Genomic DNA, 72,089 nt, shown 5'->3' on the forward strand with positions numbered 1-72,089 from the left:
TCATTCCTTCCAGCCATTTCAACTTATCAATACAACACAACTTAAAGTTAGATTAGTAACAATACACAATTGTTAGACAGTAACGACACGACAACTGGCCGGACAGACCGACCTGCTCTGATACCACTAATGTAACACCCTTCTAAAATACCCCAAATATTTAATTAAAGTAACAACATATCGATCAGAGTAAAATGCAATCAAGGGTGTCACACAACATTTCACACCATAATAACTGTCATGCTCTTTATTCAATCAAAATAAACATTTCTTGCATCACACGCAGCGGATAGAAATTAAATCAACCATTCAAAACATATAACATATTACATGTAAAATGATTCAACAACCAACAATAAAACAATTAAAAACATCCCGTCCCGATGTTACATCTATCAGAGCATGACCCACTTAGGAGACTACACTAGACTCCAAGCATTAGCTTCTACTCAACTCATTGCTCGTTACCTGAAAAATAGTTGTAAGGGTGAGTTCCTCAATCGATATAATAAGCATTATAAATCATCATGTAATGCTAAGTAAATTTACACATTTCATCACCCTAATCGCAACATACATTCAGTAACGGCACATCAACTTAAACATCATACTTAATATCAACACAATTCCACTCCTCAATTAAATTAAATATTCATACAACAAGCCAACAAAATGCAACTCTAATGAGACTCGACTCGTCATGCATGTGGTACCATTCGGAGTAAAACTCCCAACTTAAAATCATTGCCATTTTATTGGGCATCAAGGCATAAGCCTTCAACTTTCAACTTAAAATTTGCCAATCCAGGCCAACGTGGTGTGAGCAAAGCTCCGACTTAATGCATATGAATGTACATGGCATACACGACTTTAAACTGTCGACAACATAATAATAATAGCAACATAACCGTGTTTTCAACAGAATCAACTTATAATCAACTTTGGCTCACCAAGCCTACAACTCAGTATTTTCAACAACTTTAACACAACTTATCAACATATTTGTATCAACACTCCATAACATAACCGAACAAAATTTCTCATCAACATTAACGATAATAGGCCAATCACCAATTATGTTCACAACATTAAAATACCAATTTTTCTAATTTCCAACAGTGTTAACCGGTTAACGCCCTGGGTTAACCGGTTAACGCAGGACAAAACACACTTTCTGGCAAAACGCAACAGTGTTAACCGGTTAACGCCCTGGGTTAACCGGTTAACGCAGGCAAAACAACACATTTCCACAAAATATAACAGTGTTAACCGGTTAACGCCCTGGGTTAACCGGTTAACGCAGACAAAACAGCAGTTCCTGCGCTAACACAAGGCAGAATGCAGAGTTCTCCGCATTTCCCGCCGTTGGAGGACTTCCGGACCTCCGATTCAATTTCCGTAAAAAGCTATACGTTCGGGGGAACACGACTCACACCATTACGGACTCAATTTCAGCTTTAATACAACTTATTCATCACAATATTTAGCATTCAACATCCCAATTAGGGTCACTTCAACGGTTTATCACTACCCATGACATGTTAATCTATAATACCCATTAAACGACGATAAACCCCCCTTACCTGAGATAATCCGGCAATCTCTAAGCTTCAAGCTTTTCCGTTCTTCAACCTTTGCTCTCTAGCTCTTCCTCTTTGCCCTTTCTCCACTTTTCACCTTTCAGCCGCTTCTCTGTTTCACGTGAAAACTCTTTACCAAAAATGAAACCCTTTTCTTTTTCTTATTCCAACTTATATATTTTCCACTAATTATTATTCCAAATAATAATAATAATAATAATAATCCAATAATTCAATTTATTTAATTAAATTAATAAATATATTATTAACTTAAATAAAATAATTCTCTTATTTTATTCGGGGTGTTACACAAGCCATGAATTAGGGTTCTAGATAGGTCAAAGATCCAAGTGTCAAACAATAACTAAGAGTCTCAAACCGAGTAATAATCAACACAAGTAGTGTATAATGCCATGAACCACAACTAGGGTTATCACTCCCTTAAAGCAATCTAACATGATTCGTGAACTTCAAAGATCAATATCTAGGACTTTGATGAATTCCATGTTCAAAAGTCAACCAACATGGCACATGAATACCAATTATCCCTGATTAGGGTTTCAGATCAAACACAAAGCTTCACCAATAATATCTCAAACCACGAGCCCACAACTAGGATTTAGAAGCCCAGTCGATGCACATAAACCAATCAATAAGATCCCTCAGGATCAAGAGTTACGGTTGTAATCCACGTGATGAGCAGTACCATAATCTTCAAGCCAAACCCTAGTTTTATCAATCACACTTGGAGACTATGATATTTGTTAACAAATGTTAGCCATGAATGAATGATGGGTACACATGGATGCAATATGAATGAGTATAGATGGATCTCAAGTTATATGTTAGATGGAAGGCAAAAAGGGGGCGAATTTTGGGGTACAACACATACCACCACCAACAAGAAGATCATCATCAAGACACCCAACATCGTTATGCACCAACACATCATCCTACTATAGCTACCTTAGCCAAAACACTCAGTGATCATTTAACAACAATCGTCTCTCCTCCTACTATAGCCAAGAAGTCCAAACATCACAAAACCAAAACATGCAACAACCATATGACTACCAAACATCAGAACAATTCTTACAACCTTTCCTCAACGCATCATTCACATAACGTCGCCCTTCAATCGTCCTGATCGCCCTCCAATAACTCAAAAATAGCCCAACTACTCTAGCATGGATCACAAACTAAGATATGGCGGTAGCGCCTCATTGCATACACAAGACTGCGCGAATTTATTTGAATATCTTAGGGAATCTCTTATAGGTGGTGGTGATGTTCCTAGATCCTCAAATCCTCAAACATCTGGGGTGAATCATCAATATGGGTTAGTGCCACACGTTCGGGTAGTTAGGGGATGTGGTACCAGATGTCGGTTAGGTCATCTCGGTCAACGACATAAGTCTTTTTGGTATTCGTATGTAAACGCATATTAATATTAATACCAATTGGTTTGATTTCAACTTTTATATAAAATGTACATTATTTTTAAAAAAAATTACACAACACACATAAGTAGGTGCCAAACCAATTGACGTCTCCTTTTAAACTCAACACATAAGCGTCAATTAGATTGACAACACTAGGTACAGAAGTCAATTCAATTGACGTCACCTCTTTAACTTTGAGAGCAAACATTAATTTATCTAAATCAATTCTTCAAGGTGGGTTATTTTAAAAAATTATCTGAGATGTAAATTATTTTAGAATTTTTTTTAAAAAATGTGAGTCATTTTAATAAAAGATTCATTAAAGAGCATTCAAGCCATTGTTTCCTTGATAGCCATCAAAACCATTTTGTGTAATTAAAGTGAATTTTCTCTTCACCGTGCTATCGGACATGTGTACAAATGGTCTTGTAAGTATGAGATGCAACTTAGAGGATAAATTAAGTTTTGAGGATACTTGTGGACTTTCCACTCCTAGTTTATTTGTTGTAGTTTTATACTTCTTCTAGGATTCAGTCTCTTGATTTTCAAAAACTTTAAATATAAAAAAAAAATAAAAAAAATCACACTCTAACAGTCTGTCAAAAGTGCGTTTGAATTTTGAATTCGAGAATCATTTCCATGGCATACCGCGCCGTCCTATTTCATTTTCCTCCTTCTCACGCCAAACTCACCTCTTCATTCTTCTTCTCTACCCGCTGCCTCCGCCCTTCTCCTACACTTCCGACGCAGCCTCCGCCGTCCCCAAAGAAGCTCCCTTTCACTGTCTCGGTTCACGGCAGGACATGGCAGGACCCGTATCACTGGATGTCCAACACCGACGATCCCCATCTATTCGAACATCTCAACTGCGAAAACACCTATGCCGACGCCTTCATGGCCGACGCTCTCAAACTCCGCTCTCACTTGTCCTCCGAGATGAAAACACGATTACCTTCTTCTATTTGCACTCCCCCTGAGCGTTGGGGACCCTGGTTTGTTTCCTTACTCCTTTTTCTCTTCTCTTTTTTCTTATTTTAACTCAATTACTTCTTTACATTCTAATTCAATTGTTAATATATACTTTTACTCACAATCGAACTAGACAATTGTTTTTCTGCACATTAGTTTATTTTGAATTTAATTGATTGATTTTGTTCCGTCGGTTAGGTTGTATTATCAGTACATTCCAGAGGGAAAGGAATATCCTGTGCTTTGTAGGAAGCTGGAAACAAACACTAGTGGCTGGATGAAGACATTTTTGTTTCGCAGTGGAATTGCAGGATCAGACAGAGAGGAGGTTTTGCTTGACTGGAATGAACTCGCCGAGAAATATGGTAAGTTTCTGTAGTATAGAAAATATATATACTGAAAATGTGGTTTATCGTATAAAAGATGGCTGTTTTATAAGTGCTCCCAAAACATGATTACCAATACTGAATGTAAGTGTGACTGTTTAATACTTTATCTTGTTACTCCGAATTCACTAAGTTCAGAGTTTTAATCTATGGCTAGACATCACTGGATGTTAAGTTATATTTTGAACATTATGGCGAAAGGTGATCCATATAGCCAGCCGACTCCACTTAGTGGGATAAGGTTTGGTTGTTGTTGTTGTTGTATTTCTATTGGTGATATTTGACAAAATAAACAATACTACAGGGTATGTCCATGTTGGAACATGCAGAGTTTCACCCGATCATAACTACATTGCCTATACAGTTGATATTTCTGGTGGTGAACGGTTTGTGCTTCAGGTGAAAGACCTCAGAAGTGGACTACTTGACCCCAAAGTAGAAGTTGATGGTGTTGTTAGTTTGGCTTGGGCTAGAGATGCAACTTCTCTTTTTTATACTCAATCAGATGAAAACCAACGACCTTACAGGTAAGTTTTATGGGGTTTTTAGGGAGCGAATGAGGGTTACATTAAGATAGTACCCTACCCTGACACTTATATGGTATTATGTCAGGGTTCTCTGCAGAAAACTTGGATATGATCTTGTGAATGATCTCACAGTATTTACTGAAAGTGATTCCCGTTTTTGTGTGGACATAACAAGCACAAAGGATGGCAAGTTCATTACTATGAATTCAAACTCAAGGACTTCATCTGAGGAAGGAACTTATATGTCTTCTCTTATGAATTTATAACAAAAAATTTATTTTCTAGTGACATGTTTATCTTGATACTTATCACAGGTTTATGTTATAGATTCCGCCAATCCGATGGATGGTTTACAAAGACTATGTGAGCGTACTTCTGGTGTACAGTATTTTGTAGAACACCACTCTGGTCTACTTTATATCCTTACCAATGCTCCTTTGCCGGATGATCAATGGTCTGGTGAAGAGTATTACCTTGTTAGATGCAGAGTTCAAGATATCGACTCACCTAATTTGCAGGTTATGTTTGATGAGCTCCATACATCTTTCTCTTATTTGAGTTCTCGTAGACCTGTGCGCCGTGTGTGAACACTGTTGTTACTGTGTCTCTAACTCCTCTTTGGTATGCTCTTTTTATTTCAGAACATCATCCTTCCTGATAAAGATACACGCCTATGTGATTTGGACATCTTTAATGGACATCTGGTTCTTTTCCTTAATAAGAAAGGTCTTCCTTTGTTATGTTCCTTGAACTTACCTTTCCAAATTGATTTCAAGGTATATTATTGGTCATTGATCACACTGAAACTGATGCTACCTGATATACATATTTTAAGCATAATTTATATTTGTTAAAGATAATGGCTTAATTTTAGGTTAGTTAATTGAATTTGTTGTTAGATATTTTTTTTAGGGAAAGTTGGCTTTATACAAACAAATTCTCATTTAGCATATAAACCGGTTCTTCTACTTCACCCAATAGCATAACTGAATATGAATAGTTTCTATTATTAATCACAAAAAATTGTACAAATTTATACAAAAGCAGTGGTGTCTTAAATCCTTAAAGTTTAAGGTTAGAATTAGTGATAGCTTAAAGTTTAAGGTTAGAATTAGTGATAGCTTGGGTCTATGTATTGAAACTGTGGAGTGCTGTAAAAGAATAAGAGGAAAGAATCAATCATTCAATAATCAATAATAATTACAATTGACGTTCTGGCTCAAGTTGGAGGAACTTAAGCATATATGTTAGATGCATCCATCTTGTTACATATATCTGCTATCGTGAGATCCTGTAAGAAGTTAGTCAACATGTCTACTAGCTTAGTATTGGATTCCAGAAAAGAAATCTCGATAATATATGCGAGGATCATTTCTCTTATGAAGTGACAATCAAATTTGTGTTCAGTCCTTTCGTGAAAGACTGGATTTGAAGAATGACTAGTTTTACACAACAGGACATATCTTTAAAAACCTACTCTTGGAGGATATGTTTTAGCCAGAAAATTTCACAATTAATATTAACCATAGCATGATACTCTGCTTATGTGCTTGATCTTTGGACAACATTATGGCCTTCTAACCCTATATATCTCTCAATAAACAAACCAAGTGGTTGCTCCATAGAGATCTGATCTTCTAGGTTACTAGGTAGAGGCAATTTAATATATGCATAGTAATTCAAACCATATATCTAAGTTTATTTCTTTTGCTACTAGTTAGGCTTTTAATCGTTCTCTTGTCTATTTGGGCCAACTTTAATAGTAAAATCAATCGAACAGCAAACTATAGATTTTGCAAGGGGATGTAGGACAAGGCGACATGTACAATTTATTCCATAGCAATCACATCATCAATCATTGTTTTTCGCCATCTTGAATAGGATAGTGCTTTCTGAATAGTCTTAAGAGGGATTACAAGCTAAGTGATAAGAATCATCAAAACCTAAAATCGGGGATCCTGCAGAATGGGAGAGGCAGATGGTAAAAATACCAATGTGAGCTGCAATAGCTGAAGAAGCTTGTTGGGACACCTTAAAATGAAGGTATTCCTTATACACACTATTAGAAAGTAGATGATCCCACTTGGTTTTAGTCTTTTACTTATCATTCAGTTGAAGAGATTAAACCACATTGGAAATTTTATTAGGAATCTGTTAAGAGTCCCACATCGGATAATACATGGCCTGAACATGTGGTTATAGGTGGGGGAAATCTTCACTCTACCAACCGGTTTTGTAGGGTTGAGTTAGGCCCAACCATATTTCTTAACATGATATCAGAGTCTGGTTTAAGATCCGGTGGGTCACCTACTATGATTTCCGCTATCGGGCCATCCACAATTTATTTCCATACTCCAGTTGTTTAGTCCTGAGCGTGAGGGGGTGCGTTAAGAGTGCCACATCAGCCTGAACATGTGTTTAAAGAGCTTATTACCGGGTTTCCTTTCTCAATTCCTTCATGCACGCACGTGCGCCCATACACACACTCATTTGTAAATGTTAAGAAGAGCATAATCAAAACTGCCAAAACAAAATTTATGTTGCTACCTTGTTCTGCCATGTTACTTGGTGTCTCATTATATATAAAATTGTATTTCATAGCAATGGCAACGAAAGATACACTACTGCATAATCATCGTGTCAATTATGTGAATATGAATGTTCAAATTCAAAGTGATAGATAAACTATATTGCATATGGCCTGCTTGCAGATACTGCAAACTATTTAGACATTTTCTTTAAGGCATATCATTTTTCATGCGGCTTGTAGTTTGATTTCCTTCTCTGCGATGTTATTAGATTTTTGGCAAGGCTCCTCCAAGATGGAATATGAATAATCTATGTCGTGCAAATTTAAAATTTAAATGTCTGACATATATTGTCCTTATCTTGAGTTGCATTGCAGAATCAAGTATATATTCAAGACCTGAAACCATGGTACTTTCCTCTGCCAACAAATACATGTAGTGCCGTTCCTGGTTCCAATCATGACTTTCTAAATGCGGTTTACCGTGTGGTTCTTTCATCGCCTGTGGTACGGTAACGTAGTTTATGTATGCTACACATATTTGTAGATTTAGTGATGATTTGCTTTACTCATCTGATCATTAACTGTGAATGTGCTTGTTGAAATCCATATATTGTAATTAATAATTCTATTAATATTTAGTATTTGGATTTCTGAAAAAATTTCATCACCCATAATTGATCAAAATTTTCTCCCATTTAAAGACAAGATTTTAAATTTTGAATTATATACTAAGTTCATTAGTCAAGGCAATGCGTAGCTTAGCCTGCTCTATAACATGTAAAAGTTGTTACTATTCTTCCAACTTCTAATATAAAGTTGAACTATTTTTAATATGTTGTTGCCCTTCAACATTTGCAGAGAACAGCATCATCTTTCTCTAACATTGTGAATTTTCTATATTTTGTATTTATGGAAAATTTATTATTTATATTTTCCCTTGATTTGTAATTTATTTTCATACCATATGTAGTATGGTAGGAGGAGATTCTCTCCCGTGGAAGTTCCCTCCTGTGAAATGTGAACCAGTTGTTGAGGAGAGAGGGAAAGCCAAAAATATTAAAATAATAGGAAAACGAAGGGTTGATTGGATTTTGATGGTATAGATCTGCACTCCTTCATCTCCAGTGAAAATGCATACCGGAGACAATCCTTGTCCGTAGTATGGTACATTATAATTGTCCGTAGTATGGTACATTATAACGTGATCCAGGTGTAGTCACATAAATTTTAAGGTGAAGTTCAAAAATTAAAAAGTTACTCTATGGAGGGGTTGGTGTTTATAGAATGTGTATCTTAACTTGAATCCTGAGTTAGTATTTATGGGACAAACTCTAGGGTTTTCCAGGTGGAATCCCTAAGTCCGTGCATTGTCTTAGTTGTGATCTCATTGATCAACGTTGGATTGTCACCGGATTAACTTGGGTGTACCTCTAGAGAGTCTCAATAGTATGGTCCGTAGTGCTTATATTCATCAGCGGGTTGTTTGGTCCATTAACGGCTTGGGCTTAAGCCCAGTCCGGAACATTTTCCTCTGTTAATAATAGTCTTTAAAAAGGCTGTCAAAATTCAAAATCAGTCTAAGTATTCTATCATCATTTTTAATATCCTGATAAAGGCTCAAAAGAGGCTCTATCAAGTACAAGTCCACTTATCTACACTTACTATAGGTCAGAAGAAGCAATCTTCAATATCTAAACCTGTGAATGTAGGCCCGTGACTAAATCTACATCTAGCTTAATTATAATTATGGGAGTTTATCCTTTAGTTGACAGTGTTGTGACTTGTGATTTCATTGAATTAAATATTTGTTGATGTATTATATTAGTTGCTTTGACTTAACCTTGTTTTTCTTGGCGAGTCGACAGATGCCAGATGTTATTGTTGACTATGACATGTCAAGACAGACTTATTCAATTGTGCATCAAGAGGAAGTGAATTGTGATTCTGTTGGTCAGTCAAGCATTCCACCATTCAAGCCAATGAATAATAAAATTCAACAAGCATGTGATGATAAGAAAGTGTGTGTCTCGGATTCTGATTCACAGAGATGGAAGGACTTTTCAGAAGTATACTGTTGTCAGAGAGAGGAAGTTGTTTCCCATGATGGTGTAAAAGTTCCACTAACCATTGTGTACTCTAGGGAGTCCTGGCAAAAGGGTCAAAGCCCGGGAATTTTAGTAGGATATGGAGCATATGGAGAAGATCTTGATAAGAGTTGGTGTTCAGATCGCCTGAGTTTATTGGACCGTGGTTGGGTATTGGCATTTGCTGATGTAAGGTTGGTTGTTTGAAGTCATTGAAAGTGAATGTTTTGCATATCGGATTTTGTTATATAATCATGTTGACCGTAATAGATTGGAAGTTTCTATTATGATATATCTAACTGACATATCTATATTTTCTATTATCTGATCATGTGTATTGCGTCAGAGGTGGTGGTGGTGGAGGTCGTTCATGGCATAAATCAGGATGTGGATTAAACAAACAAAATTCAATATCTGACTTTGTATCTTGTGGAAACTACCTGGTTAATGAGGGTTATGTCCACAGAGACCAGTTTGGCGCCGTTGGAACCAGTGCAGGCTGCCTTCTTGTTGGTGCAGCTATGAATATGTATCCGCAACTCTTTCGAGCCACCATATTAAAGGTAAGTTTGATATAATTGTCACTGTTACAGTGAGTGATTGTTTGCCAGAGATGCTGAGCTGTGAAAAAGATTTTTTATAAATGTTAGAAAATAAATTCACTCATTTTGATTTAGAAAGATGGTAATTCAATCAATAATTTGAATATTTTAATTTATTTCTTGTGACACTCAAATGGGTTAGATATATCAGGTACCATTTATTGATGTATGCAACACATTGTTGGATCCCAGTCTACCCCTCACAATCCTGGATTATGAAGAATTTGGAAATCCTGAAATTCAATCGAACTTCGATTCTATTTATAGTTTTTCTCCTTATGACAACATTCCTCAAGGTTGTTGCTTTCCTTCAGTTATGGTTACAGCAGCAGTTAATGATTCAAGGCAATCTCACTCTTCCGAATAATCTATTCGATGCAATACATTCACTGACACGCGCACGTGCACACAATATTCATATGCATTCCTTTCCTCTCGAGAGCTATATGCATTTTTATCTAGTTTTAGTTGCTTCAAAGACGTTGATGTTAATAATTGACATTCGTGTTCTCAGGGTTGGAGTTTGGGAAGGTGCTAAGTGGGTAGCTAAAGTACGAGATAGCACATGCTCTCATTGTTCTCGAGCTGTAATCATGAAAACAAGTATGATAGGAGGCCATTTTGGTGAAGGTGGTCGCTATGCTCAGTGCGATGAAACAGCTTATGAATATGCTTTCTTCATGAAAGCTTTTGGACTGTTACATAAGTTAAATCATTAGGCCAGATGCAGCAAGGTTATCTTTATTAGTTGAAGACCTGTCAAGGAAAAAAGGATGAGTTATTTGTATCCTCCTTGTTAGTGCATAGTCAGTACCAAGGTTTTAGGTATAAAAGGATGTGCCATTTTGTTCATTGGGAGTGGTCATGTTTTTGATGGACTAAAGCTAAATAAATGGTAATTTGCTTTATCTATTATATTGTTTTAGGTATAATGGTTGGTTGGATGCAATGTACAATATATGGGCTACGGGAACCATGAAGGGGATGTTTAAGGGTAGTGATAGATCCCAGAGTTTTAGGTAAGCAACTGTTAATTATCGAATTCACATCCTAATTAGTGCTAATGCTCCTAATAAGAGATCTTCTCCAACTGTTTACTAATAACTTTTTCCTCGTCTACCCTCTATTTTATAACAGAAATGCCATAAATTTAATTGGGCCCAATAACTGAGTCATCAAACGTATAGAACTGGTTTATTATTGAATTAAAAAATGGCAGAGGTTGGAAAACAGTAAATGAAAAGATAAATCATAGTTACTAGAACTGCTAACAAGAGAATTTCTTCTCCTAACTGTTTGTTAACAGCTTTCTCAATGCTTTACTCACTCCTCTATCCTCTCTTTTATTGCAAAGAGATATGAACATGTCAACTATCATACACATATGAACATGTAACACGAAAAATATTAATATTTACAAAGTATATTCTAGTTAGTTACACTTCTATGGTTACATAAAAACATAAACTAGTATTAAACAATCAAAGAAGAAAAAAAACTAATGAAAAATGTATACTACCTTTCTATCTAGTGTGCGGCCGATTGAGTCGGAATCTAAACGCATCATTGAATCCGTTTAAGAATCTGATATAGGTATATCTCCAAGAATTTCATAGAAAATTGACTCCTCATCCTCAATCTCATTATCAAACAGCAGTGACGGCACATCATCTTCTGAGCATGCTTTTTCCAGTGGCGTTCCACAAAGATCTAGATTTCCTTGGTAACTAGATATACCAAAGCTTTGTAACTGAGTTCCGATTGGGATTTTACCAATCAGATTATTGTTTAATAAACCCATTACACTTAAACGATCAATTTTAACAAGGCTGGAAGGAATTTCACCGTATAAATGATTCCTAAACAAATCAAGAAACTCAAGTGATTTCAAATTCCCAATCTCATACATTATTTCCCCACTCAAATTGTTCCTTGATAAATTTAAAGACACCAATCCCAGTAGAGACCCAATTTCTTTAGGTATTTCTCCTGTTAAACTATTTCCCGGACAGATCAATGCTGTTTAAAAGCAGCTCTGGATTCTTGAACGCGTCTTCTACGCCTTTCCACATAACTGGAACGTAGTAATCATACCTACTTCCAGTTATATTGTTAGGATAGTTATGACTTACATTATCACTCACAGTCATGTTCATATTTATTGCAGCCATGACAGTAAAGTTGTGTAAACATTTTGGAATTTGGCCGCATATATGATTTTCTGAAACATCCAATAGTTTGATCTGAGAAAGATAACAAATCCCTGATGGTAAACTTCCAACAAAGTGATTCAGACGGAAACTCAAGACAACCAATTGGTGAAGGGTTTCCCCAATCCATGAAGGAATTGAACCAGACAATTTATTTTCACCGACATCTAGCATTGTTAAATTGGTCAAGTTCTTCATGGAGGAAGGTAGCTCCCCAATTAAACTGTTATTGTGAAGAACCAAAGCCTTCAAATTCACAAGGGTGCCTAAAGATAGTTGAATCTTTCCTGACAATTTATTTTTGCTTAGATCAAGATACTGTAATGACTTGAGATTATCCCAACAATCAGGTATCCTACCCTTCAGTTGATTGTTTGATACGTCTAAAATTCCCAAGGAATTGACTGAATTTTGGTCACATAAAAGTGAGTCCAAATTTGAGAATCTATTATGGGAGAGATGCAATGTTGCTGCTCTTCGCATAAATGGTGGAATTGAACTTTCAAATTGGTTTGAAGTCAAGGTCAATATGGGAAAATAAGTAAATGCCAGAGGCAAATCTGGAGTGGTGCCTCTCAAGTTGTTGTAGGAGAGATTCAATGCATACATATTTTGTGACATGTGCCAGAACCACACTGGTACGGAATCAACGATCCCCACATTAGAAATATTTAGACTCAACAAGTAACTTTGTGTCTGAAGCCAACTTGGAAAACTTGGACCCAACCTACAAGATGCTACTTCTAATCTTAAATAATTGGAATGGTGGAACCCAACTTGTGCCGAATTTTAGAGAAAGAGAATTGTATGACAGTTCTAACCTTTTCAAATTGGACAAGCTAGCAAAATGCGATTTGTTGATTTCACCCTCCAAGGAGTTCTTGTTTAAGATGAGATACTCCAACATAGATAGCAAGCCAATACTTTTAGGTATTTTCCTATTTAATTCATTTTGGGAAACTGATAGAAATTGCAATGTGCTTATGTTCCCGAAGGATGTTGGAATGTCGCCTTGCAGTTTATTATAAGAGAGATCAAGATATTTGAGAGAGTTCATTTTGTTGTCAAAATTATCGGGAATTGGACCTTGCAACATGTTATTTGACAGGTGAAGCCTACGAAGATTGATGGTGAAATTGAAAAGCCAATGAAATATCATTGATGATTTCATCATATTGAACGAGATATTTGTTGGTGTAAGCCCTAGAGGTCAATACTTTTGGTACTTGTATCGAATTATTTATTAATAATAAAAGTTTTTTTTCTGTATTATGTTTGTTTAATAAAGTCCCTAGAATAGCTAGTCCGTTTAATGTATCAAGTATGACTTAATCATGAGATTACATTAAATATAAGGACATTATTCTTAAAGTATCTGTAGTCAGGCTTTATTGTGAAGTGGGATAACATTAAAACATGAAAACTATTATGTTTATAGACTGATGATCACATCCCATGGATCATGGATAAAGAGTTATCAAATCTTAAACATAGGTATGAATATTAAGAGTAATATTTATACTGGATTGACCCGCTATGAGAATACTATATAGAATGTTATGCAAAGTGTCATAAGTTATTCTCATGGTGATAATGGTGTATACCACCCTTCGACCTGAAACCACTATGGACCCTAGATGTAGAGTCGAGTGTCTTATTGCTGATCAAACGTTGTTTGTAATTGGATGACCATAAAGACAGTTGATGGGTACTCCACGAAGCATGCTAAGGGACATGAGTGACCTAGATGGAATTTGCCCATCCTGCGTAACAGGATAAATGTCTATGGGCCCAATATTGAACTGGACAAGGATGACACGGTCTATGCCTTGTGTTCAATATAGATATAAGGGAAAAAGGGTAATTATACACATAATTATTATCACAAAAGAATTTGTCAGATCATATGATATTTTCGTGTCTTGGGTAGCAGTGATGTGTTGCTAGATACCGTTCACTGTTTATTATGTTAAATACGTGATTTAATATAATTGCCAATGCCGCGAAAACTATAGGGTCACACACAAAGGACGAATTGATGAGAGATAGAGTAATTAAGGAATATCGTAATGTACAGTGCCCTTAAGTGAATTATAGAACATCGTAAGGTACGGTGTACTTAAGTAGAATACGAAATATGGTAAGGTACCACACGCTTAAGTGATTTTGGCATATTATAAGATATGGGCCATATACACTTGAGTGGGCTTTTTAGCTTGCAGCCACACAAGTGGTTCTATAAATAGAACTCTTGTATAGAAGCATTAGTGCAATTGCAATTTCGTTTCTCTCTCTCTCTCTCTCTCTCTCTCTCTCTCTCTCTCACTCAAAGCCTTCATTCGTAGCAGCTAGCACTGAGATTGAAGGAATCTGTTCGTGTGGACTGAGTAGAAGCGTTGTCATCGTTCAACGTTCGTGATTGCTCCGTAGATCTGCATTAAAGGTTACAATCGCCACAAGAGGTAACGATTCTATCACTGATCATGCCCATTCGTAAGGATCATTAAAGGAGAAATTTTAAATTCCGCTGCATTTTGGATCACCCTTCTCCTTCAATATCAAGGAAGACGAGAGAAGATAGAATTTTGGTATTGGATGCAGATGGTAAATGAATGTTTCTATCTGAAAGACTGCAATTCCGCAAACAAAGCTTTTGATTTTTGGAGCTGAAGTTGAAAATGAAATTATCTTGAGATGCGCATCTGGTGTCAACAACTTACTGTGAGAGAGGTCAAGGATGAGGAGAGAATCAAAGTTGAAACTCAAAGGTGGCGAAACATAATTGTTGTTTGAAAGATAAAGCTCCTTTAAGTTTGAACTGAAGTTGAATAACCATTTAAAGGTTGAGGAGGATAGCATATTAGAAGAGAGATCAAGAATGGTTAGAGAAGAGGAAATGTTGCAAAAGGAATCAAACAAAGGAGAAATGTTGATATCAGAAAGATCACACTCACTTACCCTCAGTTCTACTAAATTCGGAAGCATCTTACTCAAAATTCGCAACCATTGACGAGAATAGCCAATATTAGACGAGCTCAAGTTAAGAATTTTCAAATAAGAAAGACTAGATAGCCATTTTGCATCAGAATAATTTTCCTTATTAGTTTCAAGATTAGAATTCCCACCTAGCCGTAGCGATTGCAACATCCAAAGATCACCAACCTTAAAAGGGATTGTTCCATCAAGAAAATTATCTCTTAGATCAAGAAACTGCAGTTGTGCAAGATTTCCAAGTTGATAAGGGATTACTCCTGCAAGATAGTTTCCTCGAAGATTGAGATACCGCATTTTTGCTAGGTTTCCAAGTTCACAAGGAATTGCCCCAACAAGATGGTTGTATTCAATGTTAAGATATTTAAGTTGAGAGAGGTTTCCAAGTTCATGAGGGATTTGTCCTTTAAGCTTGTCATTGTATCTAAGATATAAATACCGTAAATTCTTAAGCTTCCCAAGTTGGTTAGGTATCCTTCCACTAAACTCACAACTTGAAATATTGAGATATTTTAATTTGGTGAAGGAATCAATGAGTTCTGGTATGTAACTACCAAGAAAAATGTTCTTACTGATATCCAAATATTTGATATTTTGCAACTCAGTCAATAAACTAAGTTGATTGCACCCATCAAATAATGTGTAGCGGAACCATGAAGATCAAGCATGTGTACATCACCTGTTTCATAACTGCATCTAATTCCTTTCCACTTGCAACAATCTCTATTTTTCTCACCATCCCTCCATGTGGAAAGCATGTCATGATCATCTCGAAGACCTTGTTTGAACCTCATAAATGCTTCTCTCTTTTTCTCTTTGCATTTGACTTCTTTAGTCCTACTTGTTGAGTTCAAGTATCCATGGATTGATTGTGCGGAATGCAACAAAATGAAAAACAATACATAACATAACTTGAGAATACAATTTCCCATTGAAAAACAATATCTTCAATGTAATCACAAATGTGTTTTCAAAGATGTACACTCCAAAATATAAATTATGAGATATTTTAGTATTTTTTATTGATCTGAACATGAGTTTATAAATGGGGGCAATCCTCACTTTATCAAACGATTTTGTAGGGTTGAGTTAGGCCCAACCACATTTCAATATGGTATCTAGAGCCTACTGAGAGATAATTCTTCGTCGTGCTTTACCCGGTTGACCCTGAAGGTGAGAAAAACAAGAAATGGGGGTTTGAATTGTTTTGGAAAATAAGCGCTTTTGCAAAATAAAATCACACAGGATTTTATACTGGTTCGCTTATAACACAAAGCTACTCCAGGCCACCCGGCCAAGGTGATTTCGCCTTCAACAAGGACTTAATCCACTAATCTTGAAAGATTATTACAACCAACGTCTAAGAGAAATATCTCTTAGTCCTCTCAAGTATACAGACTGCGCAGAGTCACTTGAGGAATTAAACAATTTAGGTAAGAACAAAATTTGTAATCTAGAGTGCTTCTAGGATAAAGCAAGTATTACAACAGTAAGAGCAAATAGAATATTTCACGTTCTGAGCAAAAGCTCGTGAAAGCTTGAGAAGGAGAGAGAGAGAATATTTCAGTGTGTTCAGGTGTGTCTCTCAATGCAGTTTGCTGTCCTTTATATAGAGGTGAAAGGACCGTTGAATTTGATGGCAGATATTTTTGTCTTGATTAGAAATTAATGCCATAACTTCTGTTGTTTCTTGCCAAAACAACTTTGTCTCCCTGAATAACTTCTTTTCAGTAATAGTTTCTTTCCATTTGAAATTGAAGTTGCCGTTACTCTTTCTGGATAAGGAAATCCATTGTCAGAGTCTGCGTTACTCTGTTAGACTGAGATCTTGAGATATGGCTTCAGAGCTTCTGATAGTCCTCATCTTTTAGATTTCCAGTGTTGACTTCAGATGATCTTAAGATTTCTGGAGTTCTTATGTACCGTTGCTTAGAGTCAGAACTTCTAGAGTGCGCTTCTTCTTCAGATGCTTCTGATATTCTGATATGCTGTTTTGTTCAGAGTCAGAACTTCTAGAGCGCGTTTCTACTTCAGATGCTTCTGATCTTCTGATAATTTGTATCTGATTTGATTCTGTATCTGATGATGCAATCAGATTCCTTTCTTCTTGTTTAGAGTCCTGCACACTTAGAAACTTTTCGTTAGAGTGCCATTTTTGGTTTCATCCTTTGTTATCATCAAAATCCCGGAATCTGTTGTAGAACAATTTTTGTTCTTACAATCTCCCCCTTTTTGTTGATGACAAAACAAACTCAAATGACTGATGAAACATTGAAAAAAATAGAGTTTATCAGATCAGATAGAAATGAGCTCCCCCTGAGATAGGCTAGGGAGTTCAGAAGTTCTTACCAGAGCTTCCAAGCAATGAAGTTTCTCGATACCTTATGCAATTTCTTAAGTCCAGTGTTAGATGAATTTATTTTTAGAGAATAGTATGTTTGCAGAGTGCTTAAGGTATTAGGCAATTTTTCATCAGAGCTATTTGATTTCTCCCCCTTTTTGTCAGAATCAAAAAGACTTAAACAAAATAATAAGCAGGAAAAAAAGATATATATATATATATATATATTATATATATATATATATATTATATATATATATATATATAATATATATAATATATATAATATATAATATATAATATATAATATATATATATATATATAATATATATTATATATATAATATATATAATATATATATATATATTATATATATATAATATATATATATATATATATATATATATAGATAAGAGAAACAGAACATCAGAGATAATGACAAGAAACGAAACATCAGAAACAAGGATAAGCAAAGCAACAAGCAAAGAATCCTAAGTGCCTAAGGGTTGGGAGGAGGAGGCATTCTCTGAAGTAGTTGAGTCAGCAGGTTCTGGATGTTGGCGTTGACAGAGTCCTGTTGATCCAATCTGGCTCGGACTTCCTTCTGCTCTTTCTGGAGTTCTTCAAGCGTCTTGAGAACCAGAGGGACAAAAGTAGAGGACTCCCCCTGAGTCAGAGCATTCTGTGCTTCAGCAGCGGCTTTAGCTTCAGCTTCAGCAGCAGCTTGTGCTTCAGCTTCAGCAGCAGCAGCAACATCGACTAGTGCTTTGGCTTCAGCTTCCCTTAACCTTAGAAGTTCTTCTTGTCTGGCTCTTTCTTCTTCTTCCCTTCTGGCCTTTTCTTCAGCTTCTCTGGCCAAGCGCTCCTGTATTCTTGCCTCAGCGTCTCTGATGAAGTCGTTTCTGACTTGCTCAGAGATGTGCTTCAGTTTAAAGGCCTCAGATGTCATCCAGCCAATGACTTTGTTCCAGTGTGTCCTAACAGAGTCAGGATCATCACTGATGCCAGAGTTGATGGTCAGAGACTTGACCTTTTCAACTGATGCTCCTGCAAACAGCAAAATTGCTTCCTCTAGGGTTGGTAGGGAATGTTCTGGTTCAGATGGTTGAGGTGGAGAGTTTGGAGGGCTTAGGTTGGGAGTTGGAGGTTCAGCGGAAGTGTTTGGAGGGGTAACGTCAGAGGTATTAAGGTCAGAGGGATGATCTTCAGATGGAGTGACGGTTGGTTGTTCTGTGGGTGGTGAAGTTACTTCAGGTTCAGGTGGAGGTTGTGGTTGTTGTGAATTACAGTTGAGAGATTGAAGTTGGGCTAGAGTGGGAGAGGCAGGGTCAGAGGGTTCTGTGTCAGAAGAAAGGATAAAATAGGGAGGTGATTCTGGGGCTGAGGATGAGGAGGTGGTTTGATTCATTTCTTCAGCTTCAGAAGGTGGTAATGAGGTATTGGCAAGGTTGAATTTTGGTAGTGGTTGAGAGGTTCTGGTGGTGGAAGGAGGAGTTTTAGAGGTGGTGTAGATGGGTGTAGGTAGAGGAGTAGAAGAAGCAACTTGTTATAGAGAGGGAGCAGAAGAGGCAGACTTACCAGAAGACTCTTGCAGGGGTGCTGGAGGTCTTGATTCAGAGGATTCCCCTAGCTTTGCTTTCTTCGCCTTTGATGCCTTCTCAGATGGGCCTCTTTTAAACCTCACGAAGTCTGGAGCTGACTATGGCAGATCGCTCAATCTGAAGTCTGAGATGTCCACTCCTTCATCCTTCAGACGTTGAAGATAGTGGAGAATTGCTTCTTTGGGTTCATCCCTGTAGAACTTGCATAGACCATTTGGCATATCCCTCTGATCTTTTAAGGCTTCCCAAGAAGTATCCAGAGTAGGTTTAACGTGAATCTTCTCCAGAATCCCCATGCTCTTCAGATTCCTGGAATTCAGAGGCCTTCCAGTTTCTATAGCCAAGTCTTCCATGATTTTGTGTTTAATCAGATGGTCCACAAGACCATTTTCTATCAGCACATCTGAGAGGAGTCTTCCCAGAGGAATGTAGGTTCTGGGTTTCATGTTGTTCCTGGTTTCCCGTACAGAATCTCTGAGGTATTTGAAGAGGAGTGCAGGGAGGCACAACTTCAGACCCTTATGGATACAATACAGAATGCATTTCTGATATGTATTGATGTAATCTGATGAGTTAGATGTTGGGCGATGATGAATAGTTCCCAGAATGATTTTGAGCCACACCCGGAGATTCTAATGAAGTTCCTTGTTCTTTGATGGGTTGCCTTCTGTGTTGAGTTTGAAGATGGTGGGGTTGATTTCATGAGCAATGTATTTTGCCCTAGGATTGATGTTGTAAATCCTTCTTCCTCCAGCTTTTTCCATGTTTAGCAAGGCAGCTATAGACTTTTCAGTAATCACAATTTTTACCCCCAATACGTAGGAGACTATGAAGTGGTCGTCAGCGTCAGCAAACCTCCAGAATTCCTTAATGAGGTTTGGGTAAACAGGGCCATAGAGCCGTTGAAAGTAGTTTTCCCAACCTTGTTAACGGAGTTCTTCAGTTAGGTCTACTCCATTCCTCTTCATGTTGTTGAAATCCACCAGTGATTCACACAAAACATCCAGTTTCTCGAAAGGAGTTGCAAGATTGATATGAGGCTCACGGTCAAGAATGTGAGGCTCCTTGTAAACTGGTGTTGCAGTTACGCCTGTAACGGTTGGAGTAGAAATGCTTGTGCTTTGAGCTGCGTTGCTGGAGTTCATTTGTTGAGAAAAGTTGAATACGGATTGTTGTTGAGAATCCATTGATGATGAAGAACTGAGATGAAGATGAACTGCTTGCAGAAATGCCTGAGAGAACTTGGTTTAAGCAAGTGAGTGAGAGTGAAGTGTGTGTGAAGTGTGAGAGGAGTGTTTAAATACCTAAAAGAAAACGCATGCAAAACGACACGCAAGTCAGAGTAAACACGAGCACGTTTAGAGGGAGAGATGATTATGGCTCATTAATGAATGTCTAATCCCAACAGTATGCACACTGCTCGAGGAGATTTCAAACGTCTGTCCTTTGATTTACTTCTGGACAGCTGTCTAGAAGTTCCAAGGTTAGACGCAATTCACTCCACGTGTTTGCTTTATCTGATCTTCAGGAATACCAAACGAATGGTTCCTGGAGATTTCTAACTCAGATATCTTCTTAACTTGGTAGAAGTATCAGAGTCAGAGGCAGAAGCTCATTTGTTTATGTCAGAGTCTCATTTTACATCTTCAGAGGCACAATTTATTCAGGGCAATTTTGAATGTTCAGATTTTCTAAGATAAAAAGAAATCTATCTTCAGCTAAAGGCTTAGTAAAGATATCTGCCCATTGATGATCTGTATCAATGAACTTCAATGTTACTATCCCTTTCTGAACATAGTCTCTGATAAAATGATGTTTTATTTCAATGTGCTTGGCTCTGGAGTGTAGAATGGGATTCTTACTTAAACAAATGGCAGCAGTATTATCACAAAAGATAGGAATGTTACTCTCGAAGATTTGTAGATCTTCTAACTGATTCTTCATCCAGAGCATCTGAGTTGTGCACAGTGATGCTGAGATGTATTCAGCTTCTACAGTTGATAGAGCGATAGTTGACTGTCTTTTACTGGCCCAGGATATCAGATTGTTTCCTAGGAGCTGACAATTTCCAGATGTGCTTTTTCGTTCCAATCTATCTCCTGCGTAATCTGCATCACAATAACCCGAAAGTCTATACTCTGATGTTTTCTCATACATCAGGCCCAGGTTAGGAGTTCCTTTCAGATATTTGAAAATTCTCTTAACTGCTGTTAAGTGAGTTTCTCTAGGATCTGATTGGAATCTGGCACAAAGACAGACACTAAAGAGAATATCAGGTCGAGTAGCAATCAGATAGAGAAGGGAGCCTATCATACCACGATAGAGCTTCTGACAAACCTTTTTGCTGACTTCTTCCTTTTCAAGAATGCATGTTGGATGCATGGGAGTCTTTGCAGAGTTGCATTCAGCCATGTCAAATTTCTTCATAACATCTTTTATGTATTTGCTTTGATGAACGTACGTGACTTCTGAAGTTTGGTTGATTTGAATTCCCAGAAAGAACTTTAGTTCTTGCATTAAGCTCATTTCAAATTCTGCCTGCATTAACCAGAAAATTCTTGACAGACAGAGGCGTTAGCCGAACCAAAGATAATATCATCAACGTATATCTGGCATATCATGAGATCATTGTTAAGGTTCTTACAGAAGAGTGTGGAGTCAACTTTCCCTCTGATAAAGTTGTGTTCCAGAAGAAAGTTACTTAGACGTTCATACCAAGCCCTAGGAGCTTGTTTAAGTCCATATAAAGATTTTTTAAGTTTAAAAACATGTTCTGGAAAATTTGGATTTTCAAAACCTGGAGGTTGGTTGACATACACTTCTTCTGATATGTAACCATTAAGGAATGCGCTCTTGACATCCATTTGATATAATTTAATAGAATGGTTTATAGCGAAAGATACAAGAAGACGAATAGATTCTAACCTTGCGACTGGAGCAAAGGTTTCATTGTAGTCCATACCTTCTTGTTGACTGTAACCTTGAGCTACCAGTCGAGCTTTGTTTCTGACGACTTCTCCTTTCTCGCTCAACTTGTTTCTGAATACCCATCTGGTTCCGATAACGTGAGTGCCTCTGGGCTTGGGAACAAGATCCCAGACATCATTCTTTGTGAATTGATCTAACTCTTCTTGCATGGCTGAAACCCAACCGTTATCTTGAAGTGCTTCATCACAGGACGTAGGCTCGATCAGAGATACTAGTCCTAGAGGAGTTTCTTCAGAGGTCTTGAAGGTAGATCTGGTTCTGACAGGTTCGTTTTTGTTGCCCATAATCAATTCTTCAGATATGTTGAGGCGACTTTTAGCTTTCTTTGGGATTAATGGAGGATTAATTTCCTCAGAGTTCTAAGTGGTAGTTGCTTCTAGAGCTTTGTCAGATCCTGCAAGAGTGATTTCTAAATCTGCAAAATTTTCAACTAGCTTTGACTTTTCAGGGTCAAGCTTTTTCTTCCACAATTTTGGTTTCTGTATTGTATACTCTGTAGCCTTTAGAGCGTTCTGAGTATCCTAACATAATACCTTTCTGTGCTTTGGAATCAAATTTGTTCAGATGTTCTTTAGTGTTTAAAATAAAGCAAGAACATCCAAATGGATGAAAATATGAAATGTTTGGTTTTCTTCCTTTACACAGTTCATAGGGAGTCTTTTCCAGAATAGGTCTTATGGAGATTCTATTCTGAATGTAACACGATGTATTTACAGCTTCGGCCCAAAAGTGCTTAGCCACATTAGTTTCGTTGATCATAGTTCTGGCCATCTCTTGGAGTGTCCTATTCTTCCTCTCTACAACTCCATTTTGTTGTGGAGTTCTAGGGCAGGAGAAATCATGGGATATTCCATTAGAGTCAAATAATTCCTCCAAGGATTTATTTTCGAATTCCCCACCATGATCACTTCTGACTCTGACAATTTTAGAGTCAAATTCTTTTTGCACTTTGGAGCAGAAACTAGTGAATACAGAGTGAGACTCACTCTTGTGTTTAAGGAATTTCACCCATGTCCAGCGACTGAAATCATCAACAATGACTAGTCCGTACTTCTTTCCATTGACTGATGCTGTTTTCACAGGACCAAATAAATCAATGTGAAGAAGTTCCAGAGGCTTAGAGGTAGTAACAATAGTTTTCTTTTTGAAAGAGGTTTTTGAAAATTTTCCTTTCTGACATGCTTCACATAGAGCATCTGAAGAGAACTTCAGTTTAGGTAGGCCTCTGACTAACTCGAGTTTATTTAGCTGAGATAGTTTCCTCATGCTGATGTGGCCCAAACGTCTATGCCATACCCATTGCTCTTCGTGAACAGACATCAGACATTTCACATTTTGTTCTTTTAAATCAGAAAGATTAATTTTATAAATATTGTTTTACCTCTTGCCTGTGAATAGGACAGAACCATTGTTTTGATTTATGGCTTTACATGTTTTTTGATTAAAGATTACATCATAACCGTTATCACTTAATTGACTTATGGATAACAAATTATGCATTAATCCTTCTACGTAAAGAACATCAGATATAGAGGGGAGAGTACCATTACCAATAGTTCCGGAGCCTCTGATCCTTCCTTTCTGATCTCCTCCGAAACCTACAAATCCAGCATCTCTAAGTTCCAGGCTTTGGAACATAGACTTTCTTCCCGTCATGTGTCGCGAGCATCCAGAGTCCAGGTACCATGACTGGTGTTTGAACTTTGCTGCATAAGATATCTGCAACATAAACAATCTTATCTTTTGGTACCCAGAGTCTCTTGGGTCCTTTCTGATTAGTTTTCCCAGAGTTTCTTATCACTTTGGGTTTTCTAGCATTTTCAAATTTTTGCTCTTGTGTGTGCGTATAGTGATATGAAAATGGAGATTTAAGTTGGTCACTAGTAGAAGTTTTATCTTCCTTAGGATCATACCCAATTCCTCTTTTATTGTTTTGACTGACTCCATAAATCATGGATGCCATAACACTCCTTCCTATCCCATTTTTCAGAAACTTTTGAAATGCCTTTTCATATTTATAAATTATCGTGTTTGAGGTTTGTGGAGCTTGAGATAACGCTTCTTCCAGTTTTGAACAATTTTTCTTTGCAGCATTTCTTTCTAAAGTCAAACTTCTGTTTTCATCTTTTAGTTTAGAAATAGTTATCTCAAGTTTGTCACACTCTTCAAACTTATCTTCAAGGCAATCTTTCACAGCTTTAAATTTTTGTTTTAGTTTCTGATATGAGCTGAGAGTTTCAGACAAGCATGATTCTAAGTCAGATCTAGAGAGTTCAGAAAATACCTCTTCAGATTCTTCATCTGAACTGTTTCTGGATGTGGTAGCCATGAATGCCACATTGGCCTGTTCATCAGAGTCAGATTCTGATGAGTCAGATTCACTGTCATCCCAGGTGGCCATTAATCCCTTCTTGGCTCTGAGGGGATTTTTCTTGAAGCTTTCTTTTCTGGAACTGTCTTTCTTCAGCTTGGGACATTCGTTCTTGTAGTGACCTGTTTCTTTACATTCATAACAAGTAACATCTTTGTTAGTTTTACCTTTAGACGTTGATTCTGATCGATCCCCTCTGGGTCTTGGTCTCCTGAAGTTATTGTTTCTCCTTTTCCAGAGTTGTTTAACTCTTATGGTTAGGAGGGACAATTCTTCTTCATCATCAGAATCTTCCTGTTCAGAGTCATCAGCATCTTCTGTTTCGGCCTTAAATGCTTTGGTTCTGTCAGATTTGCGTCTTTCAGATCTGGACTTTAATGCTACAGACTTGTTCTTCTTCTGAGTCTCATCTTCCTCTAGTTCTATCTCATGGCTTATGAGGGAACTAACAAGCTCTTCAAGACTGATGTTGTTCAGATCCTTAGACAACTTCAGAGCAGTGACCATGGGTCTCCACTTCTTTGGCAAACTTCTGACTATCTTTTTGACGTGGTCTGCAGTTGTGTACCCTTTGTCTAGAACTTTGAGACCTGCAATAAGAGTTTGAAATCTAGAGAACATTACCTCTATGGCTTCGTCATCCTCCATTTTGAAGGCTTCATACTTCTGGATTAGAGCCAGAGCCTTTGTTTCTTTGACCTGAGAGTTTCCTTCATGAGTTATCTTTAGAGAATCAAGTATATCTTTAGCTGTTTCCCTGTTGGTGATTTTTTCATACTCATTATAGGATATGGCATTGAGAAGTATCGTTCTGGCTTTGTGATGATTCTTGAATACGCGCTTCTGATCCTCTGTCATCTTACTTCTGGGAACTTCAACTCCAGCAATAGTTACTGGAGGTGTGTATCCATCTGTGACAATGTCCCAGAGATCAGCGTCATAGCCTAGAAAGAAACTTTCAATTCTATCTTTCCAGTAATCGAATTTCTCTCCATCAAAGACAGGAGGCTTAGCATTGTAACTGTCTCTTTCGTTTGTCTGGGCCATAGTTTTTCTCGTTCTGGATCTCTCTACACGGTTAAGTGTTTGATTGGAAAATCAATAACAGAGCCGAAGCTCTGATACCAATTGAAGGTGAGAAAAACAAGAAAGGGGGGTTTGAATTGTTTTGGAAAATAAGCGCTTTTGCAAAATAAAATCACACAGGATTTTATACTGGTTCGCTTATAACACAAAGCTACTCCAGTCCACCCGGCCAAGGTGATTTCGCCTTCAACAAGGACTTAATCCACTAATCTTGAAAGATTATTACAACCAACGTCTAAGAGAAAGATCTCTTAGTCCTCTCAAGTATACAGACTGCGCAGAGTCACTTGAGGAATTAAACAATTTAGGTAAGAACAAAATTTGTAATCTAGAGTGCTTCTAGGATAAAGCAAGTATTACAGTAGTAAGAGCAAATAGAATATTTCACGTTCTGAGCAAAAGCTCGTGAAAGCTTGAGAAGGAGAGAGAGAGAATATTTCAGTGTGTTCAGGTGTGTCTCTCAATGCAGTTTGCTGTCCTTTATATAGAGGTGAAAGGACCGTTGAATTTGATGGCAGATATTTTTGTCTTGATTAGAAATTAATGCCATAACTTCTGTTGTTTCTTGCCAAAACAACTTTGTCTCCCTGAATAACTTCTTTCCAATAATAGTTTCTTTCCATTTGAAATTGAAGTTGCCGTTACTCTTTCTGGATAAGGAAATCCATTGTCAGAGTCTGCGTTACTCTGTTAGACTGAGATCTTGAGATATGGCTTCAGAGCTTCTGATAGTCCTCATCTTTTAGATTTCCAGTGTTGACTTCAGATGATCTTAAGATTTCTGGAGTTCTTATGTACCGTTGCTTAGAGTCAGAACTTCTAGAGCGCGCTTCTTCTTCAGATGCTTCTGATATTCTGATATGCTGTTTTGTTCAGAGTCAGAACTTCTAGAGCACGTTTCTACTTCAGATGCTTCTGATCTTCTGATAATTTGTATCTGATTTGATTCTGTATCTGATGACGCAATCAGATTCCTTTCTTCTTGTTTAGAGTCCTGCACACTTAGAAACTTTTCGTTAGAGTGCCATTTTTGGTTTCATCCTTTGTTATCATCAAAATCCTGGAATCTGTTGTAGAACAATTTTTGTTCTTACAGACCCACTGTCTTCCGGTGAGAATTTTTTCTTGCAAACCGTGTCATCACTCTGGTTTGCCTCTCAATTCTCAAAATTCTCAGATAAAACCACCTTGCCGCTTGATCCGACCGTTTTTCCCAACAACCCCGATTTTTGTTTCTTTAAGCCATGGAAGATGTTGATTCCGTCTTGTTTTCTAAAGTTCTGCTTATCCCATGCGAAAAACTAATTGGATCAGCCAACTACAACATATGGACTCATGATGTCAATATGTGGTTTCATGGTCAGGGATATGAAGATCACCTAACCACAAAATTGGTTGATGTTGCCGCCGCAAAACTCGCTAAATGGAAGAAAACGGATGCCTATCTGTGTACTGTGTTATGGTTTTCCATCGCACTTAACCTCCAAGCACAGTATCAAGCTTTCTCCACTTGCAATGAGGTTTGGGAAAAGGCTAAGAAAGTCTTCTCCAACGACATTCATTGTCTATACAATGTCATCCTCAAACTCGACACACTGAAGTTGCAAAATATGGATATGCAAGCCTATCTGAGTAAGCTTGATGCCTTGAAGGCGAGTTACGAAACCCTCATGCCTTATGCAAAAGATGCAATAGCTCATTCCGAACAACAGAGTAAATTTTTCATGGTCATGGCACTTAAGGGACTACCACCAGAACTCGAGTCCGTTCGTAACCAGATTTTATCAGGTACTATTGTTCCTAACTATGATGCAGTTAGTGAACAACTATTGCGCTTGGTTACACCTCATGCATTTGGTCCGGTTTCCCCTCCATCTATTGTTGTTCCGACACCAGGTGACACTGCTGCCCTTGCATCTCTTGGCAACAATCAGAATCGCCTTCGAGGAGGGTCATCCAACTCCAAACCTCGTCCCAAGTGTGACCATCGTAACCGGCTTGGACATACTATCGACCGTTGCTAGAAGTTACATGGCAGACCTCCACGCCAGGTAAATGCAGCTCAAATTGATAACCCTGACACTATGCAAACTTTACCTTCTCTTCAGAGCCCTACGCCAAGTTACGAGGATTTTCTCAAGTGGTGTCAGACTAATCGACCTCTAGTTCTACGACTTCGGTTGCACACATTGGTAATTCATCTGTTTGCTTCTCTCAATCATCTCCTATTGGTCCTTGGGTCCTCGATTCTGGTGCGTCTGATCATGTTACCGGTAATAAAGGTCTTTTTTCTTCCCTCTCTACCTTTGGTTTCTTACCGAGTATAACTTCCGCAAATGGTTCTCAAACTCGACCGCAAGGGATTGGTACTGTTCAAATTTTACCATCTCTCTCTGTGACTTCTGTCCTATATGTACCTAATTGCCCATTTAATTTACTGTCAGTCAGTCGTTTAACTCGTTCCCTTAATTGTTCTATCACCTTTACTAATAGTAATGTTACTCTGCAGGATCGGAGTTCGGAACAAACGACTGTCGTCGGATGTGAGTCTCAAGGCCTCTACTACTTCTCTATGTCATCTACCACATGCTCCACCATAAATTCTCCACTGATTATACATGCGCAGTTAGGTCATCCAGGTCTTCCTAAGCTACAAAAGTTGGTGCCTAGTCTATCTAAATTGTCCACTTTACATTGTGAGTCTTGTCAGTTAGGGAAACATACTCGTAGTCACTTTCCTAATCGATTCGATAAACGGGCTGCGTCCCTTTTTGCTTTAGTTCACTTCGATGTTTGGGGTCCCTCGCGTACCGTGTCTACTTTTGAGTCTAGATATTTTGTAACTTTTATTGATGACTTTTCACGTTGCACATGGCTATTTTTAATGAAGAATAGATCTGAATTGCTTTCTATTTTTGAATAATTTTATCGAGAAATAAGAATCCAATTTGATTTGTCTATTCGTACCTTAAGAAGTGACAATGCATGTGAATATTTATCCCAACAGTTTCAAAATTTTATGTCATCCAATGGTATATTACACCAAACATCTTGTCCTCATACACCCCGACAAAATGGGGTAGCCGAATGCAAAAATCGGCATCTTGTAGAAACCACTTAGACCCTACTTCTCCATGGTAATGTTCCTCTCTGTTTTTTGGGGGATGCGGTGCTCACGGCATGGTACCTCATAAATCGTATGCCCTCATTTGTCCTTAATAATCCTTCATTCAATCCTGTTTCCAAACTCTCCTCTCCACCCAATTCCTCTTCGAGTATTTGGGTCAACGTGTTTTGTACAAAATCTCTCCCCTGGTCTTGATAAACTAGCAGCTCGATCACTAAAGTGTGTCTTTCTTGGTTATCATCGTTTCCAAAATGGTTATCGTTGTTATTCTCATACTCTACAATGATACCTCATATCGGCCGATGTTACCTTCTTCGAGTCTGTTCCATATTTTGGGTCCAACCCAGTATCTCCAGAACCTCTTCAAGAAAGTACTCCCACACCTTTTTCGGTAGTTATTAATGTCCCGCCTACCATTATCCCCTACCAGTCTATGGCTCCTGACCCCCTACTTCTCGACCACTTCAAACATACCAGCGTCGTCGCCCAATGTTTGTCGTCCCTGTCCCCGAGGTCATACTTGTCCCTGTGGTCATTGCAGACTCTCCTCCGATGCCTCCACCATCACCGGATCCAATCCTACAACCTGAGTCTGATTTTTCGATTGCCCTTCGAAAAGGTACACGTCAAACACGAAATCCTTTTCCACATTATATTGATTTATGTTATCATCGGTTTTCCCCTTTGCAGTATACTTGTTTGTCTTCTTTGTCTTCTGTTTCTATTCCTAAAACTCTAGGTGAAGCATTATCTCACCCTGAGTGGAGGCAAACAATGATCGATGAAATGTGTGCTCTTCAAAGTCGTGGTACCTGGGAACTGGTTCCTCTACCCCCTGAGAAATATTTAGTAGGTTGTTGTTGGCTTTATACAGTGAAGGTTGGTCTAGATGGTAAGATTGATCGATTTAAAGCTCGCTTGGTAGCCAAAGGATACACTCAGATTTTTGGATTGGATTATAGTGATACCTTCTCACCTATATTCAAGATGGCATCTGTTAGACTTCTTCTAGCCATTGCATCCATTCGACATTGGCCTCCTCATCAACTTGACATCAAAAGTGCTTTTTTACATGACGATCTTGAAGAGGAAGTATATATGGAGCAACCACCTGGATTTGTTGCTCAGGGGGAGTCATTGAATATGGTGTGTAGGTTACACAAGTCTCTTTATGGTCTTAAGTAATCTCCAAGAGCTTGGTTCGGCAGAGTCAGCGATGTAGTACAATAATTTGGTAGGGTCCGTATTGAAGCTGACCATTCTGTTTTTTATCGTCACTCAACCCAAGGGTGTATTTATCTTATTGTGTACGTAGATGATATTGTCATAAGCGGTAGTGATCATCAGGGTATACTCCAGTTAAAACAACATATCTCAAATCAATTTTAGACAAAAGACCTTGGTAAACTCCGTTATTTCTTGAGTATTGAGGTAGTCCAATCTAAAGATGGTTTGGTGATTTCTCAGCGGAAATATGCTATGGATATTTTGGAAGAAACAGGTTTGTTGAATGCTAAACCAGCTGATACTCTTATGGATCCAAGTGTCAAACTACTATCCAATCAGGGGGAGCCTCTATCTGACTCAGGAAGGTATATGAGATTGGTTGGAAAGTTGAATTATCTCACAGTCACACGTCCATACATTTCTTTTGTGGTTAGTGTGGTAAGTCAGTTCTTAAATTCCCATTGTCAGGAACACATGGATGTTGTTATCCGGATTATGAGATACATCAAATATGCTCCAGGAAAAGGTTTAGTGTATGAAGATGAAGGACATACTCAGATAATTGGATACTCTGATGCTGATTGGGCAGGGTCACCCATTGATAGACGATCCACCTCTGGGTATTGTGTACTTGTTGGAGGAAACCTTATATCCTGGAAAAGTAAGAAACAAAATGTAGTTGCAAGAGCCGCACGACATCTTCAGTTCCAAAGCTCTCTTCTTCACCCAAATAGTGTAAGCTTCCAAAGCTACACAGTTGCACAAACCAAGCTCGGATATTCCTTTCCTATGCACACTATGCCAAGCATGTATCATCTTCTGCTTCAAATGTTGAGGATCTTTACCCTCTTGATAGAAAAGACCTTCTAACTGAGTGTTATTAGGTTTGTCTCTCAAGGGGAACCCAAGTTGACGACGGGCCAAAGCAGGGTTGTGGTTGATTCCTCCTTGTGTACCAATGAGAGGCACATTAGAGAATTCACCATAACTGTCAATAATACCCACACTACTCAATGCAGAATCAAACCACTACAACAAACAAGACCTTAGACAGCGCTTTTTTTAGCCTTAGACAGCGCTTTAAAGCGCTGTCTAAACCTCCGCTGCTAAAGGTTTAGACAGCGCTTTTTTAAATCTTAAAAGCGCTGTCTAAGCCCCCCCCCCCCCTTAGACAGCGCTTTGGCCAAAAGCGCTTTATAAGACCCTCTTATTTTAAATTTTTTAGGTATACCTTAGACAGCGCTTTTGAAAAACGCTGTCTAAGCCCCACCCCTTAGACAGCGCTTTGGCCAAAAGCGCTTTCTAAGACCCTCCTATTTTAATTTTTTTAGGTATACCTTAGACAGCGCTTTTCAAAAAGCGCTGTCTAAGCCCCCCCCTTAGACAGCGCTTTTGCCTAAAGCGCTTTCTAATCCCCCCCTTAGACAGCGCTTTTTACAAAAGCGCTGTCTAAGGTATACGAAATTTTTTGAAGCTTTTGTTTTAAACCACATTTTTTCCAGGTTTATAAACCAGATTTTGACAGACAATTATCACATTTTATATATGCCATTTTGGCCTTTTTTCTACCAATTTTTGGCTAACAAATATATATATATATACCAATTCAAACCAATTTTGCCTTAAATGTATCAAAATATATACAAATTTATGTACACATTTACAAGTCATTACATATACTACAAATGTACACATTAATTACACAAATTTATGAACAAACATTGAGCTCTATCATGAATTGACACCACTCCTCTTTGATTTCGTCCACTTGATCCTTTGTATAAAATGCACACTTGAATTCCTCAAAGTACTACATAATAATATAACATATTTTGAATTAATTCCAACTATTTAATTATATGAGATATGTGTAAATATAAAAATAACTCATAAGTTAGAAATACATACATCGGTGGGATATGTGTAAATAACTCCTTCTGTGTAAATATAAAAATAACTCATAATTATATGAGATATGTGTAAATATAAAAATAACTATTTAAAAATAACTCCTTCTGCAGCTACACATTAAGTCATACAATTTGATCAGATAAAACTAATATATGATGAACAAATTTGTTATCGCAATTTATAAATACTTACCATGGATTGTTCTAAGCGTCCATATCCGACACGTCCTTTTCGGTACGGATATGCGGGACTTGATGCTCTTTCCCGATTTGTAGCACTTATTCTTTGAAAAACCGGGTCTTGTCTTTTGGATTTGAAAGCTTCCCATTCTTCAGCCGATATCAAACTTTCATATTTTTTAGGAAGCTCCGCATCCACAAAATTACCATCCGCATCCTTAAGGAACTTGGATGATAAAAATGTCCGAAACCCTCTTAGAAGCTTTCCGGCCAATTTCATACAAAAACCTCTTCTTTCTTCTTCGATGTTAAAACATCGCTAAGAAAAACATACAAATTGATAGTTAGTATCGGTAATTGAAAAAACATAATTGATACCGTATAATTAAGGGCCAAATGATTGTACCTTTATCTCACTCCAAATTTTTCTTTGGACTCATTCAGCTCTTTGTTTCTCCAATCATCACATGTAATGGGAATTTCATTCCTTACTAGTGCACCGATAAAACTAGTTAAGGTATGCCCATTAGGTTCTATAAGCTGTCCCTGGTTGTTCCAATAGACATCTAGTATGATGCCTCGAGATCTTCCTTGGACCACCCTTCTCATTACTGTGATGCCTCTTCGAATTTCTTCTTCCGCGGATACTTTTTTACTAACTTCCTCATGTTGGTCATCAGCCATGTCTAACCTGTAATAAATCAAGGAAACCATCAAATATCAAATATAACTTATAATCAAAGCATACCGCAAGAAATGAAGAAATATTGAATTTCAGTAGAAATATTGAAATGAAGATGGAATAATTGGGGCTTCTTTAACAACCGAATTGTCGATTGGTTGAATAACAGCACCTTTAACAACATGCTCATTGGTTTCTACATTATCCACAACCATAGATGGAGCTTCTTTAACCACAGACCCGTCAATAGGTTGAGTTACATCACTTTTAACGGTATGCTCCTCGGTCTCTACATTATCAACAACCATAGACGGGGCTTCTTTAACCACAGGCTTGTCAATAGGTTGAGTTGAATCACTTTTAACAGTATGCCCCTCCGTCTCTACATTAGCCACAGCCATAGATGGAGATTCTTCAACCGCAGATGTCTGAAGAGGCACTGATTCAAGTTGAGCATTGCTTGGCACGAAAAGATGCTGTTCTTGTTCCTCCTCTTTTGAGGGAATGCTGATTAAGTCTGGTTCTTTCTTTTCCTTTCTTCTTATGTCTAATGCCTGAGTTAACATTGCTCTGGCTTCCATTATCTGCAAGCAAAACATGATTTGTTGTTAAAACAATAAAAGCTAACAATACCAAATGTTAGATGCAGTTGAAAATAAAATTTAAAAAACAACAAGTGTTTATTAAGAATTTCAAAACATCTTAGACACCTATTAGTCGTGACACCGAAGAATCATGTATAACTCACAAGGGTTCTTAACAAAAGTATTTGACCATGTGAGCAGTGCTACTCGTTTCTTCCATAATTCTACAAGATCAAACTCTGTTCAAGTCCCAAGACAACAATCAAATAAAACACCTCTACTGTCTCTATCTCTACTCTCTAATTCAATCATTAGTTGCACACATTTTAAATGAAAACGATTAGAAACAACAAAGTAAGTACACATTATTTACACAAGAGGCACAAGCATCCATTCAAATTCGAAAAACAAATAAAACAGATGCATCAAAGAGAGAAACCCGATTAAAACCGATTCCAATTAAAATTTAACTTACTTGTGGAGTTGATAGAAAAACAACATCATTTTTGCTGAGTTTAGGGTGCAGTAGTACAAAGTAAATCTTCCAAAAGCATCCATCACTCATATATCCAGGGCACAACTCCATTCTAAGAGCAGCTAACCTCGGAGCAAGATGTTCAACAGCAAGAGCATGCTCTTGTTGTGCATCAGACAAATCAAAATCTGCATAATCACATAAATTGCAAGATGAATTCATGATGCATCCTTCATGAAGAATCATATACAATATGAACTAGAATATCTAAGCTAGAATATTAACAACATATTCCAGAAGCTATAAAAGAAAACATACTATTTTTCTACAAAGTAATTGCACAAAAATAGAATTCACAGATATTCCATTAGAATATACCATCAGAATCAGGATCATCGGGAAGTGGAAAATCCAACCAAGTTTCTGGATGCATCGTTAAATTTCTGGCAAAAGCCACAACCTCCTCCGTAACTCCAACCACACCGTCGAGATTGTATTCCTCATCGGATCCGATTTGGAGAAAACTCGAAGCGATCTTCGTGAATTCAGAAACAGTCTTATTACCTGAAATCTTCGAGATTCCACTCTTGAATTTCCCACTAATTTCAGCAAAATCGCTTCGGATTCCAGCGATAACGTCTTCATCAGGGAGATTAGGATCGGAGTCACGCGTTTGCGGATCGGAGTCGTGATCGGGATCCGGAGGAGGTGCGAGGAAAGAAGCTACGCCCCAAAATTGGCGGGAGAGGGATTTGGTAATCTCGGAGATATCTTCTTTGACGCCGCGTGCGGTGGGACTGTGAGTTGACGGAGATGCAGATTCAGATTGTGATTGAGAGGGTTCTGATTCGGATTTGGTGGTGTTAGGGTTTTCTGATTCTTGTTCTTGTTTTGCATCTTGTTCGTCTTCTTCATCGAGTTTGAGAGAGTTGGCGATTGTTCTTGCTAGCCATGACATGGTTGATCTCAATCTCTCTCACAAGATGTAGTTTACCATCACTTCATATGTTCAAGTTTTCTCATTTCTTAACCAGATAGGATAGGACACCCAGCTACGACGTCGTTTCACACCCAAACAGCAACATTAACAAAATTAATTATAATAATAGAATTACTAACAATAATAGTAATAATATAACTAATTAACTAATCACATATTTAGTTTTAATAGTAATAATTTATGTCAATTAGGTGGAGGATGAATTTAAGATTCTAATGCCAACTATTAAATTTCTATTTGAAAAATTGACGGAAAAGATGAATTTGTCTAAATTTTGAAATTGATTGATCTAATCATATGGGATGAAATTCAAATGACTAATAAGTTTTATTTTAAAGTAGAAATGAAGAAATGAAGAAATGATGAAATTCAAATAAACCATCAAATATCAAGATTATACAGTAGAAACGAAGAAATGAAGAAATATTAAAGAACATACCGCAAGAAATGAAGAACAGTAGAAACGAAAAACGAAGTCAACACCCAAATGTCGAGACACGTACGATTCTTCAAACACGTTCAATGATTGAAACCGAAAAATGGAAGTGTATTCGTGTTCGCTGTTATGGTTTTCGCTGATAGGGTTTCAACGTTCGCAGGAGGGAAAACAAAAGAACAGAGAACGAAAATTGAAATGGAGTCTGAAATTTTATTTTAATTAGACCTTAGACAGCGCTTTTGTGGAAAGCGCTTTCTAAGGTATGCCTTAGACAGCGCTTTCCAAAAGCGCTTTCTAAACCCCCCCTTAGACAGCGCTTTTGGTTTTAATTTTTTTTTTAATTTAAAGACTTTAGACAGCGCTTTATCAAAAGCGCTGACTAAGGTCTATATTTAAAAGCGCTTTCATTATTTTTTTGGAACATTTTCCGTGTTTTATTTTAATTTTAACCTTAGACAGCGCTTTCTTTTAAAAGCGCTGTCTAAGATGCGCTGTTAAAAGTCATTTTTGGGGTAGTGAACCAAACAATATCATCATTAGTGAGAGACATAAGTCTCTGGGACCACCGTAGACATTGCTTGTTCTCCAAGAAAGTAGGCGTTCGAGGCAAGTGCGAAATAAACCACTTGTACAGAAGAGGAATACATCATACAATAGTCCCACCACTTTTAGAATTCCTCAAATACAAAGAGAAATACATGTCACCTATCAAAGTCGGAATATGATTTCCAATCAAGAAGATTCTAATGGCGTTAACATCAACAAAACTGTTAATGTTAGGGAAAAAGGCTAAGCCATAGATGAGCAACACAAAGATAGTTTCAAAAGCGTCCACACTACCGGCTTGAGCAAAAACAGTAGCTTTTCCAATGAGGAACTCAGAAGGTAACCCCATAATGCCTCATTTCTTCACCCAATGAGCATCAAACTCAGATTTCTTCAAATGAAGAGCTTCAACTATAATATGAGATACGAGAATCTCTTCCAATCCACAAAAAGGTACTTTGTTAGAAACGGGTATTCCTAAGAGATGGGCATACTCCTCCAATGTAGGCACGAGCTGATAATTGGGAAAAGTGAAGCACCGGTAGAGAGGGTCATAAAACTGAACCAAAACACTCAAAATTCCTTCAACTACATCATTAGATAGCTCAGGCAAAAGCTTCCCATGACGTTGCTTGAAGTCGAGACATGTTCCTTAGCTCTTTCAAATCAGGACATCTGAAACTGTACTTCTCAGTGTTCCTTCGTCCACAATCCATGGTCTGAAAATATTTGCAAATACGACCTTAATTCCTTGAAATTTATTTTTCTGTGATGAATGTTATGATGCAAATGTATACATGAATGAAACAATTATAAACAAGGGATCACACACAAGGAAAACACAAAAAAAAGGTCAAGGGATCGATCAAGTCATCATCAAGATCAATCATCCATTTTGGTGGATTATGGTTTTCACCTTATCAACACCCAAGTTCCATTGATATTGACGAGGCTTGATCGGATCAACCGAGAATCAAAGGGTTTGTTGTGAGTCACGAGCATGGAGTCAACTTAAGAACCATCCCAAAGGAGTGTACTAAGGATAAAACATGTAAATCATGTTCTAAAAAGTTCCCAGAGTCTTAATCACATCTATCGGATATTGTAGGTTAGGATGACTGACTCATCAACCCATAATATTCTCAAGAGAAACTCGTCTGAGTGTAGTATCGCGTAACAACTGTTATCAGGTCTACACCTGAACAGTCTCCGCACTATGTCCTAAATAGGCCAAGTTGGGTTAAATGTTTTACGGTCCTCAGCTTCTCGAACCCCAAATCAGAGAAAGTAATGCCTAACCACAAAAAACTTGTGTGACATTAATAACTCCAAAAGGGTCACCACTGAGTAGATGGGTCTCAAGCCAACTTGTTAAGGACTACTCCACACAAGTTGAACATGACTATACCATCCTCCTATCTTAATTGCACTCAAGTTAGGGTTAGAACTTATCTCACCACTCAGAGATCACCAAGCACAATAGACAGATTATATCACACAAACAAATATACAAACATCAAGTATATAAATATATACACATAAAAAAGTAGGCTAAACTCACTGAGGACTACTCCCCAGCAGAGTCGCCACTTAATTTCTATAGTGGTAAAATCATAACCATCAAGCTATGGATACGAAGTTTTCAAATCAAAACTAATAAAATGCCAGAGATTATAGGTAAGGGGGTTGGTTACACAGAGGGAAGATGTTAGCACGTGTCCTAGGTACTCCTAGGGAGCCCTTTTTATGTATGTATGTGTTTTTGGTATAAAATGATGTTTGAGAAAAAATAGAGTGTGAGGATGAGAAAAGAATTCATTAATTATATTTTTGTGTTTGACAAGACCTTCGGAGTTGTGCCTACGTACCAACATAAAAATGAGGGATCAAAACTTCGTAGTTCGTGGTATCAATTTCAAAATGAGTGGATTGCTTTTAATCAAAAGTTGGGTGAAGAGAGGCACAAAGGGCCCAAAAGTTTGAATGAGTGTTATTTTCTTTTTATCTTTTGAAATTTTAAGTCAATATGATTAGATTCATTTTACAAGTTTGATTTAAGAAAGAATTTGAAAATTCAATGGCATAAGGCCAAAGTTTCTAATTTTAAAAATAGGTCCAAGTTTGAAATCATAGGCAAAGAAGGTTTTTGAAAAGAGTAAGAGATTTTGAAATTTAAGAAGTAGGAGAAGATGAAGAGACTATCCTAAGCATAAAATTAAAAGTTAAGAGTTGAAAATATCTGACCAATGGGATGCAATCCAACAGACAAGAATGTCATATAGAAAACCCACATTCCCTTTGTACTTTGATTCAAGCAATAATCAGCAAGAAATTAGTGTAGCGGGGTATTCGTTACCATTAGAGATATTGACAAAATCCAAGGTAAATCATACAAGTCGAGTCGCCACCGCACTTCTATTTATCCAAATGAATGGTTAGGAAGCGAACAAAAACCTAATAGTTTTATCAAAAACTAGTAAAAGAAAACAGAGATCTGGGTAAGGGGGTTGGTTATGTAATGGGAAGGTGTTAGGCACCCAAAACATCCTAGGTACTCCTAGGGATCCCTTTTCATACTTGTTGTGAAGGTTGTTTGTTTTGTGAAAATTTTGTTTGTGCAAACATGATTAAAGAGATGAGGAAAGAATACACAAGTTTATTTACATTTTATGTTTGGATGGATAAACCCATTGCCTACGTACCATCTTATAAAAAGATTAGGATCAAAACCTCGTAGTTCGGGGTAAAAATCTCAAAAATGAGTTGGTGAATTGATTGATCCAAAAGCCTTAAGGTCTTTTGTTATCAAAGGGAGAAAACTCAACCAAACCACAAATCCACCATGTGAGGATAGCTTCAACATGCTAGTGAGGGGTTAACCCTATAATAAGCATGGAAGGCTCATTGTCCATCACTAAGGATATAGGTGAGTATTACATCTACCACAAAGATAACTCAAACCTAATAGCTAAAGGTTATGAAAGATTTTGATTAAGAAAGTGGCCATTGGAACCACAAAAGACACTTGAATGGGTTATATTTACCAATTAGAAGTATATACAAAATAGTCAAAGTTGACTTAAAGATTCAATTCAAAATAAGTGTTATGAAAAGAAAGTTTGAAAATCAAAAACATAAGGCTTAGGTTTCTAATGTTTGAAAACAATAGTTAAATGTTTGCACAAAAAGTTTTGGCTTGGGTTAGAGTGGAGAGAAGAAGAAGAATGGCTAAGTCCTAAGTAGAGGAAAAAGAGAAAGGATGAAGAAACAAAACCACAATGGAGTTCCTCTTTTGAGATCATATAGATGATCCAAGTAGCTCCCATCCTTTGGAATAAGCAATCACAATAAAGCATAAGCAATCAAACAAGTCTTCTAAGAGATCCTCAATGTATCTTGTGTCTTTCACTTTGGATGAGCATGGCAATGGTATTCCAATTTGAGCTCTCATAGAATTCCCTAGCACAAAAGCAAACACATCAAAAGCTCCATGAAGTAAATCAAGAATGGACAAGAGTGAGTTTAGAGATTTGGTCCTTCTAATCCATCTTCATCATTAAGGTCCATTTACTCCAAATTTGCATAAGGAAGGTCCTAGAATCTAAGTCCAATTCTCCATTCTTTGCATAGGGAAAGTCCTAGAAACTAAGTCCATTTCTTTGCATTTGGTTCACAAGAATCAAAATAAAACACAAGCATAATAATATATACACAATTATGTGCTCAAGTGAGCAAAAGGCAAATGGCATTAACATAAACATGTGCTCAAGTGAGCAAAGGGAAAAGCAAATGGATAATATGTGCAAGAATAGTAAATTGCATAAAAGTAAAGAGCAAAAGGTAAATGTTAATAGTCAATAGTTAGTGTTAGTAGTTAGTGTGCCATAAGGAAAATTTAGCGCTATGTTAAGCAATCGTAATTGGACTTATGTAGAAGTCACAACTATCTGAGGCCGGTCAATAATAATGTAGGCAACAACACAAGTTAGAAGTCTTGATTAGTGAACCAAGTTCCAACAACTTGCCATGCCAAAAAGAAAATGAGAATTGATCTTGTATTGGTTTAAGCCTTTTGCATGATTTAGAAAACAACCTATCCTTAATGCAAAGTCATTCACTTGATCAATTGATCAAGATGAATTAGATTTGGATCAAGGAAGATTTAGTCTCCCTAATCAATGCTAACTTATCAACCTTCAACTCATTGATCAAAAAGAAAATAAGAAGAAGAAGAAGGAGATGGAGAATGGATAATGAAAATGGAAAGATCAAAATGCATAAAGTGAAATAAGATGTACCAATCCATATGTATTGACCAAATGACATTGAAAGTCAAAGTCAAACAATGATAAATCAGAAATGAGATGAAGATTGGAAATCAAACAATAAGCAAAATATTTTTTTGGCATTTTTAATATTAAAATAAACTTGAATTAAAAATAAAAGAAAGGTCAAACTTAAAAATCACTTCAAATCAACCTTGAAAGGTCTAAGTGATTTATCCCAAGTTCAACAAGATCAAACAAAGTTTGACAAAAAATTTCAGCATTTTTAAAAGTCAGAAACTATTTTTAATCAATTAAAAAATGAATAAAAATAACCTAATTGAACTAAAATCTCAAATAAATCTCAAATCAATTTAAAAATTGATGAGAATATTTTTCATAGATCCATCATCATTCAAATAGGTTAGGAAAATATTTTTGTATTTTTTGAATATCAAAAACTATTTAAAATGAATTAAAAACAACCATAAAAGAGAAAATTCACCAAAAATATCAAATGATGAAATAAAAAATATTAAAAATCATAAATAGAAACTAGAATTTATTTGGAGACTAATGCAACTGGTCCCATAATTTTTGGATTAAAAATGAGAGAGATATTGATTTTTGAAATAAAAGGGAATAAACAAAATAAAATCAGAAATTAGAAAATGTGGAAAATCCTGGCGCGTTAGATCTCCTTTCATTAAATGATGTGGATGATCTGAAGGCAATGGCATGCGCGCGCATCATAGGACCAAGTCAATGCAACCACACATAGATTAAATAAAAGTCATAACAATCAAAGGCCAAGATCAAATCTGGAAAATGAATCCAAGGGTCCACAATGCATTTGGCAATGGGACGACCATCGGAGCCACCTTTTTCTCCGGTGAGCTTGGATTTTCCGGCCAAAATTGTAGAGATCCAAAAGGCAACCAAATAGCACGATCCATACATCTTCAGAAAGCTGGGATGATGTACATCATCCCTGTGCCACTCAATTCCACTCTAGATCTCTATATTGAGAGAAATCAGAGATGGAAGTTCTGTGGTGTTCATTATGAACTCAATGAATTTCAAAAATTAAATGGATAATCATGATGCCTCTATTGAGAGGACTTCAGCCAACACAAGATCCAAGCAAATAGGTCAACGGATGATGAGATTCGAAGAAAATACCAGTTGAAGAGTAAACTTGATTTCTGGAAACTAGAGCTTGATTCCTTGCTTTCTTTGCCAAAACAGAAGATCAATGAGATGAATGATGAAGGTTCAGAAGCTTTAGATCCAAGGATTCAACCAGATGTAGTTGAATTTTGGATCTGAAAAAATTGAAAGAAAGTGAGATAGCTTCTTTGGTATTGGTTATGGTTTCAGTTGTGCAACATTTCTAGCGCCATTAGGTTCAGGAAGAGTGAGGCTGAACAACTCTATATATAGCAATTGGCAAAGGCAATGCATGAAAATTTCATGTGCATGAATGAAGAGGGTCTCCATGCATGGCCCTGTACAGGCGCATGGAGGGCCCAAATCTAATTGATTTGGAAAGCTTAACATCAGCATATTGGATTATGCATGAAGTTTGAATCAAGTTTCCATAAATGCAGCAAAATATTCCCTTCTTCGAAAATGCCATTTGCCAAATCCAAACATGATCATGTGAGTAATGGTTGGAAAGGTCTTGATGTAAGGAACAATTGTTATGTTGGACAAAAATCCATTTGAAGTGTGGAAATTTATGAAATTTGAGTTTAAAGTGCAAGGTGTATGACATGTCAAAGCAAGGTTTCTAAATTTGGCCAATTTTCAAGCCCCTCTATTTTGATGATGCAAGCCTCAAATGAAAAACCTTCCAACATCAAAGTTGTAGATATTTTCAAGAAAATAAAAATGGACTGAAATTTCGCATCATTTGGAGTTTTTATGAAAGAGTTATGGGCACTTGAAGTTGGACTTTTTTGCCTTTTAATGCATTTGACCCAAAAGGACCTATAATGTCTTGCATTATCACATGTATTTCCTTTGCGATTTTGAAATTTTGTACAACATAACATTTGAAGTAGACATCTTAAGATTTCCAATTCATTTGATCCCACCTCAAAATCATAAAAAATGAATGAGTTATGTCTTTGGGAAGCTGACCCAAAATTAGGGTTTCAGTCAAAATGACCTAGAATGTATTGGAATGGTAGATGGCCTTACAAGCTTCAAATCAACTTTTGATGAACATTAAAGTTGTTCATATTGTCCTTAAGAACATTTTTTCTTTTGGAATCATCTCCATTTGACTAACACATAAAAAGTTAGGTCTCAGGGCATTTCAAAATAGTCAGATGAATTGACTGATCAACTTCTCAAGTCCATGCCTCATATATTGATGAATTGATGATTGAGGACACTCAAATAATTTCAATTATGCATGAAATGATGAATTAAAGAACTTACCTTGATTGTATTTGATCATGGGCTGAGGTTGCTTCAGGAGCAAGGCATTGTGGTGCATAGATGAAATAGGGTTTCTTTGGGGAACCAACCTCAAACCCTTTGACTTGCTTTGATAAAAAATGATGAATTGAGATGATAGGGAGGCATACTTGATGGATGAGAGCTTTGGAAACCATTACCATGCTTGTTATCATCTCCTCTTGGCCTTATCATTGCACAGATGATCTCCTAGAAGCTTTGACCTTGTGATTGCTTAAGCTACAAACAAAAGATGTTAATGACATATTTTTGTGCTTTTGGTTAGTAAATAAAATGAGAAAAACAATGATATACAATTCAAGCATGCTTGGTGATCTCAAACCACTCACAAGAAGTCCCACCCAAAGGCAAAGGGAACCAAGATGCTCATGATCCTTGAGGCTTTGCAAATGCAATTTTATGATGCCATGAGGGATCTTAGGGACAAAATTAGGGTCTTACAGATGCCCCTATTTAAGGTCATTCTAGCCGGAGAAGTGAAGGTTAAAATCTTCGTCTTGACGGGGTAGAATGGGCTTAAATAATAACAAAGAGACGAATTTTGGTCCCTAAGAGACCTCATGATGCAAATGTATGCATGCAAATGGTAAAACTTCGTGGGGATAGGTGTCCATACAAGAAAAAGAAATCCGGAGAAACTAAAAATCTAAAGGAGTAATACACTCACTAGGGAGACAGGGACTCTAGGGGAGTAAAGGGTAAAAATGCGTGAGCAGGTCACGACTTGAGACTTGCTGAGAGACACAGAGAGAATCCATGAAATGAATCAATGGAAGGACTCGAGCTGACTCGAAGATGCATGTATTGGGGAATATGCCAATACAACCAAAAATTATCTGCGACGGATACTTCGGATAAAAATTCGGACTCAAGTGGGGATGTCCACTAAGGACTCAACTGAGGGAGATCCCAACAGAAAATCTCCTGGGGAAGCAACAGGATGAGGTATTACCGGTTACTGGGTAATAAGCTCAAGGAGACGTGTGATCTGAACACCAGTATAAGGGTGAGAGAATAACATGCTCGGGAAGAATGAGTATCTAAGACTGGTATAAGGGTGAGAGATATCAATCAACCAAACCATCTGAGGAAGACCTAGAAAGGTATATTTCAACTCAGGAAAATCTGACTCCACAGGGGACAAAAAGTCATAATAGGGAGCAGAAGGAAGGAACACCAGGGATGCCGGTTACTGGGCATATAATAGGTGACCAACCAAAGCGTGAATTGGGGAATATTCCCAAAACACTCATCCTCCAAAAAGGAGGGCAAAAAGCAAACTCGATTACGGGACGGACATTCGATTCCGCAAAGGGATATGAATCTTACTCAACTGGGGAAGAACAAAAGGCTTCGACCAAAGAGTGCATGAGATATATTATCTATTACCGTCAGAACGTAGATAATATACTCGCATGGAAGATTATCCACAACCGGTTACTGGGTTAATAAAGGATAAATCGACCGACAGAGAAAGGCATCGGGATACCGAAACTAGGTATATAATGATGACCATTCAAGGGGAGCAACCAACATTACCGACAACCGGTAAATGAAAGAGGGCTTGCTGGGGATAAAATTGCCTAATCAGAGCAATTATCCAAAAGAATGAGGGAATATCACCACCGAATATTGGATAATGATAACCATCAAGGAGGGGATTACATCTACCGGATACTGGGTAGAAAAACCACGGAAGAGTAACCGTCATCGATTAGGATGAACAAGAAGGTTAACTCTGCAAAGGGGGGGAAATAGGGTTTACAACTACCAATATAAGGGTAGAAAACCACAGACTCCGCCGAGGATAAGATGAATGATTACCGATTACTGAGGAATTATTCATTTATACCGCGGAGAAACACAAGAAACAGTCTCAAGAGGCCAATTTAGGATCAAATCAAAGACGCAAACTGAATCAAAACTCGTCCTAGTGAGGATATAACTCAATAGGGGAACCCATCCCAATACATGTGTTGGGAGGAAGCGAAAACAACTGTTGTCCACGAGGATATAACTCAGTGGGGAATGCGGAAGGAAAGATAAACACTTTTTGCTTAATGGGCTGACTCTACATTGAGGGATCAAACACCAACATCTACTTGGGGAATGTATTACCAACTAGCAGAGGAATAACAAACAAAGATATATGGCAAAAATGTAATATGAATATCTGAATGTTTGAAAATTATATGCACACATGCATGATTTATGTATGATAAATGATGACAGACAGACATTTCTAACACAAACAGTTTCAAGGAGTACAAACATCCGGTACTACATCTCAAGAGAGAAAGCCAGATTCATCGGAGAGTATCCAATCTGTCGGGGATCAGAGATACCAGGAAGCAACAAAATCTCTGCATGGGATGAATCATCGGTAAATCCGGCTGGGGACAGGAGTTTATTGCATAGATAAAATCTGCCGCATAAGCAACTCTACTGGGGAATCCATCCGAGGAGGTAAAGGGATTCTGGGGATCAACCACTAAGTACCGTACCCACCAAGGAGATCACATCTGCTGAGGAGAAAAGATTGCTACTCCGCTAAAGGGGAGAGTGGTGAATATCTCAACAAGTATTCCACTCAGTAGGATAAACCACAAAAGGCTCCGGAGGAAGAAGATACAGTCATGCCAGGAATATGAACAAATGTCTTACCCTGTTGGAGATCATACCATCCTTGGGAGAGCGCTGAGGATCTCCTAAGTATTCTTTTGTCATTGTGAATGTTCACTTTGTTTAAAAAACAAGTTATGAAAAATTCGTTTATTCAAAACAATGATATTTTCTATATTTAAAACATGCGAAACATTTGTTGAATAGAAACAAATAAGAGTGCAAATAGTTGGATAAAAGGCTCAAATTTATTTGATGGAATGGTAGTCTGTAAATGGCAAGACTCCATAGATCTTTACAAATTTGAAATTGGTGATATATATTGGAAAAGGGCTACATTGAAAATAATGACCATTTCTCTACCAATTCTGAATTCGATGTATTTGAAGCTTCGGTTGATGACGAATGAGGAAGAATCTCTGACGGGTGACAGTTGTAGAACAAAGTCTTGTCAGGATGCAGTTACTTGCCAAATCCCTAATTTTTTTGCCTAGATTGCCCCAGGACGAGGTACTCAATCTAGCGGGATACATATATTCCTCTTTTCTCATGTCTCTAACTTTTGCCTGGATCGCCCTTTCGGGTTTTCAATCCACCGAGACGCTCTTTTTTGCCTAAGCCGCCCTTTCGAGTTTTCAACTTAGCGAGCTATTCTGTTTTTATTTTTAGGCGAAGTATTTCTTGACTGCATCTGAATTCACAGGACGAGTGAAATCCTCCCCATCCATAGTTGTAAGCATCAAAGCACCGCCTGAAAAGGCTCTCTTAACAACATATGGACCTTCATAGTTTGGAGTCCACTTGCCCCTGGAATCGGGCGCGAAAGACAAGACTTTCTTGAGCACAAGGTCACCTTCTTGGAACACACGAGGCTTGACCTTCTTATCAAAAGCTTTCTTCATTCTCTGCTGATATAACTGACCATGGCACATGGCAGTCAATCTCTTTTCTTCTATCAAGTTCAGCTGGTCATAACGGCTCTGAACCCATTCAGCATCAGTCAACTTGGCTTCCATCAAGACTCTCATTGATGGGATCTCCACCTCTACTGGGAGTACAACCTCCATGCCATAGACAAGAGAGAAAGGGGTTGCCCCTGTTGAAGTGCGGACAGACGTACGATATCCATGTAAAGCAAATGGCAACATCTCATGCCAATCCTTATACGTGACAACCATCTTCTGGATAATCTTCTTGATATTCTTATTAGCAGCTTCGACAGCCCCATTCATCTTGGATCTGTAAGGAGAAGAATTATGATGGGCGATCTTGAACTCACTACACAACTCTTTCATCATTTTGTTGTTCAAGTTAGATCCATTATCAGTAATGATCTTATCTGGCACACCATAACGGCATATGAGTTGATTCTTGATAAACTTCACGACCACCTGCCTGGTCACATTTGCATACGATGCCGCTTCAACCCACTTGGTGAAGTAATCAATTGCTATGAGAATAAATCTGTGTCCGTTGGACGCTTTTGGTTCTATCATGTCAATCATGTCAATTCCCCACATGGAGAAAGGCCAAGGTGATGAGATCACATTCAAAAGTGTCGGGGGAATATGAATCTTATCCGCATAAATCTGACACTTGTGGCATTTCTTCACATATTTGCAGCAGTCAGACTCCATTGTCAGCCAATAGTAGCCTGCTCTCAACATCTTTCTAGCCATGGCATGTCCATTGGAATGAGTACCAAATGAACCCTCATGGACCTCAGTCATCAACATGTCTGCTTCGTGTCTATCCACACATCTGAGCAACACCATGTCAAAATTTCTCTTATAAAGCACATCGCCATTGAGGTAGAAACTTCCTGATAATCTCCTCAAAGTCTTCCTATCTTTCACAGATGCCCCAGGCGGATAAACCTGGTTCTGAAGGAAGCACCTGATGTCATAATACATGGCTTATCATCTTTCGCTTCTTCTACTGCAAATACATGAGATGGCCTGTCCAAGCGCATCACAGTGATATTGGGAATTTCATTCCAAAGTTTAACCACAATCATCGAAGCAAGTGTAGCAAGAGCGTTTGCCATCCGATTCTCATCTCGAGGAATATGATGGAAGTCAACCTCAGTAAAGAACGTTGAAATCCTCCTCGCATAATCCCTATATGGAATGAGACCAGGCTGATTCGTTTCCCATTCACCCTTAATCTGATTGACAACGAGGGCCGAATCACCATAAACATCAAGATGCTTGATCCTTAGATCAATGCATTCCTCCAATCCCATAATGCAGGCCTCATACTCAGCCATATTATTCGTGCATTTGAAAGTTAGCCTTGCTGTAAAAGGAATATGTGTGCCCTGAGGAGTAATAATCACTGCCCCAATACCATTTCCATACTGATTTACAGCGCCATCAAACACCATACTCCATCTGGAACCAGGCTCTGGCCCTTCATCGAGTGTAGGCTCATCACAATCTTTCATTTTCAAATACAGAATCTCCTCATCCGGAAAATCATACTGAACTGACTGATAATCCTCGATCGGCTGATGTGCCAAGTGGTCAGCCAAGATACTACCTTTAATAGCCTTCTGAGCTCGATACTCAATATCATACTCAGATAACAACATTGCCAACGGGCAATTCTCCCTGTTAAAGCAGGCTTCTCGAAGATATACTTGATTGGATCCATTCTGGATATCAACCAAGTCGTATGATTTATCATATACTGGCGTAACTGCTTAGCAGCCCAAGCCAAATCACAACATGTCTTCTCAAGCATCGAGTATCGAGACTCACAATCAGTGAACTTCTTGCTCAGGTAGTAGATGGCATATTCTTTCTTCCCTGATTCGTCTTGCTGACCAAGGACACAACCCATTGAGTCTTCAAGAACAGTTCAGTACATAATCAAAGGTCTTCCTTCCACAGGCGGAGACAGAATCGGAGGTTCAGACAGATACTCTTTAATACTGTCGAAAGCTTTCTGGCAATCCTCGGTCCAATCATGGGACTGATCTTTCCGGAGGAGCTTGAATATCGGCGCACATGTGGCAGTCATGTGGGATATGAATCTGGAAATATAATTCAAGCGGCCAAGAAAACCTCGGACTTGCTTCTCAGTTTTGGGCGCAGGCATCTCTTGTATTGCTTTGACCTTTGCAGGATCAACCTCAATACCTCTTTCACTGACAATAAAACCCAATAACTTGCCGGAACGGACTCCAAATGTACACTTGTTGGGATTCAGACGAAGCTTGTACTTCCTCAAACGCTGAAAAAGCTTCAACAAGTGCTCTACATGTTCAACTTCCGTTCTTGACTTAGCAATCATATCATCAACATACACCTCAATCTTTGTGCATCATATCATGAAACAAGGTGGTCATAGCTCGTTGATACGTGGCTCCGGCGTTCTTCAAACCGAAGGGCATCACTCGATAACAGAATGTTCCCCAAGGTGTGATGAATGTTGTCTTCTCCATATCCTCGGGTGCCATTTGATCTGATTATATCCGGAAAATCCGTCCATAAATGAGAAGACATTGAATTTAGCTGTATTATCTACCAACATATCAATATGTGGTAGAGGGAAATCATCTTTCGGACTAGCTTTATTCAAGTCTCTATAGTCCACACACATCCGGACTTTTCCATCTTTCTTAGGCACGGGCACAATATTGGCCACCCATTGAGGATATGTAGAAGTCACCAGAAACCCTGCATCAATTTGCTTCTGAACCTCCTCTTTGATCTTTACTGCCATATCAGGATGAGTTCTTCTGAGCTTCTGCTTCACAGGCACGCACTCAGGCTTCAAGGGTAAGAAATGTTGCACAATATCAGTATCTAGACCTGGCATGTCTTCATACGACCAAGCAAAGACGTCGACATATTCTCGTAGCAATTCAATCAACCCCTTCTTCACAGATTCTTCCAGGAGTGCCCCAATCTTCACTTCTTGCACACAATCCTCAGACCCCAAGTTGACCGTTTCCAGATTCTCAAGATGCGGCTGAATGATCTTCTCTTCATGCTCAAGTAGACGGGTAATCTCATCAGGAATCTCTTCAACATCATCTTCTTCCGCCTCAAATACAGGGAATTCAAAGTTGGGAGATGGTGTTGGGTCATTATGTTCAATGGGTTTGATCAACCTGCATAATGATTTTGGATATGAAAAGCTTTAGAATTCAAACAAGGCAAATCATTATGCAGATGAAAAGATTGTTTATTTATTTTATTTTTTAGGTTTTATGTGATCACCAATTTCATGCAAAAAGCGAAAAGGGAAAATAATTGGAAAAACAAACATTTAACATGAATTTATTGAATGAAAATATCATTGTATTTATGCGCCAACAATGTCATCACTTCTCCCTTTGGCATGGGAGGAGGGTTTTCTAAACACAATGAACATTACTTTGACTTATGGATAACTGTTGGAATATCCACAACGACCCAATTATTGCAGATTCCCCCAGGGATGACGAAGTTGCCAGAATCCTCTTCGTCCTCTTCCAGAATGGCAGAAGCTTCTTCATCTTGAATGGTGTGGATGAACCCTCCACTCTTGAACAACCCTTGCATGTTGAAAACCCCAGACGAATAACCTATGCCAGCCCGAGACTTGTTGTCTTATAGCTCAATCATTTTCCCTAAACCAGCAGTTGCACCATACTCAATGGCCAACTTTGCATCTTTATAGGAAGCAAATGAAGGATTTCTCTTCTCAATAGGTTCGACAATAGATAAAGCTTGGAAGGGAGTTCCAACTTCATCTTCAGCATCTATGTATGAGAAGGAAGACAAGTGGTTAACCAGGAGAGCCTTTTCTCCCCCTACCACCACCAGTTTCTTATTCTTCACAAATTTCAGTTTCTGGTGTAGGGTGGATGTCACGGCGCCTGCCTCGTGAATCCATGGTCTGCCTAAGAGACAGCTATACGACGGGTGAATGTCCATAACCTGGAAGGTAATCTGGAAATCACTTGGTCCGATCTTGATTGGGAGATCAACTTCCCCAATCACAGTTTTGCAAGACCCATCGAAAGCCTTCACAACTACTCCACTCTGCCTCATGGGAGGCCCATGATATGACAGTTTCGAGAGAGTGGATTTTGGCAATACGTTCAGTGATGACCCAGTGTCCACCAGCACATTGGACATGGCGTCGTCTTTGCAGTTCATAGATATATGTAATGCCAAGTTGTGGTCTCTTCCCTCCTCGGGGAGATCAGAGTCATAGAAACTCAGGTTGTTACAAGCGGTAATGTTTTCAACAATGCTATCGAATTGTTCTATCATGACATCATGATCTACATATGCCACATCCAAAACCTTCTGCAGAGCCTCTCGGTGTGGTTCTGAATTCAACATCAAGGATAACACCGATATTTTGGATGGCGTTTGTAGAAGCTGGTCTATAACATTGTACTCGCTTCTCTTGATGAGCCTCAGCATCTCATCACAGTCTTCTTTCACATTGCCGCTTGGGCCAACAGAAGCAGGAGTTCCCAATGTAGAGGAGGGCTTAACAACAGGTGCTGGATTCGGAGTGCTCGAAGCATTCCCAATCGGGCGTTCAACAGAATCAGTACTAGCTTGGGGCTTTGGAGGTGCTGAAAACACATGAACACTGCGGGTCAAACCACTAACATCTGCAATGTTAACAACAGAGGAAGATGGTAAGGACACTTCTTTCCCATTTTCTACCGCAACAACATTGTAGCGATAGGGAATCGCCTTTTCAGAAGAGTATGGTACTGGTCCGGTCGGCTTGATGGTCAAGGCAGGAGAAACCTTCTGCTTGCTACCATCATATTTGATGATAACAGGCTCGGGGATCCGAAACACTGGAGAAATTACATTGACCTCGTCAGCATCTTCGTCAACATTTCTGTTTTGAAGGATCTCAATAACTCCTTCATCCAGCATTTCCTGAACATCATTGCGCACCTGGCGACAACCTCTTTGATTGACAGAACAAACTCGGCATCTATCATGGTCATAATCATAATGACTATACTCACATAGCAGACGATGCATCTCGACCAGAGATTTTCGAATATGACTGACATATTTGACTTTGTACTTGCCAGGACAGCCCTGGACCATGTTGACAGATTTCCCATGCTCGGGCAATGGGTTCTTCTTCACATTAGGCCCTACATCCTCGAAACACAGAATGCCACACCTCACAAGGTCTTGAACCTTGGTCTTCAAAGGGTAACAATTTTCCACGTCGTGGCCGGGAGCACCAGAATGGTAAACACAGTGTAATTCAGGCTTATACCACCACTGGGGGTTAGCAGGTATAGCCGGTGGGTCTCTCGGAGTAATCAACTTCCTCTCTATCAAAGAGGGATATAATTCTACATACGTCATTGGAATAGGATCGAAGGTGACCCTTTTCCTCTCGTAACTCGTGCTACTTTGGTTACTGTTTCGAGGCTGGTAGGCCTGTTGCTGCGGTCGGTGCTGCTGATGTTGATATTGCAGATGTGGTTGCTGATTGGTGTAATGTTGCTGGTACTGCTGATTATCTCTGAAAACAGGTGTTATATGAGCCACCTGGTGCTGGTTACTGGCAGGATGCACGGTCTTCCTCCTCACAGAGGGTCTTCTTGGTTTCACATGGGAGGTCACAGCATGTGCCTCTCCATCTTTCTTCTTCGCAAACCCCCCATATCGTTTGGCAGAAGAGCCTTCTTCTCTGGTTAGACGTCCTTCTCTAACCTCTTCTTCTAGACGCATCCCCATATTCACCATTTCGGTGAAGTCAGAAGGAGCGCTAACAATCATCCGCTCATAATAAAAAGAACTTAAGGTCTTCAAGAAGATCTTAGTCATCTCTTTCTCCTCTAGCGGAGGCACAATCTGTGTTGCTAACTCTCGCCACCTCTGGGCGTACTCTTTGAACGTTTCCTTGTCCCTCTAGGACATGGCCCTCAATTGATCCCTATCGGGAGCCATATCCATATTGTACTTGTATTGCTTGACGAAGGCTTCGCCAAGATCATTGAAGGATCGGATGTTCGCACTGTCTAAACCCATGTACCAACACAGAGCAGCACCGGATAGACTGTCCTGAAAGTAGTGGATGAGCAATTGGTCGTTGTCGGTCTGAGTTGACATCTTCCTGGCATACATGACTAGGTGGCTGAGAGGACAAGTATTTCCCTTGTATTTTTCAAAGTTAGGGACCTTGAATTTCACAAGAATCTTCACATTGGGGACCAAGCAAAGTTCGGCAGCAGACTTGCCGAAAAGATCCTTTTCCTCTGAGAGTTTTCAATTCCTTGCGAAGCTCAAGAAATTGATCGTTCATAGCGTCCATCTTCTCATAGACATCTGGGCCTTCAGATGGCTCAGAATGATAGATGGTGTCGTCTACCCTGGGTAAAGTATGCACGACAAGAGGAGGAACAACAAGGACCGGGCTAGATGCCGGCATAGAAGCAAAGGTGGGAGCAAGACCCTCGGGCATGAAATTGGGAGGCATCCCCCACGGGAATCCGGCTGGCATGGCCTTCGAAGCAAAGTGCGCACTGGCTACAGGCACAGTCGAGGAGACAATCTCAGAGATGACTGTCCTCTGGGGAGGAGTTGAAGGTGTCGGAGAAGACTGGCTCTGGGCAGCCAAGAATGATTCCATCAAGGCACTTAATCTGGCCACTTCCTCTTTCAGCTCACAGTTCTCTTGTTCCAGATGATCCATCAGTCTTGAAATGTTGGCTCTGGTGTAGTACCGGTGAGTCAGCTTGTCTTCAAAATAAATGAAGAAGCCGGGAACAAAACCTGCTTATGCACATGATGCATGCAATGCTTGTGCATATGATTTTTCTTTTATTTTCAAAGGAACTTTAGGGTTCTATTTGCAATTTTTTGGAAATATTAAACATTTATCACATATGGAAATATCTTATCAAATAATATCGGGGAAAAGAAGTACAACATTGTCAATCATATACAAGAGAAAAGGAAAATAATCATCCTATGGATCCCTAGAAACAATCATCTAAAGCTCGGGACACAGGGAGATAGGATGCACGAAGCCTCTTCACCTCCCTCTCGTAGGCTGCCTCCATATCTGCCTTCTCCTTGGCGAGTCGATCGTACTTCCTTTCCAAAACTTGGAAGACTGAGGAAGTAGAGAAGTCCATGCATCATCAGGATCATCAATAACCTGATGTTCGAGGAACTCTATCAAAGCATCCTTCTCCTTGATCTGCTGAAGCAACTCTTCCTTTACGGATCCAAGCACGTGATCGGTCTTCGTCTCTCAACTCCTCTACTCCTTGGTCAGGGAGGGTTGAAGGCCCAACCATAACCAAGGTGTAGGTCTCGGATACTCGTAAGGCATGAGATACTCAGACGCTCTCTTCCTAACCCAAGCAGTGTAAGGCTCCATAGCAACACAATTCTTAGGACCCAACTCTTTCCTTCCTTTCCTATGAATCTTGCGCCAAGCGCGGACCATTCTGCCCTTCAAGCCTTGGGGATCTTTACCCTCCTGAAAGAACACACCCTCTAACAAATGTTATTGGGTTTATCCTTTAGGGGGAACCCAAGCTGACGACGTGCCAAAACAGGATTGTAGTTAATCCCACCACATGTACCAAGAAGAGGTACATTGGAGAATTCACCATAAGAGTCGATAATCTGCACACCATCATACACACGGTTGTACCAAGAGATATCATCATTAGTGAGAGACATAAGTCTCGTGGACCACCGTAGACATCCCTTGTTCTCCTTGAAGGCGACTGTTTGCGGTAAGTGAGAAATAAACCACTTATACAACAAAGGCAAACAACACACAATGGCACCACCACCCTTTGCATTCCTCAGATGCAAAGAAAGATAGGTATCACCCAACAGAGTCGGAACGGGATTAAGAGTAGAGAAAATCCTAATAGCATTCACATCCACAAACTCGTCGATGTTGGGGAACAACACTAATCCATAGATGAGAAGTACAAATATGGCTTCAAAGGCATCCTCACTCATGGCCTTCCCATATACAGTAGCTTGAGCAATGAGGAACTCAGAAGGGAGACCTTGAATTCCACCTTTGGTAGTCATATGAGCACCAACCAGGGATTCATCTATGTGCAACATGTCTGCTATCTCTTGAGAAGTAGGAATACTCTCCAAGCCACTGAACGACAACTGATCCAGGATAGGTATACCCACAAGATAAGCATACTCCTCAAGTGTAGGCAAAAGCTGGAAATCCGGAAACGTAAAGCAACGGTACAAGGGATCATAAAACTGCACCAATACACTCATCAACCCTTCATCCACCTGAGTAGTCAGAAGAGGAAGAAGTTTCCCAAAACGAGCCTTGAAACCCAAAGGATCTAATACATAGGATGTCAGATTCCTTAACTCTTTCAAATCTGGTTGTCTGAAACTGTACTTCTTTGTATTCTTCTTTGTCTTTCCATGTCTGAAAATTTGCAAATAAACCCCTTAAGTTCCTTGAAAATTTCTTCATTATTGATGATATGGATGCAAATGAGTGCATGAATGCATGAATGCAACAATCACACTCAAGGATCAAGCAAAGCACACCAAACAAAGGTCATGGGATGGATCATATTATCCTTAATATCAATCATCCATTTTGGTGGATTATGGTTTACACCTTATCAACACCCAAGTTCCATTGATATTAAGGATACATGAACGGATCAACCATGAATCAAGGGTTTGTTGCAAGTCACGAGCATGGGGTCTCGGTTAAGAACCACCCAAAGGGAATGTACTAGGGTTTAAACCTGCCAAACATGTTCTACAAGAGGTTCCCATAGTCATCATCCCATCTTTCGGATATTATCGGAGAAACGACTACTCGTATTCCAAAAATATTCTCAAGAGAGACTCTTATGAGTGTAGTATCGCGTAACAATCGTATCAAATCTTACACTTGAACGACTTTCGCACTACATCCTAAGAATAGGCCAAGATGGGCTTGGTAAACTAAGGTCCTTGGCTTCTAAGGTCTATATTGGAAAGAGTAATGTCTAACCACAACTTACTTGTGTGACATTATTGATCCCAACATGACCTCCACCAAGTGAATGGACTTGCAAGTCAACTTGCTAAGGAATAACTCCACACAAGTCAACAAGACTACGCCATTCTCCTATCCTAAGTGCACTCGAGTCCGGGTATAGAACTCATCTCACAAAGATCACCAAGCATACAAGGAATTAATATCAAGCAATTCAATCATTACATACAATACAGTAATCCCAAATTGCACAAAAAATATGTCACAAGACAATACAATACAACAAGTATGAAAAGTAGGCAAAACCCACTAGGCAAAGGTCCCCAGCAGAGTCACCACTTTTCTGTAGCGGGGTATTCGTTACCATTAGAGATATTGACTAAATCCAAGGTAAATCATACAAGTCGAGTCGCCACCTCACTTCTATTTATCCAAAGGAATGGTTAGAAAGCGAACAAAAACCTAATAGTTTTAACAAAAACTAGTAAAAGAAAACAGAGATCTGGGTAAGGGGGTTGGTTATGTAATGGGAAGGTGTTAGGCACCCAAAACATCCTAGGTACTCCTAGGGAGCCCTTTTCATACTTGTTGTGAAGGTTGTTTGTTTTGTGAAAATTTTGCTTGTGCAAACATGATTGAAGAGATGAGAAAGAATATACAAGTTTATTTACATTTTGTGTTTGGATGGATAAACCCATTGCCTACGTACCATCTTATAAAAGATTAGGATCAAAACCTCGTAGTTCGGGGTAAAAATCTCAAAATGAGTTGGTGAATTGATTGGTCCAAAAGCCTTAAGGTCTTTTGTTATCAAAGGGAGAAAACTCAACCAAACCACAAATCCACCATGTGAGGATAACTTCAACATGCTAGTGAGGGGTTAACCCTATAATAAGCATGGAAGACTCATTGTCCATCACTAAGGATATAGGTGAGTATTACATCTACCACAAAGATAACTCAAACCTAATAGCTAAAGGTTATGAAAGATTTTGATTAAGAAAGTGGCCATTGGAACCACAAAAGACATTTGAATGGGTTATATTTACCAATTAGAAGTATATACAAAATGGTCAAAGTTGACTTAAAGATTCAATTCAAAATAAGTGTTATGAAAAGAAAGTTTGAAAATCAAAAGCATAAGGCTTAGGTTTCTAATGTTGAAAACAATAGTTAAATGTTTGCACAAATATTTTTGGATTGGGTTAGAGTGGAGAGAAGAAGAAGAATGGCTAAGTCCTGAGTAGAGCAAAAAGAGAAAGGATGAAGAAACAAAACCACAATGGAGTTCCTCTCTTGAGAAAATATAGATGATCCAAGAAGCTCCCATCCTTTGTAATAAGCAATCACAATAAAGCATAAGCAATCAAACAAGTCTTCTAAGAGATCCTCAATGTATCTTGTGTCTTTCACTTTGGATGAGCATGGCAATGGTATTCCAATTTGAGCTCTCATAGAATTCCCTAGCACGAAAGCAAACACATCAAAAGCTCCATGAAGTAAATCAAGAATGGACAAGAGTGAGTTTAGAGATTTGGTCCTTCTAATCCATCTTCATCATTAAGGTCCATTTACTCCAAATTTGCATAAGGAAGGTCCTAGAATCTAAGTCCAATTCTCCATTCTTTGCATAGGGAAAGTCCTAGAAACTAAGTCCATTTCTTTGCATTTGGTTCACAACAATCAAAACAAAACACAAGCATAATAATATATACACAATTATGTGCTCAAGTGAGCAAAAGGCAAATGGCATTAACATAAACATGTGCTCAAGTGAGCAAAGGGAAAAGCAAATGGATAATATGTGCAAGAATAGTAAATTGCATAAAAGTAAAGAGCAAAAGGTAAATGTTAATAGTCAATAGTTAGTGTGCCATAAGGAAAATTTACCGCTATGTTAAGCAATCGTAATTGGACTTATGTAGAAGTCACAAATATCTGAGGTCGGTCAATAATAATGTAGGCAACAACACAAGTTAGAAGTCTTGATTAGTGAACCAAGTTCCAACAACTTTCCATGCCAAAAAGAAAATGAGAATTGATCTTGTATTGGTTTAAGCCTTTTGCATGATTTAGAAAACAACCTATCCTTAATGCAAAGCCATTCACTTGATCAATTGATCAAGATGAATTAGATTTGGATCAAGGAAGATTAAGTCTCTCCAATCAATGCTAACTTATCAACCTTTAACTCATTGATCAAAAAGAAAATAAGAAGAAGAAGAAGGAGGTGGAGAATCGATAATGAAAATGGAAAGATCAAAATGCATAAAGTGAAATAAGATGTACCAATCCATATGTATTGACCAAATGACATTGAAAGTCAAAGTCAAACAATGATAAATCAGAAATGAGATAAAGATTGGAAATCAAACAATAAGCAAAATATTTTTTTGGCATTTTTAATATTAAAATAAACTTGAATTAAAAATAAAAGAAAGGTCAAACTTCAAAATCACTTCAAATCAACCTTGAAAGGTCCAAGTGATTTATCCCAAGTTCAACAAGGTCAAACAAAGTTTGACAAAAAATTTCAGCATTTTTAAAAGTCAGAAACTATTTTTAATCAATTAAAAATGAATAAAAATAACCTAATTGAACTAAAATCTCAAATAAATCTCAAATCAATTTAAAAATTGATGAGAATATTTTTCATAGATCCATCATCATTCAAATAGGTTAGGAAAATATTTTGGTATTTTTTGAATATCAAAAACTATTTAAAATGAATTAAAAACAACCAGAAAAGAGAAAATTCACCAAAAATATCAAATGATGAAATAAAAAATATTAAAAATCAGAAATAGAAACTAGAATTTATTTGGAGACTAATGCAACTGGTCCCATAATTTTTTGATTAAAAATGAGAGAGATATTGATTTTTGAAATAAAAGGGAATAAACAAAATAAAATCAGGAATTAGAAAATGTGGAAAATCCTGGCGCGTTAGATCTCCTTTCATTAAATGACGTGGATAATCTGAAGGCAATGGCATGCGCGCGCATCATAGGACCAAGTCAATGCAACCACACATAGATTAAATAAAAGTCATAACAATCAAAGGCCAAGATCAAATCTGGAAAATGAATATAAGGGTCCACAATGCATCTGGCAATGTGACGACCACCAGAGCCATCTTTCTCCGGTGAGCTTGGATTTTCCGGCCAAAATTGTAGAGATCCAAAAGGCAACCAAAATGCACGATCCATACATCTTCAGAAAGCTGGGATGATGTACATCATCCCTGTGCCACTCAATTCCACTCTAGATCTCTATATTGAGAGAAATCAGAGATGGAAGTTCTGTGGTGTTCATTATGAACTCAATGGATTTCAAAAATTAAATGCATAATCATGATGCCTCTATTGAGAGGACTTCAGCCAACACAAGATCCAAGCAAATAGGTCAATGGATGATGAGATTCGAAGAAAATACCAGTTGAAGAGTAAGCTTGATTTCTGGAAACTAGAGCTTGATTCCTTGCTTTCTTTGCCAAAACAGAAGATCAATGAGATGAATGATGAAGGTTCAGAAGCTTTAGATCCAAGGATTCAACCAGATGTAGTTGAATTTTGGATCTGAAAAAATTGAAAGAAAGTGAGATAGCTTCGTTGGTATTGGTTATGGTTTCAGTTGTGCAGCATTTGTGGCGCCATTAGGTTCAGGAAGAGTGAGGCTGAACAGCTCTATATATAGCAATTGGCAAAGGCAATGCATGAAAATTTCATGTGCATGAATGAAGAGGGTCTCCATGCATGGGCCTGTACAGGCGCATGGAGGGCCCAAATCTAATTGAATTGGCAAGCTTAACATCAGCATATTGGTTTTGTACGTGGAGATATGATGTAATTGGATTATGCATGAAGTTTGAATCAAGTTTCCATAAATTCACCAAAATATTCCCTTTTCGAAAATGCCATTTTCCAAATCCAAACATGATCATGTGAGTAATGGTTGGAAAGGTCTTGATGTAAGGAACAATTGTTATGTTGGACAAAAATCCATTTGAAGTGTGGAAATTTATGAAATTTGAGTTTAAAGTGCAAGGTGTATGACATGTCAAAGCAAGGTTTCTAAATTTGGCCAATTTTCAAGCCCCTCTGGTTTCATGATGCAAGCCTCAAATGAAAAACCTTCCAACATCAAAGTTGTAGATATTTTCAAGACAATCAAAATGGACTTAAATTATGCATCATTTGGATTTTTTATGAAAGAGTTATGGGCATTTGAAGTTGGACTTTTTTGCCTTTTAATGCATTTGACCCAAAAGGACCTATAATGTCTTGCATTATCACATGTATTTCCTTTGAGATTTTGAAATTTTGTCCAACATAACATTTGAAGTATACATCTTAAGATTTCCAATGCATTTGATCCAACCTCAAAATCATAAAAAATAAATGAGTTATGTCCTTGGGAAGCTGACCCAAAATTAGGGTTTCAGTCAAAATGACCTATAATGTATTGGAATGGGAGATGGCCTTCCAAGCTTCAAATCAATTTTTTATGAACATGAAAGTTGTTCATATTGTCCTTAAGAACATTTTTTCTTTTGGAATCATCTCCATTTGACCAACACATAAAAAGTTAGGTCTCAGTGCATTTCAAAATAGTCAGATGAATTGACTGATCAACTTCTCAAGTCCATGCCTCATATCTTGATGAATTGATGATTGAGGACACTCAAATAAGTTCAAGTATGCATGAAATTATGAATTAAAGAACTTACCTTGATTGTATTTGATCATGGGCTGAGGTTGCTTCAGGAGCAAGGCATTGTGGTGCACAAATGAATTAGGGTTTCTTTGGGGAACCAACCTCAAACCCTTTGACTTGCTTTGATCAAAAATGATGAATTGAGATGCTAGGGAGGCATACTTGATGGATGAGAGCTTTGGGAACCATTACCATGCTTGTTATCATCTCCTCTTGGCCTTATCATTGCACAGATGATCTCCTAGAAGCTTTGACCTTGTGATTGCTTAAGCTACAAACAAAAGATGTTAGTGACATACTTTTGTGCTTTTGGTTAGTAAATAAAATGAGAAAAGCAATGATATACAATTAAAGCATGCTTGGTGATCTCAAACCACTCACAAGAAGTCCCACCTAAAGGCAAAGGGAACCAAGATGCTCATGATCCTTGAGGCTTTGCAAATGCAATGTTATGATGCCATGAGGGATCTTAGGGACAAAATTAGGGTCTTACAATTAGCAATATCAGACATCATGAAGGTCAAGGTATCAAATAAAGATGGCCACATCCAAACAAGCAAATCCCATAGCTAGCAGTTTTCTTTGTCTTCTCATGTATCAGATGAAATACTCCTTGATCAACTCAAAATAAGGCATTAGACACAAGATCAAAATAACAGTTGGCATCAAGATAATGTAGCAGGTGAGTTCAAATAAATCCCAAGACTTGCATTAGATGAAGGCTCAATTCATAATAACTTGGTCTCAGAATGTTGGCATTGGCCAAGTCCTTTTTGCACAAGGAATGTTGCCTAATCCTAAGTCCAAAAGTTTAGATAAAGATCAACAGTCCATCAAACATTTTTTAGGGTTTTTGTTGTTTATTATGTATTTTAAGGTCCTAAGACCACAAACACAATCAAAATAAACAAACAAAATATGTACAATCACAATATATGGCTCAAACGAGCAAAGTGAAAATGGCATAAACATAAACAAGTAAAATAAAATGTAAATGGCAATGAATGATAAATGACTAGAAATTAAATTGCATAAAGTAAATGACTTGAAAGTAAAGCAATATTAATAAGAGTTAGTCAAATGTTAGTCAAAGTTAATTGAATGTTAGTAGTGTTTTGCCTTTTTATTGATTAAGTCATTCTTTGGAGAACACTCAACCATCTACTCATAAGCATGGATCCTTGAACCAATACATCTTCCATAGTAAGGTAAAAAGGCCAAGTTTACACACAATACCATGAAAGATGGGAGACTTACAATCTCACTTACTAGAATGATATGTCTTTAGGGTCAAAATTTAGCTCTATGTTAAGCAATCGTAATTGGACTTATGTAGAAGTCACAACTATCTGAGGTCGGGCAATAAAAATTATGTGTTAATGCATGTTAGAGATTTGGTATAATGAACCAAACTCCTAAAACATATCACACACTAAAGAAAAGATCAAAAGGGATGGACCTATCTCATCCATACTTGTATAGGTTCATCTGACACAAAGTCATTGATGAACCAATTAGCCTTAGGATATTGAGACTTCATTGGTCAATGAAAGGAATGGGAAAGAATAGGGATGAAGATGAAGAGGTAGGGGGAAGTGATAGAAATTCAAATTGGTCATGGGAGGAATTTTATCAAATTAAAATCATTAATTCATTTTGGGAGATGAAATGTATATTTCATCAATCCCCTAAATCCAATTATTTTAATCCAACAAAAGTCAAATCCACCTTGACCAAGACCCAAACAAATAGTCAAACATCACAAGACCATAAATATGGCTCAACATAATTTTTACACAATTAATCAATTAAAAATCAAATTAAAAATGCATAAAAATTCAATTTAATCTGGTCAAAACCTAAAACCTCTTCAAAACACCAAATAAATGGCCAAGAGATTTATCCTAGGTCAAACAAGGTCAAAGGACCTTAGACAAAAAAAATCAAAATTTTTGAAAAGTCAGAAGTATTTTTAAACAATTAAAAATATGCACAAAAACATTTAATTCATAAAAAATATCAAAATTAAACCAAAATATAATTTTAATTCAGAAAATGAAAGAGAAAAATATTTAAAGATTTTTGGTGAAAGTCCCATATTTTTTGGATTTAAAATGAAATTATTATGAATTAAATAAAATAAAGCAATTAAATGAAAAATCAGAAAATACAAAAAATAAAGGCTATCAGATCTCCCTCATTAATTGAGGTGGAGGATTTGATGGCCACGCACGCGCTATCCATGGGGGACCTGAGTCAAAGCGCCACACACATGGTAATCCAAATTAAGGGCCAAGATTAGAACACTGGACCAAGATCAGATGGATGAGATGAAGACAACTCACCACCGGAGCCCTAGCTTCGGCATCTTCTCCGGTGATTCCAAAGCACAGAAAGGTATTATGTTAGGATACTCAGAACGCTCTAAAGGCTACAGAGTATACAACACAGAAACCAAAATTGTGGAAGAATCAATTCATGTCAGATTTGATGATAAGCTTGACCCTGAAAAGTCAAAGCTAGTTGAAAATTTTGCAGATTTAGAAATCACTCTTGCAGGATCTGATAAAATTCCAGAAGCAACTGTCATTCAGAACCCTGAAGAAATAAAATCCCCAGAAATCCCAAAGAAAGTCAAAAGTCGTATTAAGATATCTGAAGATTTGATTCTGGGAAACAAGGACGAACCTGTCAGAACCAGATCTACCTTCAGGACCTCTGAAGATACTCCTCTGGGACTAGTGTCTCTGATTGAGCCTATGTCCTGTGATGAAGCACTTCAAGATAACGACTGGGTTTCAGCCATGCAAGAAGAATTAGATCAATTCACAAAGAATGATGTCTGGGATCTTGTTCCAAAGCCCAGAGACACTCACGTTATTGGAACCAGATGGGTATTCAGAAACAAGCTGAATGAGAAAGGAGAAGTCGTCAGAAACAAAGCTCGACTGGTAGCTCAAGGTTATAGTCAACAAGAAGGTATTGATTATAATGAAACTTTTGCTCCAGTCGCAAGGTTAGAATCTATTCGTCTTCTTGTATCTTTTGCTATTAATCATTCTATTAAATTATATCAAATGGATGTCAAGAGTGCATTCCTTAATGGTTATATATCAGAAGAAGTGTATGTCAACCAACCTCCAGGTTTTGAAAATCCAAACTTTCCAGAACATGTTTTTAAACTTAAAAAATCTTTATATGGACTTAAACAAGCTCCCAGAGCTTGGTATGAACGTTTAAGCAATTTTCTTCTGGAACACAATTTTATCAGAGGGAAAGTTGACTCCACACTTTTCTGTAAGAACCTTAACAATGATCTCATGATATGCCAGATATACGTTGATGACATTATTTTTGGTTCAGTTAACGCCTCTGTTTGTCAAGAATTCTCTAAGTTAATGCAGGCAGAATTTGAAATGAGCTTAATGCAAGAACTAAAGTTCTTTCTGGGAATTCAAATTAACCAAACCTCAGAAGTTACATATGTTCATCAAAGCAAATATATTAAAGATGTTCTGAAGAAATTTGACATGGCTAACTGCAACTCTGCAAAAACTCCAATGCATCCAACATGCATTCTTGAAAAAGAAGAAGTAAGCTCAAAGGTTTGTCAGGAGCTCTATCGAGGTATGATAGGCTCTCTTCTCTATCTGACTGCTACTCGTCCTGATATTCTCTTTAGTGTCTGTCTCTGTGCCAGATTCCAATCAGATCCTAGAGAATCTCATTTAACAGCAGTTAAGAGAATTCTTAAGTATCTGAAAGGAACTCCTAACCTAGGCCTGATGTATAAGAAAACATCAGAGTATAGACTTTCTGGTTACTGTGATGCAGATTATGCAGGAGATAGACTAGAACAAAAAAGCACATCTGGAAATTGCCAGCTTCTGGGAAACAATCTAATCTTCTGGGCTAGCAAAAGACAGTCAACTATCGCTCTATCAACTGCAGAAGCATAATATATCTCAGCATCACTGTGCACAACTCAGATGCTCTGGATGAAGCATCAGTTAGAAGATCTGCAAATTTTTGAAAGTAACATTCCTATCTTCTGTGATAATACTGCTGCCATTTGTCTAAGTAAGAATCCCATTCTACATTCCAGAGCTAAACACATTGAAATAAAACATCATTTTATCAGAGACTATGTTCAGAAAGGGATAGTAACATTGAAGTTCATTGATACAGATCATCAATGGGCAGATATCTTTACTAAGCCTCTAGCTGAAGATAGATTTCTTTTTATCTTAGAAAATCTGAACATTCAAAATTGTCCAGAATGAAGTGTGGCTCTGAAAATGTAAAATGAGACTCTGACATAAACAAATGTGTTTCTGCCTCTGACTCTGATACTTCTACCAAGTTAAGAAGATATCTGAGTTAGAAATCTCCAGGAACCAATCCTTTGGTATTCCTGAAGATCAGATACATCAACACGTGGAGCACTTAGCGTCCAACCCTAGAACTTCTAGACAGCTGTCCAGAAGAAAATCAAAGGGAAACGTTTGAGATCTCCTCGAGCAGTGTGCATACTGTTGGGATTAGACATTCATTTATTAGCCTTAATCATTTCTCCCCCAAGCGTGCTTACTTGAGCTTTGTGCTAACGTAATATTGTGTGTGTCGTTTGCATATGTTTTAACTTAGGGTATTTAAACACTTTTCTCACTTTTCACACACTTATCACTCTCACTCACTCTCAAACCCTCTCTAAAACCCTAAACCTCTCTGAAGCATTTCTGCAATCTCTTCATCTTCTTCTTCAACTATGGATGCTCAACAACAAGAAGTTTTCAACTTCTCTCAACAAATGGAATCCACCACCACTGCTCAAACTTCAAGCATTTCAACTCCAATGGTTACAGGCGTTTCCATTACTCAAGTATACAAGGAACCCCATATCCTTGATCGTTTACCTCACATTAACCTATCAACTCCCTTTGAGGGATTGGATGTGTTATGTGAAACACTGGTGGACTTTGACAACTTGAGAAGAAATGGAGTTGATCTTACTGAAGAACTTCGTCAACAAGGCTGGGGAAACTACTTCTAAAGGCTCTATGGTCCTGTTTACCCACTTCTCATCAAGGAGTTCTGGAGATTTGCAGATGCTGATGACCATTTCATCGTCTCCTATGTTTTGGGGGTAAAGATAGTTATCACTGAAGAGTCAATTGCTTCCTTGTTGAACATGGAAAAAGATGGAGGAAAAAGGATTTACAACATCAACCCAAGATCAAGGCGTGTTGCTGAAGTAATCAATCCAACCATCTTCAAACCCAACACTGAAGGAAATCCTTCAAAGAACAAAGAGCTGCATCAGAACCTCAGAGTGTGGCTCAAGATCATTCTGGGAACTATTCACCACCGTCCAGCCTCTAACTCCTCTGATTACATCAATGCAGATCAGAAGTGCATACTTTATTGCATTCACAAGGGTGTGAAGATCTGCCTTCCTGCACTACTCTTCAGATACCTAAGAGACTCTGTCAGGGAGACCAGAAACAACATGAAGCCCAGATCCTACATCCCTCTGGGAAGATTGTTATCTGATGTTTTCATCGAGAATGGGCTGGTAGATCATCTGGAGAAGGCCAAGCTGATGCTAGATCTGGCAATAGATACTGGGAAGCCTCTGAACGCCAGAAATCTCAAGAGTATGGGAATAATAAAGAAGATTCAAGTCAGACCCACGCTGGACACATCCTGGGATTCCTTGAAAGATCAGAGGAAGCTGCCTCATGGTCTTGCTAGGTTCTACAAGAATGAACCCAGAGATGCGGTTGCTATCTATCTTAATCGTCTGCTGGATGAAGGTGTTGACATCTCTGACTTCAGCCTCGACGATTGTCTAGATTCAGAAGAAGACTTCGTCAGGTATAAGAGAGGTCTCTCTGAGAAGAAGATAACATCACAGGCAAAGAAGGCAAGACTTGGAGAATCTTCTGGAAGCAGATCTCTGTCATACCCCAATTTTGTCCGGGCATATTTAAATTTTTGTAAAATCGATTTCATTTTTAATTTGCATCATATGCACAGCATGACATGCATTTCATCATGAATAAAATCTAAAATATCAGTCAGAATAAATTTATTGAAAATACAGACAAACTGGTTAAATCATTTCTCAAGAACATGTAAAATCAGCGGGTAAAAAGTTTCAGAATAAAAATTAGAGACACCAGTATTATTAACCTACGGTTCATGTAGTTTAAACTGGTATGCCTGTTATATTTTTTCAGCGGCTGCTTCAGTTGCATTTTGACCCGCCTGAGCCTTTTAACCGGTGTAAATTTATTTCAAAATTTGAAGAAACACTGTATTTTTTCAATAAGTATATTTTGTGCTGATTATTTTAGTTTGTTCGATCTATTTTTTTGAGTAAATTTTTATTCTATTTCTATTTTAATTAGATCCTTTTATTTCTTTATTCAAAATATCAAATTAAGGGATTAGAGTTCTTATTATTATTACTATTATCTAAGTTAAATTACTGTTTAAGATTTTTCAATAATTAATTTTTAATAATAGAAAATAAAATTGTTTACAAATAAATGTATTTAATCAGCATTGGATTCTTTCTTTTTTGGCAATTGGACAGCTCACATCACACACATCTCCCTATTATTTCTCTAGCCCAATACCTACACGCCACCCCTTACTCACTACAGCCACCTATCCCCTCACTTTTCTGTCAGCTCTAAAAAAAAGAGAGAGGAAAGCTGAGCTTTTCTTACGGACCCCTCATAAATCTTCCATATTTTCCTCTTCTTCACATCACAAAAACCCAACCTACCATAGTTTCTCTCTCACCAACACCCCTCATTTAATACCATTCACTCACTGTCAGTAAAGTGACAAGGAAAAAAGACAAAAAAAATATAAAAGGAGAAGAAAACTCCTTTGTCTTCCAAAAAAAAAACAGCTCCTTCAACGCCAAAATCCAAATCCACCGCACCCTCTCTTCCGCCGTCCGCTATCTCTTCCCTCTCCTTCTTCTTGACTTCGTCGTCATCACCTCTCCACGTCTATAACACCATAACAAACACACCGCCGTCATTTGAAAATCATCGCCGGCGACCTTCCTTCACAAACCGTGCGCCCTTCACCGTCCAATGTCACCACCATAACGCCGCCACCTTTCGTTGTCTTCCTAAACCTTCACCTCCATCAACAACCATCCTCTTAACAACCATCACCATCTTCGCCGACCTCCTCCTAACAACGTCCACCATCTCCGACGCCTTCCACTATTACGATAACATTCTGCCGCATCACAACCTCCGCTCAACAAGTTTTCGACAACTGTAACATCCACCTTGTTTGCTGACTATCGCTATGCATTTCGTTAGAGCAGACTCAATGAGAGTAAGTTCTTCATGTTACTAGATTTTGATCTTATTATTGGGTTTTCTTCCTTTATTTCCTCTGTTGATCTTTTACTGAACATTCTAAGTTAAGAATGGGAAAGTCACTAAATTTTTCTGCATTTTTATTTTTAATATTATTGGCTTTTTTTTTGTGTGTTACTCTAAATACATGGTATTAATATAGCTATTATTATAGAAAGATTGTTGTGTCTGCTGTATTGGCTTTTGAATAAATGGTATATATAAACTACATGTTGCAGTTTTGACTTTTGAATATTTCAATTTTGATTTATGCAATTTTTTCGGTTAATTACTGCCTCTGCTAAGTCTTGTTGAATTTGAGTGGTTTGTATTAATGTATATGGTTTGATTTTGGATTGTGATGCTATTACTTCATATTTTTTCATTTTTTGGATGGTTGTTTGTTAATCCTGTTGTGTGTTTTGATAGACAACGACTTTTGTCATAATAAATTTTGGTTTTCTATAAGGTTTTGTGTGCTTCTAGTTTGGATATTATATCCTTTAATATTGGCTATTTGAATGTTTGTTGCTTTGAGAAGTTTTTTTTTATTGTTTAGGGTTGGGGTTCATTTTGTGGTTATAATGGTATATCAAACGTTTGTTCTAGCAAAGTGTGATGTCAATATTTATAAAAATCCTATTTTTGTTTTTTTTTTAAAATATGTTGCTTCAACTTTGATTAGATTTCTAATTTTCAAATTAGTTGATTACTCATTTTTGGATGATATAATATATTGAAATGGTCCGATGATATATTGCTTAGATTTCTCTCTGATCTGCATTGCATTTTTTAATCGAGATTTCGACTCACGGATTCAGCAATTTTACGCCGATATCCCGTCAAAGTTTCAATAAATTAATAGAACAATTCATCGTGTTTCGATTCACATACGACACTCCAATTTCGTTGTCGCTAGGTGCAAACCGGTTTTTGAGCACATTATCGTTTTTAAATTGACATTGTTACTTATTCCATTTTCATTCTAATCAAATTAATTAATCAATTAAATTTTGTTTAGTTAGTTAATTAATTTCAATTAACCTGATTATTTGATTTAATTAGATAATTTTGATAATTAATCTTAATTAACTTAATTAATTGATTTAATAAAATTTTAATAAATTGACTCTATTAATTAAAAATGGACCGACCTATTTCACCATCACAATTCCACACTCATTTACAAAAATCACTTCAATTTCATCATTAATTTGAAACCATGATAAGATCATTTAAAATCACACAATTCTTGATTTAATATCGAGTCCATTTTTAAACACCTTTGTAAGTCGATCGCTTGTAAAAGCATCGCCATCAACCTCACATGGCTTACTCTTGGGCTTCCTTACAATGAGACTTATTCGATTTTAATCGATTAGATAAATCATTCACTAAAATAAAATTCACTCCACTCGTAAACACAAAATTAAAACCTCGATCCAACATCGAGTATTTTCATTGAAAGTTAAAATACTTAATCACATCTAAACAATACTTCATTTGAAAATGAAAAAGGGGATGGTTTTGAGTTTTCAACTCCTCTCCTCGATTATTTGAATACGAGTTTTCTTACTCGGTTAGTCAAATAGTCATCATTTTCCATCCATTTAAGCAAAAACAAATCAAATCCTTTTATAACAAGAAACTAAAAGGGAGATAACTTTGAGTCTTCAATTTTTCTCCACGACTATTTGAATACAAGTTCTCTTACTTGGTTATTCAAATAACTGTCGTTCCTCTACAAACTTCTAAATCCGATTAAATCAAAATATTCTCATAATAATGAATTGAAAAAGGAGATGACTTTGAGTCTTCAACTTCTCTCCTCAATTATTTGAATACGAGTTCTCTTACTCGGTCAGTCGAACAATTGTCATTTTTCCATCAACTTATACCATAAGTCAAATTATTCTCAAATCAAAACTATACGAAAAGGGAGATGGTCTTGAGTTTTCAATTCCTCTTCTCAAATGCTTGAATATGAGTTGTTTTACTCAGTCATTCAAGTATTTGTCGTTCTTTCTAAAATACGTCAACCATATACCACATTATTTTCATAAATACTCAGATGAAACAGAGAGTGGTTTAGAGTCTTCTATTCCTCTTCTCGATTATTAGGATACGAGTTGTCTTACTCGATTATCCGAGTATTCATCATCCGTTCAAAACACCTTAACTATTATCAAATCCTTTCTATAATTAAGGATGGAAACAGAAAGCGGTCTAGAGTCTTCTATTCCCTTTCCCGACTGTTAGGATACGAGTTGTCTTACTCGAATATCCGAGTAATCGTCATCCAACCAAAAATATCTTAACCTATCAAGTTTATCCTTTCTTGCCCTCGTGCGATCGAAACCAACCAATCAAAACATCCAACATATTAATTCAACTTATCACCCCCGTGTGACCAAAACTCTTTTCAGAAAGAACATTGTTAATCCTTTCTAATGCGCACAACAAACCAATGCTTAAGCCTCCGCCGAGAGTAGACAAGCCAATGTTTAGCCTTTAGAACACGATCTAAAACAGTTGTTCACTAAAAAACACCAACCAACCGTAGTTCCCCGAACTACGAATGCTCTGATTTCCTTATTACCATAAGGATACGTAGGCAGAAGATTGTTGTATCTTCGCGAGCACACTAATAAAAAACCTCCCCTTTCCCTTTCTGAGGTTCTCATCCATTTCTAATTTTAATATTTTTATAACCCAAAGATAACAAACAAACATAGATTAACACTCGAAACGCACATTAGAACTAAAAGGTTCCCGTTGAGTACAACGGACGTAAGGGGTGCTAATACCTTCCCCTTACGTAATCCACTCCCGAACCCGAATATGGTTGTGACGACCATTATTCCATTTCCTAAAGGTTTTATCGATATTTTCCTATCCCTTTATTGGGATAAATAAAGTTCGGTGGCGACTCTGTTCGAACTAAATTTTTTCCGCGACCATCGCGAGGAATCGTATTTTTCGAGATGCGACAGATGGCGACTCTGCTGGGGACTAGCTCCAAGCAAAAGAGAGTGAAGCCTAACTTAGTTCAGTTGATGCATTGTGTGTTAATTTTATTTGTTTGTTATTTATTCTGTTATTATTATGCTGTCATGATGATTGTATTATGATTTATTGAATATGTCTTATTTGGGGTTCTCTGGTCAGTGATACTTTGTGAGATAGGCTCTCTACCCGAGTCTGAGAAAAACCATAAGATTAAGTTGGTGGTTGCGTAGTGGGCGCCCACAAGGAGTCTTCCTTGTTGGGAAGAAACGAAGACCCCGCCTAGAGGAGATTCTCTTGAGATATTATTTTCCGACGAGTCTTCGTCACGACGATAGTATTTTCAAGTTGGATCAATGACTCTAGGGACCTTTTAACCCATTATATCTGGCGGTTATGTAGTATTAACCTACGAAGTTTTAGACTTGTTGGGTTAATACGAAAGCCCCAAACAGATGAGATCCCTTGGACGTATTACTATCTTACAGTAATATTTCCAACCTCGATCTATGACTCTGAGAACCTTGTTAGAACCCTGGACTCGAGAGTCGTGTAGTAGAATCCTCATGGAGTTTTCCTTGTTGGGATAATACAAAGACCTCACCTAGATGAGATCTTCTTAAGGATACTATTGTCCGACGAGTCTTCGTCACGGCAGTGACGTCCTCAAGAAATATCCATGACTCTGGGAACCTACCAACTGTAGAGCCTACCCTTGGGGTTCCATTATTCAGAGATACCCGTCATTCACCCGTTATTCTGATCCATCTGAAAACACTTTGAACCTGTGATCCTGAACATGTCACTACAACTCATACGCATATCATTGCATCTGCAATCGTCATGCATTGCATATCACCTTTCATACAAAATATATACAAAAAACTCCTTCACCCTTCGTCCATAGCCTGCAGTTGATTTCCCGATACTCATATCAGACTTGAAGTAGCTCTTGAAAGATCATGGATCCATTGGAGCAAAGTCACATTGCATTAAGAGGAGATGTTGACTCGATGAAAAATCAGCTAGACCAACTTGTGGAAGCTATGATAGTTTCATCAAAAAAGGAAGACATCCTCAACACTGGCAATCGTTGGACTGATTTGTTTCTATTTTTGCATTTGTAGTTTCTTTGTTGTTAAAAGCTACTTGTGTTTAAACATTGTTGTTTTTAATGGTAATATTGATGAAGTAATGATGCATGTTTTGAATTAATTATCTCGCATTCGCTCATTTTTCTTCTCTTATATCAAAAACAAAAATACATCAGTGTTTCTCCCATTCACTTTTCTTTATCATAACTTTTGTTTTAGCAAAGATTTGAGGGAGGATGACGAAAACAAAATACCCATAATTGCTGATTGTATGCTTTCGGATAAAATCCTACTGATGATGTACAGGCATTGTTTCAAATCCCCAAACACTGGAGAGATAAGGAGTTAATCCCTAGTCAACCACTTCGAGCCTAGAAGTATGAGTTTCTTTCGGATCTAAAAAACCTTACATTAAACCTGGGGCAGGGTAGTGTTCAGTTAATCTGACCATGCATTCAAATCACAAGACGAAACATCCTGTCTGAGGATCAACCACATGATATTCTTCGCACACATCCTGAAGTGTCGAACGAACCTTGCAAAATCCAAAAGTTATGTTGGTTGTTCTCCGAATGACCATTGACTTGACAGTCACAAATTTTCAAAAAAAAAAGAATAAAAAAGCCCGCTAAGTCGATACCCCAA

General features: G+C 37.8%; 2 protein-coding genes and 1 pseudogene across 4 annotated transcripts; 1 reads left to right on the plus strand and 2 right to left on the minus strand.

Annotated features, from left to right (window-relative positions):
• Positions 1-3,556: 3,556 nt before the first annotated feature.
• LOC127119193 (uncharacterized) lies at positions 3,557-11,028 on the plus strand. Of its 3 annotated transcripts, none has more exons than XM_051049379.1 (11): positions 3,557-4,014; positions 4,190-4,356; positions 4,682-4,904; positions 4,990-5,132; positions 5,217-5,422; positions 5,546-5,680; positions 7,810-7,938; positions 9,300-9,712; positions 9,865-10,081; positions 10,263-10,465; positions 10,635-11,028. In XM_051049379.1, the coding sequence occupies exons 1-11, from the start codon at positions 3,662-3,664 to the stop codon at positions 10,837-10,839; spliced, it is 2,394 nt and encodes a 797-aa protein (XP_050905336.1). In that variant the 5' UTR covers positions 3,557-3,661; the 3' UTR covers positions 10,840-11,028. The 3 variants fall into 3 exon arrangements, with proteins under 3 accessions (XP_050905336.1, XP_050905338.1, XP_050905337.1); XM_051049380.1 differs by having other exon boundaries at positions 3,560-4,014; positions 10,272-10,465; XM_051049381.1 differs by lacking the exon at positions 10,263-10,465 and having other exon boundaries at positions 10,635-10,904.
• Positions 11,029-11,513: 485 nt separating this feature from the next.
• On the minus strand, positions 11,514-16,253 carry LOC127119192 (receptor-like protein EIX2; annotated as a pseudogene).
• Positions 16,254-32,927: 16,674 nt separating this feature from the next.
• On the minus strand, positions 32,928-34,984 carry LOC127122951 (uncharacterized). The gene is made up of 3 exons (XM_051053224.1): positions 34,273-34,984; positions 33,895-34,082; positions 32,928-33,419 (listed from the first exon to the last, which is right to left on the minus strand). The coding sequence occupies exons 1-3, from the start codon at positions 34,850-34,852 to the stop codon at positions 32,928-32,930; spliced, it is 1,260 nt and encodes a 419-aa protein (XP_050909181.1). The 5' UTR covers positions 34,853-34,984.
• Between the last annotated feature and the right edge of the window lie 37,105 nt (positions 34,985-72,089).

The sequence above is a fragment of the Lathyrus oleraceus genome, chromosome 2 (assembly GCF_024323335.1).
Source record: "Lathyrus oleraceus cultivar Zhongwan6 chromosome 2, CAAS_Psat_ZW6_1.0, whole genome shotgun sequence".
In the NCBI taxonomy this organism is placed as follows: domain Eukaryota; kingdom Viridiplantae; phylum Streptophyta; class Magnoliopsida; order Fabales; family Fabaceae; genus Lathyrus; species Lathyrus oleraceus.

What these genes read in the sequence shown, in the direction of transcription:
- LOC127119193 (XM_051049379.1), top strand. Translation starts at nt 3,662, where the DNA reads ATGGCATACCGCGCCGTCCTATTTCATTTTCCTCCTTCTCACGCCAAA. An exon ending in AAACTCAAGGACTTCATCTG is followed by an intron (nt 5,133 to 5,216) that starts AGGAAGGAACTT and finishes GATACTTATCAC; the next exon opens with AGGTTTATGTTATAGATTCC. An exon ending in TTGGCATTTGCTGATGTAAG is followed by an intron (nt 9,713 to 9,864) that starts GTTGGTTGTTTG and finishes GTATTGCGTCAG; the next exon opens with AGGTGGTGGTGGTGGAGGTC.
- LOC127122951 (XM_051053224.1), bottom strand. Translation starts at nt 34,852, where the DNA reads ATGTCATGGCTAGCAAGAACAATCGCCAACTCTCTCAAACTCGATGAA. An exon ending in CGATGATCCTGATTCTGATG is followed by an intron (nt 34,083 to 34,272) that starts GTATATTCTAAT and finishes GTGATTATGCAG; the next exon opens with ATTTTGATTTGTCTGATGCA. An exon ending in TTTTTCTATCAACTCCACAA is followed by an intron (nt 33,420 to 33,894) that starts GTAAGTTAAATT and finishes TTTTGCTTGCAG; the next exon opens with ATAATGGAAGCCAGAGCAAT.